This window comes from Vombatus ursinus, unplaced genomic scaffold (assembly GCF_900497805.2).
Source record: "Vombatus ursinus unplaced genomic scaffold, bare-nosed wombat genome assembly UNPS02014852.1, whole genome shotgun sequence".
Lineage (NCBI taxonomy): Eukaryota > Metazoa > Chordata > Mammalia > Diprotodontia > Vombatidae > Vombatus > Vombatus ursinus.
The window spans coordinates 1147903-1204023 of NW_020954630.1; the positions used below are offsets into that span (position 1 = coordinate 1147903).

The window sequence follows — 56121 nt, forward strand, 5'->3', positions numbered from 1 at the left end:
CAATATAAAAATGGTAGGAGTACCTGAAAGTTACGATAAAAAAAAAGATTCTTGATACAATATTATGAGAAATTATTGCACAAAACTGCCCTGAAGTTCTAGAACGAGAAGGTAAAGCAGAAGGGAGCAGCTGGGTGGTGCAGTGGATAAAGCTTTGGTCTTAGAGTCAGAAAGACCTGAGTTCAAATCCAGCCTCAGACATTTGACACTTACTAGCTGTGGACTCAAACACTTGACACTGACTAGCTGTGTGACCCTGGGCAAGTCACTTAACCCCCATTGCCCCACCAAAAAAAAAAAAAAGAAAAAGAAGGTAAAGCAGGAATAGCAAAAATCCACTGATTACCACCTGAAACAGATCCCAGGAGGAAAACTTAAAGGAATATCATAGGCAAGTTTCAAAGCTCCCAGGTTAAGGAGAAAATATTGAAAGCAGCAAGAAAAAAATTTTGATATCACAGAGCTACAATCAGGATTACACAAGACCTAGCAGCTTCTACACTGAAGAATCATATGTCTTAAAACACTGCATTTCATAGTGCAAAAGAGCTAGGATATAACCAAGGATAACTTACCCAGCAAAGTTAAGTATAATCCTGAATGAAAAAAATGGATATTGAAAGAATTGGAAGACTTTCAGGTATTTGTGACAAAAAGAGCAGAACTTAATGGAAAATTCACCATATAAGATCCAGGAGAAATATAAGGTAAACAATAAAGACCAATTATAAAGGACTCAATAAGGCCAAACTACTTACTTCTTATATGTGAAAATGTTGTTGGTACTACTAAGAATGTCATCATTAGGGGACCAAACCAAGATGACAGAGCAAAAGCAGTGATTTGCTTGAGCTCTCCCCCAAATCCCTTGGAATACTTGTAAAAAATGACTGTAAACAAATTCTAGAGCAGCAGAACCCACAAAAAGACAGAGTGAAACAAATTCCGAGTCCAAGATAACCTGGACAGTTGATAGGAAAGGTCTGTTGTACTAGGCTGGGAAAGGAGCTGCGAAGGCAAAGACGGGCCCACAGCAAATCCTAGGCCTCAGGAGACTGAATCAAGGGAAGCTGTGGCAGTTTCCAGACTTCTCAACCCACAAACACCTAAGACAACTTATAAGATCATTGGGAAAGATCTGGCAGTCCAGCCCCAGCCTTAGTGCAGCCCTGGAGTGGTGGCCACAGTGGCAGTGGCTGCTTCTGGAGCTCTTGGCCCACAGACAGTGGGTTAATCAAGCAGCTGATCAAAGGGGGATTGCAGAGATCTCTTTGCTGGTGCTGAGACAGGATTCTCTTGCTTTGCTCATGCTTGGAGCTAGGTAGCAGTCCTGGGTGGTAGACTAACCCAAATGGCAAAAGAAATCCAAAAAGCCAATGAAGAGAAGAATGCCTTAAAAAGCAGAATTGGTCAAATAGAAAAGGAGGTTCAAAAGCCCACTGAAGAAAATGCTTCCTTAAAAATTAGAATGGAGCGAATGGAAGTTAATGACTCTATGAGAAATCAAGAAATTATAAAACAAAACCAGAGAATGAAAGAATAGAAGACAATGTGAAATACCTCATTGGAAAAACAACTGACCTGGAAAATAGATCCAGGAGAGATAATTTAAAAATTATTGGACTACCTGAAAGCCATGATCAAAAAAGAGCCTAGAATCATCTTTCAAGAAATTATCAAGGAAAACTGCCCTGATACTCTAGAACCAGAGGGTAAAATAGAAGTTGAAAGATTCCACCAATCACTTCCTGAAAGAGATCCTCAAAGGAAAACTCCTAGGAGTATTATAGCCAAATTCCAGAGTTCCCAGGTCAAAAAGAAAATATTGCAAGCAGCCAGAAAGAAACAATTCAAGTATTGTTTGAAACACAATAAGAATAACACAAGATTTAGCAATTTCTACATTAAAGATTTGGAGGGCTTAGAATATGATATTTTGGAGGTCAAAGTAGCTAAGATTAAAACCAAGAATTACCTCCCCAGCAAAACTGAGTATAATCTTTCAGTGGGAAAAATGGACATTCAGTGAGATAGAGGACTTTCAAGCATTCTTGATGAAAAGACTAGAGCTGAAAGAAAATTTGACTTTCAAATACAAGACTCAAGAGAAGCAAGAAAAAGTAAACGAGAAAGAGAAATAATAATGGACTTATTAAAGTTGAACTACTTACATTCCTAAGATGTATATTTGTAACTCATGAGACCTTTCTCAATATTAGGGTAGTTGAAGGGAATATATATATACATATACATACATACATATACATCACATATATATGTGTATATATATATATACACAGAGGGCACAGGGTGAGTTGAATATGAAAGGATGATATCTAAAAAATAAAATTAAGAGGTAAGAAAGAGGATTGTAATGGAAGAAGGAGAAATGGAGAGGTAGAATGGAGTAAATTATCTCACATAAGAGGCAAGAAAAAGCTTTTGTAATGGAGGGGAAGAGGAGGGAGGTGAGAAGGAATGAGTGAATCTTACTGTCATTGGATTTGGCTTAAAGAGGGAATAACATGCACACCCAATTGGGTATGGAAATCTATCTTATCTTACAGGAAAATGGGAGGGAAGGAATAAAAGGGGAGGGATGATAGAAGCGGGGGTGGGGGCTTATTGGGGGAAGGGGTAATCAGAAGAAAACATTTTTAAGGAGGGACAGGGTCAAAGTAGAGAACAGAAAAAATGGAGGGGCAGGATAGGATGGAGGGAAATATAGTTAGTCTTTCACAACATGACTATTATGGAAGTGTTTTGCATGACTACACATGTATAACCTTTATCAAATTGCTTGCCTTCTTATGGGGAGGGAAGAAGGAAGAGAAGTTGGAACTCAATGTTTTAAAAACAAATGTTAAAAATTGTTTTTACATGCAACTGAGAAATAGGATATACAGGCAAAGGGATATAGAAATCTATCCTGCCCTACAGGAAAATAGAAGGGGAAGGGGATAAGGAGTGGGAGAGGGTGATAGAAGGGAGGGCAGATTTGGGGAAGGAGTATTCAGAATGCACTCTGTCTTGGGGGGAGGGGAGAGATGGGGAGAAAATTTGGAACTCAAAATCTTGTGGAAGTGAATGCTGAAAACTAAAAATAAATAAATTAATAAAGAATATCATCATTTAGGTAGTTTGAAAGAAAGGCATGGGTTGAGTTGTGAATGATGGGGTGATTCTAAAAAATAAAACTGTGTAGAGAAATATAAAAAGGGATAATTATCTCATACCAATGAGGCACGAAAGGAAAACTTGATATAGAAGAAGCAAGGGGTGAGTTCGTAGAGCTGGAACCTTACTCTCATCCAAAATAGGTTAAAGAGGGAACAACATATACACCTAGAAGGGTGTAAAAGTCTCCTAAATTTAGAAAGAAATAAGAGGGCAAGAGGATAGGATAAGGGAGGGACTTTTAGAAGGGTGTGTTCCCAAAGTATTTGATTTCTTGCCCGGGACTTCCTCCATACCTAGCAATAATTTCTAGGTTTCTTCTAGAACTATCATTGCCAGCCAGGTAAGCCACCAAAAAGGGAGTAGTGATATTGTTCTCCCTAGATGAGGAAACTGAACAAGGGACACAATTTTAGACCAAATCAAACTCCATTTGTGAGATTTCAAGTACAGAAAACAAAATTTGGGGGTAGTATTTTCTGGTGGGGGCGGGAGAGACTTGAAGTTCTTCACGTCTCTGAAATCATATGTTTAGGTATGCATCTACTCAGTCTACATATAAGACTAGCCATTGCTATCACAGTAAATAAAAATATAGGTTTATTTATTTGAAAATATGTGAAGGTTACTAATTTAGTTGGCCAACTCCACATGCACTTGTGCCCTAGACCCCTGTTTTTCCAGGATTAATGTGTGAATGATCCAACCTTGACTTATAAGCCTGGCTGACCTCCTGTCTTTGAATGTATTGAAAGTTTTTAAATTGCAGCATGTTTCAGGGGAAAAAATTTTAAGAATTGTGTCATCATTTTGGTGACGTCAAAATAAACTTAATGACTATTCACCAAAATAACTACAGAATTCTTAAGGGCTTTTTTCCCCTCTTTTAAAACAATTGGAACAATTGCAGAAATGGCCAGTTGCTTAAGCTGTCTATAGTTACTATCTCACTCAACTTTAAAATCACATGCTATTTGGGTAAATGAGAGAAAGAAAAGAGATTGAACCCCATCACGTGCTTACTCTACACATAGACCAAGCAGGAACTATTTATCCGATAGAAAAGTATTTAATTGAAACAGTACAGCAAAATATCAACAAAGGGGAAAGACACGTGGAAGGATGATTCTCAGGCCCTATACAAATTGGCATGAATCCCATTATACAAATAAGTACAATTTCCAACACTCGTGTCATTAGCAAAGGAAACCAATTTTCAGGATAACTTCGAAGTGAGGAAGGACTTCAATGCAATTAGCCTTGATTCATGGCTAACAAAGCTCTCCTGCTTAAATTCTTATAGCTCCATTTTCTCAGCAACTGGCTAAGCTTTACTGATGCTGTTTTCTCAGTCTCCCATCCCAGTGCTTAGCCACTGCTTACTCATCTCTGCCTCTGAAAACATCATCCATTCAAACTCCATTTTTTGCCACTGCTTTTTGACTCTGCCATTGTTATCTGCCAAGGTCCTCCCCCTTATCTGAAGTTTTCCAATTCTGAAAGTGTCATGTGTTGTTTTTAAACTATATGTATACCAGTCATTAAAACTGTATTGTGTTGCTGCTGTCACCTGCCTTCTAAATTGTTCCTGGCCAAAGCATGATTGTCCTCCTTCTAAATGCTTCAGCCACTACTGCTACTTTAAGTAGTGCCATTACACCCTTACAGTGAGATGGCATGGGCCACATAGGTCAAGGGTAATCACCATATTTTCACTTCTGTCTTTGATCTACCTCACAGATCCTCTAGCTGGAGAACAAAATGGAAGCTACGCATTCTCTTTCTCAGCCCTGTCTTTAGAAAGTTTCTACTCCTTATTTGTAGCTGAGTTAGGGTGACTGAATTCTCCTTGCCTTTTCTCTAAATGAAAGTACAGATAAGATGCCCCTATGCATTGTCAGCATATCCCACTGGGTCTCTTTGAGGCTGAGGACAAAGGCAGACACTTTTTTTTTTTCATTTATCCTTTCAATTCTCATTTTCCTACCTGGTAACTAGCTCCAGGCTATTAAATTTTCTTTCAAGCTTTAATAAACCTCAAAAACCATTCAAGAGTAGGGTAGAAGTTGAAAGCTTCTCCTAGTAAAGCCTGGATTCCTCTTATATGGCCCAAAGTATAAGTATAAGGTGTTTTAATAGATAGATGAGATCCCCACAGCTATTGGTCTTCAAGTGAAGACTAGATGACTGTTTCTAGGGATATTGTAGAGGAGGTGTCTATCCAGCTATGGTTAAATGTAGATCACCTCTGAGGGCCCTTTCAGCTCAGAGATTCTATAATTTTGTGATCCCATTAGGCTCAGCCCCTTTGACTAGACAATGTAGCCAAGATAGTTAAAAGCAACAGACAATAAGAAAGGAGATCATATGTTTTGGGAAGAACCAGTCATAATTTTTGTGAATTGAAGAGAGTGTGGGTGTGAAGTGAGACTAAGGAATGAGGTTTGTAGTTGTGTTTAGGTGGCACGGTCCAAGTGGGCAGGTCCCTGAGTGAGTTCCTTGTTTGTGGCACTTTTCTCCTTGCTTTCCTCCCTTTCTATAAAGAGAATATGAAAGGACTTGTACTGTCACATTCTTGAAATGCTGGGTGGGTGCATTTCTATGCCAATGCTACCTGCTTTTGGGGACGTAATACATCTATAGCCAGGGTTGGAGAGGGGAGGTGAAAGGTGGGATGGATATAATGAAGAATTTTGACAAGAGTTAGTTGATCTAGCTTCAAAAAGACACTGTCTTGGATTCACCTTAAGACTTTTAGAGATCTCTTTATCTTTCATTGAACCTCAGTTTCACCATCTATAAAATGGGGTTCACAGAATCTCAGATTTAGAAGGGACTCAGAGGCCATCTACTGCATGCTGTATCTTTAAGGAATTCCCTCTATGACACAAGCCAGTAGTTTCAGGGACTCTAATGATACCACTTTAAAGGAATCTACACTGATTGTAATTTTTTCCCATCTATGTTAGAGCAGTGGGATCACAGCCTCCTGGAGACAGTTGCCAATGGCTTGACATCCTAGGAGAGAAGAGCTGGAAGGGATCACAGAGATCACCTCTCTGGACTTGTTTTCTCATTTACCAAAGGAGATGGTTGCACCAGATAAAGTGACTTGTTCAAGCCGTAGAACTAGTCAGTGGCAGAGCTAGGATTGGCAGTTGGAACTTTCAGACTCCTAGCTCTGGCTTCCATTCTCCCTATCATGTGCCTAAGTCCAGTCAGCCAGCCCATGGCTGACAGAAGAGACAGAAAAAGACTAAAAAGGAACCTGACAGGGAAACTCCTCCTGAAAGCACCCCAATATGCGTTTCCAATCACCCAAGGGGTCCCCGACTCTTTCTTCAGCACTGATTCTTGATGCTGCTCATATTTCCTCTGAATGACCATCAGACTTTCTAGGGCAGAGCAGGTCTGATCTGCCTCCTTTGATGCTATATTCTCTTTACAGAAAGCTCCCTTAGGACCCTCCCCCTGGCCTATTGGCTCTTCTCCCAGCTCCTCTCTTAACTGCTGAATATTTTCCTGGATATAGTCATACACCTCACTAGAGTAGCAGCGCAAGTCATTTTTCCTGACAACCCCTTCTATCATCTCCATCATTTCCTTTAACTGGGCCTCTTGTCCCTCCCCTTCAAGTTTGTTGTTGAAACCACAGTGAAATCCTTCACACACCTCATTCAGCCACCTCAAGCTTTTGTTCTTTGTTTCTTTTAAGTATTCCTTCAGGGTTTCCTTCCCTAAATCTTCTTTCCTGGTGAAAACAATGATGGTGTGAGACAAGATTCCTACTCCAAATATCTCCTGGATGCTCCTGAGGGCCTCCTTGTCCTCATTGGTGTAACGGCCCAACTGCATCACCAAGAGTAGGGCATGAGGCCCTGGGGAAGAGAGGACCATGCAGCGACAGATCTCCAGATCTCTTTTTGTTTTGGCACTGGAGGAAAAGATATCTGGGGTGTCAATGACAACAAGTGTTCTTCCATGCCATTCCCTGCTCTCTCTTTGGCAGCTCTCAGTCACTGGCCTGGAACTGAGCTTAGACTTAAAGACTTTCTTGCCAAGGATGCTATTTCCAGTTGCACTCTTCCCACTTCCTGTCTTCCCTACAAGGATGAGCCTCAGCTCTCTCGGCACCACTGGGCCTGGAAAGTACCAACATGAAAATGAGAGGGTCAGAATTCTGAAGGACATAAACATTCCTTTCCTCTGTCGCCTTTAGTCAATTTATACTGAAAAACAAAAGCCAAGCAGCTGTCATTGTTCTAGTTAACAGTTGAACTATGAGAAGTCAAGATGACTCTTCCCATCCCTTTAATCCCTGCACTACTCCCTCTCCATCATGAAAATCTCTGATCTGTCTTATACCTCACCCAATGTGAGCTATCATTGGATTATTAATTCCTTGATGGCACGGGATGTCTTCCACCTCTATATATCCCCAGTGCTTAGCACAATGCCTGGCCGTTGTAGGCAATTAATAAATGCTTATTGACTGACTCACCCAATATAATCAGGGGAGACAGCATTATATGGTTAGTAAATTCCACAGAGATGATTGGCATCTTAGACAACTGACTAAACAGCTTTACAGCAGATTTTGATAATCAGTATGGCTGACCCCATCATGATGGTGTTTGGTTATAATCACATATATTCCATGTGAAAGAATGGATGGGACAATGATATCTAGGGTACGCTGGTGTCCTGATTTACTTTATGGATGCAGATTTAAAGACTCCTTTTTAGTTCAGTTGAAAATATTAAGGTATAATATTTTCCCTGATCCAAAATGCTTTCTAGACATTTCCCTTTGATAATATATCTACAAAGGTCAAAGGCTAAGAGCCTGGGAATAGGGTCTGAGGAAGGTTCTCCAGGGTAATTCCAAAAGATTAAATCACCCTTGGTCCATTAGATGAGGTAGAATGTAGATCCCAAAACAGTGTTTTGTCATTTTGTGACATTTTCCGTGTTCAAAATTTCTATAAATGTCACCTCAATTTTCTTGGAATAGAATAATGTCAAAGGAGATGGGGATGTGGGAGAGGGAAGAAACTATGACAGTTTGGACTTTTCTTTCTCTAAGTTAGAAAGGCTTGGATTTAGATGAGTGTTAAATGAAATTGTTTCTTGCAGAGATGTGCCTAAAACATAGAGTACGGTATTCATGTTTTTCTTTGACAACATGATGGTGATTATATGAATGTGTGTCTTATTAAAGAATTCTCAGTTCTCTAAAACTAAAATGCTCTAAGAAGTACTTCAGATGCAAATGTACTAAATAAAATTAAATTCTTTGGTAATTAATAATACATTTAAGTCATAATGAATGCAAACTATCACTATAAATGAAAAAGAAAGTTTAAGTTATTTGAGCTTTGGGACTTAGAAATGAATAATTTTCTGTGCATGCATTCTTCTGTTTTTCCTCATGCTTGCCCTATTTCTCATCCACTAAATGTCTCCTTAAGACTGATTTCTTTTGTAGAATCTTTAGAAGATCATTTCGAAGCTACCATAAAGGCAACCAGTGATTATCAATTTTTTCACTTTTAAATGCAAATTGTCATTGTGGTTGTTGTGGTGGTAGTAGTGGTAGTTACTGGTCCCCATCCTGACTGTATCATAGTCAAACTCAGGTTATAGAAAAATATTTCTTTCTCAAACACTGCTTTCATCAAATCATTCTTCTGCCCTAGAAATTAAAATGACTCTTTTGCATGTCAAATGAAGTCCAAAGTCAAGTTCTTCAAAGATTTAGATCCAGCATAGCTACTTCAGAAATTCTATCCTTCCACTCTGGTCATGGAATACTCCTGTGGTTCCCCTGAAAATGCGATACCTACCTCTGCTCATGTGAATCCCCTGATTCTGAATGAATTTACCTCCTAAAGTCTCCCAACTCTGTCTAAATCCTACCTACCATTTGAGGCCTAATGATAACTTTAAGTAGGCTTCTTTCATTAAGCTTTTCCCAACTAGTAAACCAGTAGTAATCGTTCCTTTCTAAGGACTCCTTATGACACTTATAATCTATGTTTCCTGTTATGGCACTTTACTCTTCTACTGCATGTTATTTTCTTTGTGCGTATTTTATCTCTCCCAACATGGACCTCAGGCCTGGGACCATGCTCTATATTTATTTTGTGCCCTTATAATACTGACATTGCATTGAGCATGTGATAAGTGTACAAAAAATTGTTTTGGAAGTTACCCAAGCAAATTAAGAGCCACTGGAAAAGAATTAGCCCTAGTCAGGAGCAAGTGTGAAGAAAAAGCAGATAGAGATTGAGATGAATAAAGCTTGACTGGTCACAAACTAAACTGAGGTCATTAAAATATACAATGTTGGTGGATCAAAAAGTCATATGATATATGGACTATTAGAGTTAAATAAGACCCAAATTTTACATGTGAAAGATGAGAAAAGTGAAGTCAGAGAAGGGAAAGGATTTCATTCAATTCAATCATGGGAGTGAGAAATATGATCCAGGATACTGAGAAATATTGAAGAAAAAACAAAGATCTGGCCATTTCTCTCTAGAACAGGAGTTGTTAATCTAGGATATGTGAATATTTTTTAAAATATTTTGAGAGCTATTTTTCAATCTAATCATCTTCCTTGGTAGTCCTATGTAGTTTATTATAAATTATGTGAAGTGGTCAATAGGTTCCATCAGACTACCAAAAAAGTCCATGATATAAAAAAGGTTAAGATCCCTTGCCCTAGAGTGTACATTCTTTCTCATCATCCCTTCTTTCCTGTGGGGATTCTCTCTCTTCTCCAGAGTCTCTGCAATTTTTTCCATCCATTCCAAAGACAGACTTCCTGAAGGTAAAGTGCTGACCTCCCTGTTGGGGACAATCTTCATTCAGTTCCTGGTGAACACCTAGGGTCTAAGACTATGTATAGCTAATGACTCTTGGCAAAAGGTTGTTGGAGTCAAGGCCTCCTTAAAGCCCTTCTGCCTCTTTCTTCTCACCCTTCTCCCAGAGTCAGAAGATCTAACCAATCTACGAAAGATGTGAGGAAGCAGGAAAAGAAATTGGACATAAGAGAAACGGAAGAACTTAGAGGAATAGTTGGCAAGAGGACTCAGAGAAATCACAGTGATTCAGCCAGTCAGAGTTTATTGAGAATCTATTATTAGAGACAGTGTGGTAGGGTACAAAGACTCTAGGATGTGGAATCTGAGGACCTGAGTACAAATCTTGACTTTGCCACTTACTGTTTGTGTGACTCACAACAAATTACAGAGAGATTAAGTAATCTCTCTGGGCTTCATTTTCCTCACTTGCAAAATGAGAGACTTAGCATGGTAGATGGAGATCTATGCTCCCTTCCAACGTTTAATCAGTGGTTCTATATGGGATACATTGGGCTAGTTACTGTGGAGCACTGAGAGGAGTAGAGACCATGAACTTTCCCTCTAGGAGTTTAGACTCTAGTTGGGGAAATTAGATTGACCCACAAAAAAATGACTACAAAACAATAGAGAACAGGATATAATGAAATGCCAAACTATAGGAGACAGATTCTAAGAGGGTAATGACAGAGAAAAGTTTGGTGAAAAGTTAGAAGAAGGAAAAAGGCTTCACTTGGGGACATTTCCTTCAATGTGTACATTCCCTCAGCCTCCATTCTCTAGAGTTTCTATATTTCATTTTCCTACCAGGTCTAATGGTAGACTTCCAAAAGATACAAAGTTGGTCTCCATTCTCATACACCATTTTGTCAATCTTCTCCAGAAGTTCATTCACTTGGAGTTGCTCCTCCCACTGTCTCCATACATAGATCTCTTTGTAACTATGTCCAGTCCTCATTCATGACATGTTCCTCACTTCTGCTTTTGCTCATGCTCTCATGCTATTTTCTCTCATTATCATGCCCTCCTTATTTCTTCCTAACCAAATCTCTCTTGTCTTGAGCTACGTAGACATGGACATAACATATCAGACTCTAAAGGGTTAAAATAGAAATTGAGGCATGGTCTTACCGGATGCATTGTCTTCCTTTCGATAGGTCTTGCCTATATTCACCAATCCCTGAAAACATAAGAGAGGGAGGATAGGGAATAGTCTTTGTGAATCACCAAATTCATCTTCCCTCCAAGAACAGAAATGAAAATTAATAACGTTCTTTAAAGACAAAGAGTTGATCCTCCTAAAGAGCAGAAAGTAGACCCAGATACTTTGCATCAGAGATGAAATAATAGGCACCTGCCTGCCAGAACATCTGGACCCTTCAGAAAGCCCAAGAAGGCCTGAACAGAAAGACGGTAAGTTGTTAAGCCCATCTACTACTGTTACTGCTGACACTGCCTAATCCATTCCAACTCTCTCATTTTACATAGCAGTAAACTAAGGCCTAGAGAGGGAAAATGACTAGCTCATATAGCTTCTTAGTCACAGTTCCAGCATAATCAGGCCTCAAGACATATCCTGGCTTGTCTGCTTTAGATTTTTACCACCCTCTGTCTGACCTAGACTGCCACCTCTACACAAGGCTTTTCTTGATCCTGCAAGTCCTTAGTACCTTCCCCCAATGAAACTTTGTACTTAATTGTATGTATTTTTTGTATACTTATCTGTGTGCCTGTTCTTTCTACCCACTAAACTGTGAGCTCCTGGAGGGCAGAAAATGTTTTGTTTATTTCACTGTATTTCCAGAACCTAGCAGAATGTCAGCTACATAGAAGCAGCTTTATAAATGCTTGTTAAATGAATGAATTCCCAAAAGGTTGTATTACAGATGTAGCACTTCCCTTGGATGTGAACGTGCACTGTGGCCCCTTCCCATGGCACATGTGCTCTAGCTCCCGTGCTAAAAGGAAATGCACAACCTCATTACTCCTTTCTGGAATCAAAAGCATCATAAAAGGGCAGCTAGGTGGTACAGTGGATAGAGCACTGGCCCTGAAGTCAGGAGGACCTGAGTTCAAATCTGGCATCAGACACAAAACATTCACTAGCTGTGTAACTCTGGGCAAGTCACTTAACCTCAATTGCCTCACTAAAGAAAACAAACAAAGAAAAAGTATCATAAAAATGCAAAAGATCATGTTGATCAATGTAATTCTTAGATTCAGGCTCTTACCTGACATTCTTGGGCATTTGGTAGTCGTGGTAACACATCTGCTTTGGAGTCTATAGTATTTTCTTTAATCCCTATATTTGCATTAAAGTGTGCATAAGATTGGCCATTCTTCTGCATCAACCACTCAATCTGTTCAAGGAGATTCCCAACCTGAGTATCCTGTTCTGCCACACCTGCTTTGTTGTTGAAACCACAATACTGGACCCCAGGGTTCAGAACTAGCTTCTTGAGATGCTCATTGTCAGTTTCTTTAATGTACTCCAGAAGTGAGTCACCCCCCAGCTCTTCTGTCCTTGTGAAAAGAAACATCATGTATCTCATAGCTTCAACTCCAAAGATATTCTGAATACCTTTCACCACCTCTTCATCTTCCACTGTGGTAAAATTCAGAGATGTCACCAGGAGCAGAATGTGGGGACCTGGCGAGCAGAGGGTGATGCATCTCCTGACCTCTTGTTCCCTCTCTCTAGCACAGATCCTTGTGGAGAAAATATCAGGGGTATCGATGACCACAACTTCCCTCTTTCCCACAGTTTCACTTTCTTTCTTACAAGTTTTGGTCACTGGCTCATCGCTGTATTTAGACTCAAACACTCGCTTCCCCAGGATGCTGTTGCCTGTTGCACTCTTCCCTACACCATGTTTTCCCAGGAGGAGAATCCTTAATTCTAAGGATCCAGAGCCCAGTTCTGGCTCCATCTGCTGCTGCTGGCTCTTGTTAGCTGACTCTGTTGGGATAAAAATTACCTATTGGTAGCCATTCCCTCTGACCATCACAAGGAACAGGGTCATCGGAATAACAAGGAGGTGTATATTATTTCCTTACAGTTCAACACCATTCAACAATCATTGATCAAGTGGTCTACTACATGTCCAGGTCATCCATTTGGAGTTCAAAGCCCTTCATAGCCTGCTCCCCACATTTCCATTCTTCTTACACCTTCTATCCCTCCTCCATGCACTCTGTGATTCAGCAACACTGGTCTCCTTGATGTTGTTTGAACAAGACATTCCATTTCTTGGCTCTGGGCATTTTCTCTAGCTCTCCTCAGTGTCTGGAATGCTCTCCCTCCTGATCTCTATCTCCTGCCTTACCTGACTTCCTTCAAGTCCCAACTAAAATCCCATCTTCTGCAGGGAGACTTTCCCAACCACTCTTAATTCGAGTGCCTTCCCTTTTAAAATGATTTCCTATTTATTCTGTATATAGCTTGTTTGTACATATTTGTTGTCTCTCTCCTTACTCTGTGAACTCCTTTAGGGCAAGCACTGTCTTTTGCATCTCTTTGAACCCCCAGCACTTAGGACAGTGCCTGGCACATAGTAGGTACTTAATAAATGCTTCCTGAATGACTGATTAGCAAGTAAGTAGAAGAGAAGGTGAAGCCACCATCCCTATTGTTTACCCTTATGATTCAACCCAAAAAAAAACATTTCTTCAACATTCATTAAAGAAATTGGTCTATAATTTCCTTTGTTTGTTTTGGCTCATCCCAGTTTAACTATAAGCACCATATTTGTGTCACAAAAGGAATTTGATAGGACTCCCTCACCTATTTTCCCAAATAGCTTATGTAGTATTGGGAGTAAATGTTCTTTAAATGTTTGGTAAAATTCACTTGTGAATCCCCCTGGCCCTGGGGGTTTACTCTTAGGAAGTTCATTGATGGCTTGTTCAATTTCTTTTTCTAGGATTGGGTTATTTAAGTACTCTATTTCTTCTTCTGTTAATCTGAGTAATTTACATTTTTGTAGATATTCATCCATTTCATTTAGATTGTCAAATTTATCAGCATAATTGGGCAAAATAGCTCCTAACAATTGTTTTAATTTCCTCATCATGGGTGGTGAATTCACCCCTTTCATTTTCAATACTGATAATTTTGTTTTTGTTTTTCTTTTCTATAATCAAATTAAACCAATGGTTCATCTATTTTATTGGGTTTTTTTTATTAAAGCAACTTCTAGTTTTATTTATTAGCTCAATGGTTTTCTTACTTTCAATTTTATTAATCTTTCCTTCAATTTTCAGGGTTTCCAAATTGGTGTTTAATTGAGGATTTTTAATTTGTTATTTTTCAAGTTTTTTTTAGTTGCATACCCAATTCATTGATCTATTCTTTCTCTGTTTTATTGATGTAACCAATTAGAGATATAAATTTCCCCCTAAGTACTGCTTTGGCTGCACCCTATAAATTTCAGTATATTGTCTCATTATTGTCATTCTCTTGGGGAAGAACAATTGTTTGTAGTATCTTTCAGCAAGATACATTTTCATTCCTTATCTCTTTTTATTAGATTTATTTTTCTTTTGCTTTGTCTGAGATCATGATTGTTACCCCCTCCTTTTTTTTTTTTTGCTTCAGCTGAAACATAATATATTCTGCTCCTTCCCCTTACCTTTATTCTGTTCCACAAATGTCTTCCTTGTAAACAACGTATTGAAATGTGTCTCTGTTCCACAAATGTCTTCCTTGTAAACAACGTATTGAAATAATTAACAACTTTAGAAAAGTTGCAGTATATAAATAAACCCAAATAAATCATCAGCATTTCTATATAGTGCCAACAAAGTTTAACAGCAACACACAGAAAAATTCCATTTAAAATAACTGTAGAAATTATCAAATACTTGGGAGTCGATCTGCCAAGACAAACCCAGGAACTATATGAACACAATTAATACTTTTGATGCAATAAAGTTAGATCTAAACAACTAGAAAAAATATCAATTACTCATGGGTGGGTCAAACTAATACAATAAAAATTACAATTCTACCTAAATTAATCTACTATTTCAGTACCACATCAATCAAACTACCAAAAATTATTTTATAGAGCTAGAAAAAAATAATAACAAAAGGTCAAAAATATCAAAGGAATCAATGGGGAAAAAAAGGTGAAGGAAGGTGGTCTAGCTGTACCAGATTTCAAACTGTATTAAAAAGTGGTAATTAACAAAACAATCTGGTATTGGCTAAGAAATAGAGTGGTGGACCAGTGGAATATATTAGATACACATTACAGTATAGTAAATGACCATAGTAATCGTGATGAAGCATGCTATCCATCTCCTGAGAAAGAAATGATACTGTCTCAATACAGACTAAAGCATGCTGTTTTTCACTTTCTTGCTTTTTTTCTTTCTTTTTTTATTCAAGTCTTCTTATACAAAGTGACTAATATGGATTTTACATGATTACATATATATAACCTATATTGGACTGCTTACCATCTCAGGGAAGGGAAAGATAGAATTTGGAACTTAAAATCTTTTTTAAAATATTAAAAAAATTAATATGTAATTGGGGAAAAATAAAATATTATAATAAAAAAGCAGGAAAAAATTTATTCAGAACTACTCTACTCGGTGTTATGGGAAATACAGAGTTTAGGCTCCATTTCCTCATAGATCTTACAGTTTACTAAAAAGATAGGAAGTCAGGATAACTATACTGCATAACGATACATGATAAGTACATTTTGTTAAAAGAAGGGATCAAAGAAGGCTTCATAGAGGAGTTGGAATTCAATGGGAGCTAGGCATTAAAGGATAGGTAGGAATTTAGCATGTGAAGAGGAAGATAAGACATTGCAGACTCAGGTAACCATGTAAATAAAGAATTGGAGCTGGAAAAGTATACTACATATTCAGGAGAAAGAGGGTTGTCCAATCTGGTCAAAACATAGACTGCATGGAAGAGAATAATAACAAATAAGGCTAGAAATCTGGAATGGTGCCAGATTTTGGAGAATCTCATATTCCAGGCAGAGGAATTTGAAATTTACTTGGGAGAAGTAAGATGAGGGAGGAGAGATTAGGGGAAGGGTAGAGATCAATATTGATCAACTGATCATTGGTCAATTTAATGAACTTACAAAGAAGTGAACCTTAGCTTTGAATTTTTGATTGTCCGAGCCTCTCTGTATAGAGAATGAACATTATTGTTGGTATGGTCAAAATTGAGAATAAATCATTAACAGAATAAAAGACGTAAGGTTCCATGGCGGGTACTGACATCAAGAAGTTTGCTAGCTAATACTTTTTGTCCAAGAAGCTACCCCTACTGTGATGGTCAATGCTAAATCATACTTCTTCTAGATCACAGCAGGGGTAAAGGAGGAAGAAATTAAGAAGAGCTTATTGATCCATTGATTTCTCCCTTTCCCTTCCCCCATTAAACATTAACAGCTCCCATAGGGAAATAGCATATGGGCACAATTACAAGATCACCACATGTGTTCACTCACAGCTTTTTTGCTGGCCAAATAGAAGAATTCATGAGAACAGACTTTCATAGCCTAAGAGGTGACAGGAACCAATCCAGTGCTGGAGTACTTGGAAGAAATACAAGGAAGTTGCACATTCTCACCCATGCCCCAGAGTTCATGGACAAAAGTTGCAATATGCGGGAGCAAAAGTCATGTTCTTTGCTCCTCTGCCCTGTGATAGTGATTTATTTGAATAGTCCAGCTTGTTTGGGAAGTGGGTTGCCTGTCCAGAAGCTGTAAAGTGTGTTTTGCATTGGGCAGTGTTTTCCATTTCATGGTTCTCTAACCTGTTGAGGGTTCACAATGATGGTCCAAGGAGTTTATGCTAAAGAGTTTTTAGTGGTGCCTTGTCCCGTCCCGCAGGACATCAACGGAGGTCCGGACCTGTAAAAGAAGGAGGGGAGCAGGGGACACAGGAAATGGAGACAAGACAGGCTTTCTGATCAAGTCTCGTTTATTGAAGGCTAGCTCAGGGTAGTTATACACACCGTAAGAGGGAGGGGGGGAGTTCCACCACCGGTATAGGGGCGGGGTATTCCAGGAAGAGGTACAGCTTTGTCCGTAATTTGTTCTTATCACAAGGACCACCAAAGGTATAGGGGTATTCCAGGAAGAGGTAGTAATTTGTTCTTATCACAAGGACCACCAAAGGTATAGGGGTATTCCAGGAAGAGGTAGTAATTTGTTCTTATCACAAGGACCACCAAAGGTATAGGAGTATTCCAGGAAGAGGTAGTAATTTGTTCTTATCACAAGGAGGCCTTGACAACTGCAATCTAGTAATTTTCCAGAGGTCATACTGGGCCTGTGGTCCCTTACAGTGCCTTAAGCAGTAAATAATTGTAATTAATACTATAAGTAGTATATTAAATTACCCTGAGTGTTCACAACTCATTTTTTTGTTCTTTTTGAAAGGGGAGGGGAAGGAAAGTGAATAAGCATTTACATAGCACCTGTGCTACATAGCACTGTGCTGAGGAGTTTATAAATGTTAGCTCATTTGATCCTCACAATAATCCTACAAGTAGGAACTCTATTTTACAGTTGAGGAAACTGAGGCAAACAGAGATTAAGTGACTTGCCCAGGATCACACAGATAGTAAGTGTCTGAGGCTGGATTTGAACTCAGGTCAAACAAACTCCAGGCCCAGAATTCTATCCACTGTGCCACCACGTATGTATGTATTACTAAAAAAAAAAAAAAAAAAAAGTGGGGGTGAGCCTTGGACAAAAAATTTCGTACTTATTAACTTAGGGAAATGTTCAAAATAGAGGATGGCACAATAACTGTGGGAGGGATTGTGTAGAACCCTGTGGAAGAGGTTTCACTCATGTCAAAATTTGCCTCATTAGTAATCACAAGATCCTTTCCTTTCTGAGGGTAGCTTACAGATTACGTGAGAATTTTATGTGTTTTCTCTATATTTCTATATATTCTCTAAAACCTTTTTGTCTTCTGAATTGTGTGTGTGTATGTGTGTCTCAGAATAGAGGCTTTCCTTTCCCTGATATATATTTGTGACCCTGAATGCGTATAAAGGAATTAAAAGCCCTATTACTCATGTTTGTGAAATCTAGACGTGAGTGATACCAAAGCTGTTCCAGAGTAAATTCCAGGCTTAGGAGCAAAGCTAGTTTTAAAAAAAAAAAGTGAAATTTAGGGGTCACCCCTGAGACCAAACTTGGTCTGTGACTCAGATTTTGGAGAGCATTAAGGAACTTCCTCCAACCACTGCAGCCAAATGCTGACATAGTCACGCTCCGGACAAGGGGATATAGTAAGAGACAGCATGGTAAAGTGGGTAGAGTGTTAGACCTGGAGTCAAAAATAGGCTAGGGTTGAACCTAACCTCATATATTTAATGCTCATGTGACCATGTGTAAAGTATTTAAGACCGTGTGTAAAATAGAGATATAGGCTGCAACATCTATCTCACAGGGTCATCGTAAAGGAAAACACTTCCCATACCTTAAAAATGTTAATAGATGCAAAAATATAATAAATTTAGGTGTACACAGTAAAAAATAAATAAAGGGGGAAGACTATGCATATTTGTAGGCAGAAGAAGAGCAGGTAGAGGAGGAGAAACTGAGGAAGGATGAAAGAGAAAGGGTAATTGTTGAAGCAAAGTCTTAGAGGTGGGAGGAAAACACTATCAAGACATCAGATAGAGAAAATTAGTGAGAAATAAGTATATCATACAGCCTGGGACCAGAAGAATAGAGGAAGGACTGGCTGATAATGGTGGGTTCTGAGGATAGAGGTAAGAGAGCTTCAATTGAACGGTCTTAATCTTCTCAGTGAAGCAGAAGTCTCTCAATTAGTATGAAATCAGCTCCACCCACGTGCAACATAAGATGCTAGGATCACACATCTACAGCTGGAAGGGATTTCAAGTCATCTAGGCCCAACAACCGATTGATAATCATTTATTAAGCGCCCACTCTCTATCTACACTGTGCTGGGTGCTGGGACTGACAAAGACAGAATTGAAACAGTCCCAGATGAGCTTACATTCTAGCCTGGGAGATAACATGTACGTATATGTGGGTATATACTCAACACATACAAAACATATTCAAGGTATCCTTGTGAATCGAATCATAATAATACAATAATGATAATGACAATAAGTTAGCATTTATGTAGCACTATGAGTTTTATAAAATATCTTACAAATATCACCATATCTTTTCCTCACAACCCTGCCTGGAATGGAGATTTCATTTGAGCAATGAGGTCAGATGCAAGATACTAGCATTTTAAAAGAAAATGAGAGGAGAGGTAGCAAAGATAGCAAGAGCAGGCAGATTTTTCGAGGACTTTGTCTGAGAAAAGGAGAAGAGATTGACAATATTAGCTTGAAGGAGAAGGAATGTCTGATAAACTTTTACTAAGCATGTGAGAGACTTACAAATGTTTATAGGTAAGAGGGAAGAAATTTCTAAGTTGGGAATGGAGAAGAAAATAGCCAAAGCATGAGTGATGGCCTGGGAAAGTCCAACACCCTAATTTTACAGTCAAGGAAACTGAGACCCTGAGAAATTAAATGATTATTCAAGTGGTCACTCAGCAGAACTTATATTCAAACCTAAATCCCGTGACTTCAAATTTAGCAGTTTTTCCATTGTCTATTTTCACCTGTTAGTAGTTAACTTGGAGTTCAGGAATAGTCACTAAAAGGAACAATTTTCCCCCAAAAGCACAGACACCACAAGACCACCATTACTGAGATAGTTTGTGATGTGGGGGAAAGAATCCTTCCCACAAATCCTTTCCTTACCTAGTTGTTGGTCATGGAGTCTTTCTTGATGATCCATATCTGTAGCTTGCTGAAGCATCTGAGGAAAATTCAGCATTTAGAAAATTTCATCAGACTATTACATGAAGAAAGAGAAGTGACAGAGCAATTCACAGACTTTTTTGATCAAAGCTTCCCAGGCCTCTTGGCCCCAAAACATAAAACTTTTAATGGTTATGGAACATTTTGGTATATTTTAATATTAAAGATTTGGCATTATTTTAGTTCAACATGAACCAACTGATCATTTCTAATAAATATGTGTACATATTCATACATATTGCATTCAATTCTAGGTGCCACCATTTAAGAAGGATATTGCTAAGCCTGAGAGTGTCCAGAGGAGGTGAAAAGCTTGAATACATGAAGTTGAAGGAAATGGGGGTGTTTAGTCTGGAGAAGAGGAGGCTCAGAAGGAGTTCTTAGAAAAAAAATTTTAAACCTCTTTTTTAGTTTCCCTAGAAATACTAGGAAATAACATTTCTCTCTAAAACTTTTTCCATATGTCTAAGGAAAACCCACTGGGAAGTTGGGTGTTAAGTAGAGGACAAAAAAGTATTTCTTCAGGAAATGGATTGAGGATAATAAATGAACTCTTAACTTTTGTCAAGTCAACAAGCATTTACGAAGCCCCTACTATGTGCCAGTCCCTGTGCTAAACTCTCAAGATACAAAGAGAGGCCAAAAAATAAAAATTAAAAAAAAAAAACAATCTCTACTCTCAAGAGCAGATGGATCATGTAGATAACTATGCACAAACAAGATATATACATGATTGGTTGGAAATATTCACAGAGGGAAGGTACTACAATTATAGAAGACTGGGAAAACTTCTTACAGAAGGTGGGATTTTAGCTTAGGTTTGAGGAAAACCAAGGAAGCCAGGAGGCTGAGGTGAGGAGAGAGATGGTTCCAGGCATGGAGGACAGCCAGTTAAAATGTTCAGTCAGGAAGGGGAGTGTTCTGTGATAGGTACTGCAAGAAGACCAGTGTCAACAGATAACAAAGTACGTGGAGGGAAATAAAATACAAGAAGACTGGAAAGATAGGAAGGTGCCAGGTTATGTAGACCTTTGAACATCAAGCAGAAGATTTTATATTTAATCCTGGAAGTAAGAGGGAGCCACTGGAGTTTATTGAAAAGGAGAGCAACATGGCAGATCTGGGCTTCAGGATGATCAATTTGACAATCAGTGTAGAATGCACTGGAGTAAGGGAGAGACTTGAGGCAAGGAGACCAACCAAAAGGTTGTTGCAATACTCCAGGGCCTAAACCAAGATGACAGGAGTATCAAAGGTGAGAAGGGATGTATATGAGAGATATTTTGAAGATAAATTGGCAGGACTTGGCAACAGACTGTATATGGAGTTTGAGGAAGAATGATGAGTCAAAGATGATATCAAGGTTGTGAGCCTGCAAGAATGGAGGCATACCCTTGACAGTAACAGGGAAATTAGGAAGAGGGGAGAGCCCAGAAGGAAAGATGGATCAGTTAAAAAACATGCTAAATTTAAGATGTCAATGGAACATCCAGGTCAAATGTCTCTATTTGCTGTCCAATCAGGAGTTAGAGATATGAGACTGAAAGTCAGGATACAAGTAAGGGCTGCACAAATAGATCTGAAAATCATCTACATAGAGATGATCATTGAAGCCATGGATGCTGAAAAGATCACCAATAAAACAGTATATAAAGAGAAGAGGGCTAAAGACAGAGCCATAGGGGCCATCCATAGTTAATACACATGATTAGATAAAGATTCTTCATAGGAGGCTGAAAAAAAGCAGTCAGACAAGTGAGGGAAAAGAGAACCATAAGAAAACAGTGTAACAAAAAAACTTAAAGAGTATTAAGGACAAGAAGGTGGTTGACAGTGTCAAGGGCTGCAGAAAAGTTAACGAGGATGAGGATTGAGAAAAGGCCCTTAAATCTGAGTTAAGAGATCATTGATAACTTTGGAGACAGCAGTTTCAATTGGATGATAAGGTTAGAAGCCAGATTGCAGAGAGTTAAGAAGAAAATGAGGGAAAAGTAATCGGAAACACCAACTATAGAAAGCTTTCTCAAGGAGTTTACGCAGAAAAAGGACAGATACTGGATGATAACTAGTGGTGGTGGATAGATAAAGGGAGGATTTTTTGAGGATGGAGAAGACATCAGAATCTTGTAGGAAGTAGGGAAGCAGAAAGTAGACTAGGAGAAACTGAAGATTGGTGAGAGAGTATAAATGATAGAGGAAGAACTGTTGAGGGAGACAGGATGGAATGGGATCACTTGAGTATGTAGAGGGGTTTGCCTTGGCAAGAAAAAGAGCTACAACTTCAAGTGAAATAAGGGTGAAGGAGTGGAAGAAGGCATCTGAGGGATATGGGATGAGGAGTAGAGGATACTCTCAATTAATGGCCTCACATGAGGCAAAGGTTCTCAGCTGAAAATGTGGGAAGGGGGAGCCATAAGAGGTTTGGAAAAGCTGCTGCGGTGAGTGAGAAAATGAGTCAAATAGAGATATAAAAGGATTGCCTTGCTTCCATGAAGGTCCAGCTGAGATTATGTGAGATAAATTTGTAGTGGACTCAGCACAGTTTTGTGACTGTCTAAACCTTCATTCAGTTGCATGTGAGTAAGAGTGGAGGGAGCAGATTGTAGGAGTAATCCAAGGCTTAAGCTTGGCAGGGAACCTCACTCAAGAATAAAACAAGGGTCCTCAAGAGAAGAGGACAGTGTCAAATCGAACTGGTTTACCAAGGGGTCAAGATGCATAAGGGAATATAGCATAGCCAGTGCAAGGGGAACAGTCTGGGGAAGAACTGAGGGATGGTGGAATTGGAGATTGTAATGAGGATGAAGAATGAGTTTTGACCTGGAAAGACTTGTATGAACTGATGCAAAATGAAATGAGCAAAACCAGGAAAACACTGCACACAGCAATAGCAACATTGTGTGATGATCAATTATAAATGACTTAGCTCTTCTCAGCAACACAATGATCCAAGACAATTACAAAGAACTCATGATGGAAAATGATGTCCACATACAGGTAAAGAACTGATGTACTCTGAATACAGATCAAAGCATACTTTTTTCACTTACTTTGTTTCATGTTTTTTTTGTTCTATTTCTTCTTTCACAACTGTAACTAATATGGAAATATGTTTTACATGATTACAGATATATAATCTATATCAAATTGCTGACTATTTTAGGAAGAAAGGAGGGGAGGGAGAAAAATTTGGAACTCAAAATCTTGCAAAAATGAATGCTAAAAATTATCTTTATGTATTATTGGGAAAAATAAAATACTACTAAAAAGAACAAAAAGAATGAAACAATGTTTGGGGTAGTAAGGCAGAGAGAGAGATGAAATGACAATAGATTGGGGTCAAATGAGGGCATTTCAGATCATAAACATGGAAGCAGTATATTTCTGGCAAGATCAAAGGTATGATTTATGGGGCTGATTTGAGTGGTGGAGTAGGTCATAGGAAATGAGCAAATTGAAGAATTGGGAGTATCAAGATGTAGGCTGAAACCCTCTAGTATGAGGGTAAGAGTACTAGTATGTGTAAGAAGACTGTGAGACAGTCACTAAATTCGTTGAAGAAATAAGGAATGTCCTAGAAATTGGTAGACAGGGCAGTTAGGTGGCACAGTGGATAGCGCACTGGTCTGAAGTCAGAAGGACCTGAGTTAAAATCCCGCCTCAGACCAAACACTTGACCCTTAATAGCTGTGTGACCCTGGGCAAGTCACTTAACCCCAATTGCCTAAAAATTAAAAAAAAAAGAAAGAAATTGGTAGACAAGAGCCACCAGAATCTTGATAGAATGATAAATACGGCTTGAATGAACCTCAAAGGAAGCAAGGTTAGTCATGGTGGTGGAAAGAGAATCTTTAAGTGGCAAGGGGTAGCAAAGAGTATTTGAATGCCTTGACAACTACCAGTTAATCTGTAATTATGAGTGAGTGCATCGAGAGCTAGATAGTGTGACCAGGGAAACTGTGGCACCAGGAGGAAGCTGGGTCTCAAGATGGAGGGAGCAGGAGAAGAAAATACTTAAGATGAAATCTAATTTTTTACCTATGGATCAGGCATTCCAGAGTGAGCAGAAGAAGAGTTAAGTAGCTTTAGAGCAGGAGGTGGAGAAGAAGTTGAAGGAGATGGGAATAAGGGAGTGGTCAGTAGGAGACGGAGAAAAGGATTTGAACAATAGCAACCAGGGTTCAGAATGAGATGAGAGTGGGAGTAGCTTTGAGGAATGAATTCACATGGGTCTTCATTTACCACAGGGATTCAGCCTCAGAGTATGGTCCCAGGGCCTCAGGCAACTATGGGTAGCTGGAAGGAGGTAGGGAGATAGGTGCCCCAGCAGGAACAAAGCAAGTGAATTTGGAAGTTTGCTTAGAGTTATGAGAAGCTGTAGAAGGTCCCTGAGCATGACAGAATGGTTGTTCAGGGAAGTTAGGAAGACAACAAAACTACCATGTAATTGTAAGAGGTTTCAGAGGGTGCGTGGTGTGGGATGGATGTCTGCTTTTCCTCCCACTGAAGTGATTTGGTTATTTACCCAGCAGAGAGCTCTCTCTTCTTTACCTGGCCACCTACACTGATCCCTGCACAAGGACACATCCTTCTCAGTGGAGAAAGGATGACAATATCAATGGTACTGAGGAAGTCCCTCTGTTTTAGCACCTAGAGTGTGGGGAGTGGAACAGGATGGCAACTCAGTTACTCAACAACACTGGAATATTAACCCAGATTGTATTTTAAGATATCTTTTCTTTGTTCAAGATTCCTACAAATATTATCAAAAATTATCTTGAGGCACAGAGTCATGTCAGATGGCATGAGGACTATCTCTCTCTCTCTCTCTCTCTCAATTAACTTGGATAGGGTTTAATGATATATTGAATAAAACAGTTTCTGCCAGAATTGAGCCAAAATTGCAGAATCCACTATTAGTATTAATATCTTTTTCTTCAACAGATATCATAGCTATATTCAAATATTTCAAGGCTGCTGTATATAAGAGGGATGTGTTTGGTTCTGTTTGGCCCCAGAGTGAAGATCTAAAAGCAGTTGCAAAGAACCAAACTGAGGCTTGATGTCAGTACAAATTCCTAACAATGAGAGTTGTCCAAGAGTGGAATGCACTCCCTTGGGGGGAGGTGGAGCTGCCTGTCCTTGGAGATCTTCCAGCAGATGAAGGAGGATCACTTGTCAAGCTATGAGTCAGAATTCCCCTTAGTTGGACTCACCTGCCACAGAGATCCCCAGCAACTCTCAAATTCTGTGATTATGATTTTGTGAAATTGTCTGACAAATGACAGAATCCTACAGATCACCAAGAGATCATAGAACATGAGCAAAAAATCCCAGAATGGTTCAAAAGAGAAAGAAAATTTATAAAATAAGAAAGAAGGCATAAATTAAGGTCAGGAACCACAGCTTTCAGTGCAGAACTTAAAACAATCTGTGTTGATTTTAAAAACAAAATTAGCACAGTAAGTAAAATGCAATACCAGTTAGAGAATTTCTCCAAAGGAGTAGAAACTCTATACCATAGATCCATCTTCCTATAACAAATAAAATATGTGACTCAAAACCACCCAACTTCAAAACAGGAAGTCCTGCAATTTTCTTCTTCTAATAGATATAAAATCCCCCAGTGGCCCTAACCAGCAAGGAGAGCCACATGTCATTTTATTTTGCAGTTATCCAAGGATTGGTAAGGGCTCCTTCCTGAAGTTTTTACATAGAAGCTTCAAGGCCCAAAACTTAGCCTCATTCCACTAGGAATGTTTCTTTTGGTTGCATTTCAATCCCCCTGAAATAATATCCAGAATATCAGGATCACAAACTTTACAGCTGGAAGGGACCTTTGAGATCTTCTCCTCCAACCCTGTCACTATGCTAAGAAACGATAGAGCCCCTTCACTGAAGAGAAATGAGTTGCCCAAGGTCACACAGTTAATTATAATAAGATGGAGAGGGAAACACACAACAGCAGGAAGGATTTAAGTGAGATAGAAGGATATTAGGGACAATTTTTAGGTGTGGGAAAACATAAACAGGGAAGCTGCTTCTCTTCTCATACCAGCCTGGTTACAGATGGAGGTGAATATAGCCAAGACTGTGGGAAACAGCTTTTATGAACAGACTGTGCAGATGCAAAAGCAACCAGGCATCTCTTTGAAGTTGGCAGCAACTCAGGCTACTTTTGTTTCCTCCAATCCTCTTCTCTCCATTATCCAAGAAAAGTTCAAAAATTGGCTGTTACCCAAGGACCCTGGGGAAAATGCCCTATTTCCCTCTAGAGAGATCCCAGCCTCAGTACATGATGGCCAAGAAATGGATGGGCTAGATAACTTCACTACTTTCTTTAGTGAGGTGTGTAGTAAAGGTAACTATGATTTTTTTATCCTTTTTTTTCTTCTTTTTGAGGCAATCGTGGCTAAATGACTTGCCCAGAGTCTCAGAGTTGGTAAGTGTCTGACGGTTTGAACACAGGTCCTGCTGACTCCAAGGCCGATTTTTCCCATTTTCATGTTGAAAAGGGAAGTACAAACGGCTAACTGACTTGCAGAGGATTAGGGAGAACCTTGGCAGAAGTAGGAAGAGGCATTACAATGTATTTCCAAACAGAACAACTTTTAAATTTTACTTGTTACTTTTCTTCAAATGTTGCAATTTCCTGTTACTCTGTCTCTTAGGCCTTAAAGCCTATAGCCTGCCAGTGAATCCCATTCTTTCTTTGGGTTGTGCTCTGTAGGGTCCCCTAAGATTCAAAGGAGAAACAAAAGGCCCTCTCCTCCTCCCTCTACACCCCTCCATCCTCTCCATCCTCCCCGTTCCACCCCCTTCTGACACCTTTAGCAGGCTTCCAGGCAGATCCAGTGCTGGAAGCTGGCCCCACAGGCAATGCTTAGCCTTTGAGCTACATACTGAGCCTGAACAGAGCTTGTCTGTTGAAAGAAGCAAGTCTTCAGCTCTTGGTCACAAGTGATCTGGTGAGCTGGTCAGAATGGTGGCCAAAGGAGACACCAGGTGGAGGGCTTTCTCAGTGATCCTTTAGAATCCTACCTACCTACTATACCCCAGATCCCTAAGATCTCCAGAAAGAGCGGTAAAAAAAAGTCAGAGGAGTTTGCATTTAAATACTTGCACCTTACAGGATCCTCCCCTTTCTTATTCACAGACACACATACACCCACATCTTCCTTTCAAAACTAAATGCCTAACCTCTATCTTTCCACAGAATCAGAATCAGAAACTTGCTCTCAGAGAAGTCTCAGATAGCCTTTGACACTTCAGTGTAAACTAAGATCCCAGGTTCTGTCTTTGGGAAAGATTTGATTTCAAGCTTTCTCTGTAGAATGAAAGACTCTGACCCATTTGAGGGATTCTAGGTGTGCTATGCATGCATAGGGTGAGAGGTTTGATCCTTCTCAACATCCCTGACAAGACAAGCAGCCATCTTCCAAATCTGCATGCAACTGCCCTGATCTGGAGTTCTTTCTGAAAGAATTGTCACTTTCAAATCCATTCAAGTTTCAAACACATATGTACACATGCATATATTGACAGACAATAGCTCAGTGGAGTCCATTTGGCTCTGGACACTCCCATGTTCTCCACTTTCAACCTGATCCCAGCCTGCCTCTCCTACTCTCCTGAGAAAGCTAGATGTCATCTACTTACTGCCAGGCACCCAGTTTCCTCCCAATGCAGACTACCACAGAATCTGCCAGAAGAAAGAGGTGTTTGGTGGAGAGGGGTTTAGGACAAAGGTCAGCAGTTCTGTTCCTGTCTCTCCTGGATCAGCAGCCTTCTTTTTCCTCTCTCAGGGACTGCTGCTTAATACTCTGTTTTAAAAAGAAACCATGTGACTGAGAAGAAAATGAAAGCCACTCTGTGCCATGAGTGATCCAGGCTGAGGGAGGAGCCAGAACCTTCATGTCAGTAGAGAACACACACACATACACACTGCCCTCCTGTGGTTACTTCTCTGTTGCCTGGTGTGCTAGGTAGTGAGGGAATGGGAGAGGTGGGGAGGAATTCTCACTCTAGCTGGAGGGAAGAAAAACTAGGAAGAGACAGGTGGCTAGGTTGGTGTGAAAGGGAAAAGGAACAGTCCTTAGACTCTAAAGGTACAAAGTAGAGTAAGTGGTTGGACCAGTAGAAACGTGTGGGGGTGGGGGTGGAAGGGTAATATGGAGGGGGGAAGGGGGAGTAATAGCCCCTACCATGAGATTCTGAACTGTCTCAAGTAATTGTGAATAAAAGACTGATTCCAGACTATCAACACTCAAAGCCCCTTCCCAAGTTTTAGAGGATATAATATATTGCAAAAAATTACAGGACTGTGAAGGAATCTTGAATGCTAATCCTGGCTTTGTCCATGACTTTTGTCAAGTCCTTTAATTTTATTGGATCTGCTTCCTGCTGTGTAAAAGACAAGGATAATTGGAGATATTTCTAGGAATTTTGACATGCAGAACAAGTAATGTGAATGAGGCCAAGTTAAGCCAGGAATGGCACATTTTCACATTAATTTCATAATTCATGGAATGAAAAAGAATCTAAGTAACAAAGACAAATTCTGTTGAACAGGAAGGAAATTAGTTTCTAATTTGGCTTCTGTGTTGTGGCAAGAATTCAAGTGTTAAACTTTTGTGCCTTCTAAATGTTTGTGCCCTAAGGCAAGCCCCAGGCACTCCACCCTAATTTTAGATCTGAAGACATTATCGTCCCCTCTACCCACCGTAGAATAATAAGATTAAGAACCAAAAGGCACCACAGGGGAAATTCAGCCCAACCTTCTCATTTTACAAAAAAGTACAAGGTAATAAATTAGAAAGCAAAGATCCAAACCCAGGTCTTTGGGGTCCAAATTAATTGTTCTTTATTGTTAGATAGAACCTGATCATATCCCCTAAACTAATAATAGATAGATATAATTCTATTCTAATGCTTCCTCTCTCTGAGAACAACCAGAGTAGCCTTTGGCCCCAGCTTCCTGCTCCTTCTCCTGACAGGAATGAAAGTCTCCCTTAGAGAAGAAGGGGTGGGATGGGGTGTGGAGAGGGAGAGGAGGGGCAGGCTAGAAATGTCTCTTCTGCCTCCCTTTGAGCCACACGAGGACACCACTATGCTATATGTGGGGAGACAATCCCTTGTATCATATGGAGACTCACCTACATTTGAACTAACTCTCTCTCTCTCTCTCTCTCTCTCTCTCTCTCTCTCTCTCTCTCTCTCTCTCTCTCCCCCCCCTCCCTTTTTCTCTTTCTCCACACGTGAGGTCACTTTCCTTATGCTAGTATTTGTATCCTAGCACCACTTTAGGACATGGTAAGCGCTTAACAAATAAATACCTTTAGCTATCTCCTCTTAACAAGGTCACTGAAGCAGACATGACATTCACTCAGAATCTATATCACTTGGTTTTTTTAATTGTAGCACAAGTTTCTCCTCTGCAAATATCTGGAGAATCTTTATTTGGAAGTGAGAAATCAACTCATTTCAACAAACGCTTACTAAGCACCCACTACAGATAAGGTGTATGCAAAACATAAATACACATACCCATCTCTCAAAGAATTTACAATCAATCAATACACATTTATTAAGTGTTTACTGTGTGCCCAGCACTGTGCTAGACACCAAGGAGACAAAGGCAAATCTATTTAGCCAAAGAGAAGTGCACAAGTAACTACAATATAAGAGAGAATGAAATAAACGGTTCACGAAATGTCGAGTTAACATTCTATGAGAAGTTAGAGAAAGTGAGATAACTTTCATTTGACAGGAAGGAGATTTTAACCAAAACTTCATGGAGAAGGAAGATATGAATTGGGACTTGAAAGAAAGGAGGCTCTTCAACAGAGAAAGATGGGATCCATTCTAGCCTGGGGGGACAGTATGAGCAAAAGTCTTTAGATGGAAGGAAGCAGTTCAAGAACAAGAAGGGGAGGGGCCAGAGAGACCAGCTAGGTGGTGCAGTAGAGAGAGCACCGACCCTGGAGTCAAGAGGACCTGAGTTCAAATCTCGATTCAGATACTTACTAGCTAGCTATGTGACCCTAGGCAAGTCACTTAACTCCCATTGCTTCCAAAAATTTAAAAAAAAAAAAGAGAGAGAACAAGGAGGGAACTCCTTCCCGCTGACTCCCATCCATAGCTCATGGCACCCATCAATCAGTTGAGCCAGAACACATGATTAGTTCAGAATAAAGGCATCTAATAAAATTCCACGAGAAGAAAAGCATTTGAATGTTCACACTAAAAATTTATCAGTTGGATCTTGAGAACTAATAGGGGCTGGCTCCAGTATACCCATATGTGTATATATATATATATATATATATATATATATATGTGTGTGTGTGTGTGTGTGTGTGTGTGTGTGTGTGTGTGTGTGTGTACATATATATACACATATATATACACATATATATACACAATATGTGTATATATATATACATATGTGTGTGTGTATGTACATATATACATATACATACATGGGGAATACAAAGAAAGCCAAGTTGAGAGTCTGAGGGTCTAAGTTTATATAATCCCAGGGGTCACTGCATTAGGCTCACGTCTGCGGAGGCTGATTTAAGAAGGTCCTATGTTCAAAGAAATTCTGTCCTTTGCAGTGCAGTTATGAAATATGTGAATGTTTTATGATTGTGTCTCTAGCTAAAGATGAAAAACTCTCAAACAATGTGCCTGGGGTTGTGACTTCAGTCCTGGCCTGAGAAAGGCCTCCTTTTTCCTATGTGGCTCCTAGAGCTGTCCTCATACTCTCATGCTATGAACAAAGGAAGAAGAAATGTAAGGACAAGGTCAACCACTGCTTTTTATGAGAAGTAAGATCAGTTCTGTCAAATACAGTGTTTAACAGAATAACAGGACACAATTAGAATCAAGTGTAGGCTGTATCAAGCCGAAGTAGTTAGAGGTGGGAAGGGAAAGTCAGTCAATAAACGTTTACTAAGAGCCTACAATGTGGCAGGCACTGTCCTAAGCTCTGGGGATATAAAAAGAGTCAAAAGAAAGCACCTGCCCTCAAGGAGCTAGTAACAAGCAAACAAATGTGTGTAAACAAGCTTTATACAGGATAAATAGGAAAGAATTTTTCAAAAGGAAGGCACTAGAATTAAGAAGGGTTGGGAAAGGTTTCCTCTAGAACAGGTCTTCTTAAATTTTTTCCACTCACAACCCCTTCAGTGCTTCTTAAACTGTGGGTCAAGACCCCATATGGGATTTTAGTTGGGACTAGAAAGTTATCAGGGAAGACAGTAGGTAAAGAGGAACAGGGAGAGTTTTTCAGGCATGAGTGACATTCAGAGATAATGCCCAGAGGAGACTGCTGGGTATCTTGTTCATGAAACAGCAAGAAGACCAGTGCCCCTGGATCACAGAGTACATGGGGGAGGGATGGAAGGTGGAAGAAAATTGGAAAAGTAGGAGGGGGGATGATTAGGAAGGGCTTTCAATGCCAAACACAGGGTTAATGCCAAACAGTTGATACTAGACATGATAGGAATATCCTTTGGAGTTTATTGAGTAGAGGGAGAGATGACATTATCAGAACCTTACTTTAGGAAAATCACTTTGGTGACTGAATTGAGGTTGGATTGGAGTGGGGAGACATTGGAGGTAGGCAGACCCACTAGCTGGCCCAAGGACCAACAGCTCATTTGACAAAGAGGCCTCCATGCCCCAGAGCTGAAGGGAACAAGTCCTAGCCTCTCTTGGACTCTCTTGGAGCACCTCAGACACAGAATACCTGAGTTAGCTCGGGCAAGTCATTTGACCTCTGTAAACCTCAGTTTACTTATCTGTAAAATGAAAGTGTTGGACTATATGGCCTCTAAAGCCCCTTCTCTCACTAAATCTATGATCTGTTCCCAACCAGTTCTCAATAAATCCAAATGCGCTGCTTTCTTGAGAATTGTAACCTTGGGGAAGCATTTGTACTATTAGTGATGCTGCCCTGCCCCCTAGAGGTTGTAAGGAAATAACAATGAAAAAGTCTTGATTCCTTTAAGGAGGCTAAGAGGAGAGAGCAGAGAAAATGCCTGTCCATACTGTCCTTGAGTCCTGGACAGCATTGTGTCTCCTGAAGAAAAGAATGGAATGTCTAACCCTTTCCGCTCTGGTTTTTAAGACTTCTACTTATCCCATCTAGTCCTATTTCCCACTATTTCTTAACACACATTCTCTACTTCAGTCAAGTCTGTCTCCTTACTTAGCCCTGCTGCTCCTAGAATGCCCTTCTCTCTATTAAAATCCTACCTATTTTTATTCCAGGCTCAAGTCTGTACTCCCCATGAATCCTCTAATTACTCTTGGTCATAGTCTTTTTTTTTCTTCCCCTCTGGTCTCCTACAGCACATAGTGTCTGCACTACTTACTGGGCACTTAGTATATGGTAGGGTTACTTACCGATTTCCTGTGAGTTCTGGCTCTTCCTTTCTTTCTAATACTGTAAAGTTCTTGAGGCCTGGGACCACAGGAACAGATACATAATGAGTGGTTACATTTTTTTTAATATATTTGAGAAATTGAGTTGAGAGTCTTCCCTACTATTGCTATGGCCCTGGGAAAATTTCACTTTTCCTCTCCTTTTTCCCTTCTCATAGTTATTCAAATACACCAGAGGGCAATTGCTCACCTCTCTTGGTCTGAGCTCTATTCTCTGTTACTGGTTTCTCTCTGAAGGGATTCTAGGAGAATGCTCCAGGTGAGAACACAAATCATCACCTGACCCATCCCAAGGGGGAAGCTATCGAGGAGTGTTTCTATCCTATTGCATTATCTTATTGTTCTATTGACTCCAATGAGGCGATGTACAGCCTCTAACTTGAAGGACCCCAAATATGTTGCCTCCTTTCAACTGTCTTTTCCTTTAGCATCTAAAAACCCTTCAGCCTCCATCCCATCCACAATGGCCTTACACACACTTGAACCAAAGTAAGCTTTGGAAGTGCGAAATTTAGAACTAGAGGACCTAGATTCACAATCTAATTCTTCTACGTGTTACCTATGTGAAAATGAGCAATGCTTAATCTCTCTGGACCTTTAAATACTATGAAGGCTTCACCGATGAGGGAGGAAACAAGTTTTAACATGTATATCTATGTAGGGCATAAGAATGCAGTGGAGTCTTCGATACCTTTTTTCTCTGTTATAGTCTGAAGAGCTCCAAGGGCTGCCATAAGAAGAAACTAAATTCACCGGAAATCAAGAGCAGGACACCTAAGCATGAGTTTGAGTCATGGATGAAGCTAAGTAAGAGGTTGGAAGATGGGGAAAGATTCTACATGTTCCCTTTTAGCAACTGGTTAATTTCAAAGTGGATCAAGACTCCTGGTCCACTATATTCCATTCCCTCAATGTCATTGGAAACAGAAAAGCTCCATGACTAGGAATTCTCAATGGGGCTCACAACCTGAAGCCTCTTGCTGCTTTCAGTGGCCTGAAATGCACCAAGCAAAGAATGGGCAAAGACAGATCCTGGAAAGCTGAAATAGTGAAAGACAAAGACCTGGAGACAAAGACAAAGGCATTGTGCTAACCAGGGAGAAGGGTGCTTCCCCAGAAATTGACCAGCACTGCAACAAAATCTTAGCTGCAGGTGAGATCAGACTGACTTTCTCCTCACTTCCCTCCCTTTTGCTTAACTATTTGCGGAGCTAATCCTATCAGGTTCTCATCATATAACACCTTGCCCCAATCCTATTCCCCAGGAGTGCTTGGGATAGTTGGAAATATCACCAGGAAAATCCATTTGCCAAAGCTTTTTATTTGTACTTTTGCTATGTGGCAATTTTATTTATTTTATTTAAAATTTTATTTAAAGTTATTCTCTTTATTGTAGTTTAATAAAGTATGTTGCCGATTTTTTAAAAATCCATTTGTCTGGGTCTTATGAATGAGGTTAGTCAAGCAAGAGCAGATTCCCCCAATATGGAATGGTGTGACCCAAATTAAGATTTCTATTCTTTTCATACTTCAGAATAATATTCCAGTGATATCCCATAAACCATACAAACCTGGTCTGGTAAAAGTAGAAATAATTAAAAAGTTTATAGGCAAGTGCCTTAGTGAGCAATGAGAATACCGCAGCCATTATAGTTCCCTTCCCTTTACTCCCATTACCCCCCACACCTTATCCCATGTGTGCTATAGGTTCTTGGACAACATCGGTAAGCTGGTGGCCTAAGTGTAGCTCCACCTGGTGGCCAAATGATACACTACATCCCCTAACTAGATAATTCATTTTCTAGTTAGGTAGCAGAAAGCAAGACAACAAGCCTGATATGGGTATCTATTGCTATGGCAGCACCACAAGTGTCACCTGGGACACTCTCCAAACTCAAACCTATATCATACCCATAATCACAAGCACATTTAAGCACACAGTGTTTAAAGGAATTACGACAGTCCCGGTACTAGGGGAACTTACATTCTAATGGGGGAGACAATGAATGAATGAATAAATGGATGGATGGATGGATGGATGGATGAGTGAAAAAGCATTTATCAAGTTCTTGTAGTGTGCCAAAAACACTGAGCATACAAATAGAAAATCTAAGACAGTTACTACTTTCTAGTAATTCACTTTGGTTTTTTTTGGCTAGGCAATGAGGTTAAGTGACTTGCCCAGGGTCACCCAGCTAGTGAGTGTTATGTGTTTGAGGCCGGATTTGAACTCAGGTCCTCCTGACTCCAGGGCGCCACCTAGTTGCCCCTTTTGCCTTTTTGTTTTGTTTTGTTGGGGTTTTTTGTGAGGCAGTTGTGATTAAATGACTTGCCCAGAGTCACATAGCTAGTAAAGTGTTATGGGTTTGAGGCCGGATTTGAACTCAGGTTCTCCTGACTCCAGGGCTGGTGCTCTATCCACTGAGACACCTAGCTGCCCCACAATTCACCTTCTAACGTAAGAACAACCTTCTAATAGGTTTTAACTTCAAGTCAGATGGAAAGGTTCCATGGTCCTTGGGGTATCATGGCAAAGCAGAAGGATAAGGATCTTCTTTAATATCATTTCCACGTATAAAAAGTCATGTCCTCTTCTGCTGTTGAACAGTGCCAAGGGTTTTGTTGGCAAGTTCTTTTCTGAGCTTTTTGCTCCTGTGGCTGCTGAGCAAGGCCCTGCAGCATCTACAGAAGCAGTTGCCAGGGAGTGGCTCCACAGAGGCTGCTCCCCTCACTGATGGCTGCAAAGGCAGAGCTAGAAGTGGGGCTGGTGGTCCAACCAGCACTGCAATTCCCAGGGCTCTTGAGCTCTGGACAACATGTAATTATCTAGATTGTTGTTTGTCCTTCATTCTTGAAGAAGACCGTGACATCACGGAGGTAATGCCTTGACATGCAAGTGAATTGGATTTAAGTGAGGGAGGACTGTGCAGTCACTGGCCTCATTTTCTCCTCTGGAGCCATCTGGTCCACCTGACAGACACACATCAGGATGACTGGAGATGGTCCCAGATGCAGTGGAAGACCTTGGCCTTTAAAAGCTAAGGTCTTTAGCAGGTCTCAGTTTGACTGAGGCAATGCTCATTCAGTGATTAAGGCTAGGTTAAAAAAAAAATTATCTAGATATGTACAAAAAACAACTCTTTCCCAAGATAAGTGACATGGTTCCCTGAAGGGCAGCCCTGTGACACTGTATCCTATGTACATGACACTAGTCTGACTGAGAGTCCTCTGCATAAATGTAGAAAGACTGTTAAAGGAACCAAGGAAGTGGAGTTTGAAAGAGATGAGAGTAAGACAATCTTTTGAGTTTTCAAATGCTTAATGTGAGCCCCCTAAACTGTAGACATATGGGCAATGGTGGAGAGGTAACTTTAACAACCAGCTCTCTCAGGGGGAAAAAAATGGGCACACTACACACTTTTAAGTATGTTCAACACTTAAGACAGTGCCTGGTACATAGTTGACACTTAGTAAATGTTTATTGATTGAATGATTAAGTTTAATCTGCGTTATTAACATTTACTCCATTGCTTTCTTAAGTCTAAATCAGGCCTGCACAACCTGCAGCCTGCCAAAGGATTTCAGACGGCTGGCAAAAAATGTAGAGTATACTCTTTATTTTTTGCGAGTTGCCTGAAATCTTTTGGCTTGATATGAGTGGGCCCACAGGCCACAGGTTGCAAAGGCCTAGTCTAGATAATTAACAAAACAATAAATCAAGTCTTGATTTGTTTGCTGATTTCTAAGGTGTAAATATTCACACTAAAAATTAACTTATTGGCTCTAGAGCTAATTTGAGCTGGCTACAGCACACTCCAGGGTGCTGGTTTAGCATCATATCTCTATATTTCTATCTTCTGCCTCCCCAGATACTGATAAAAGAAAACTTTTCTCATGACATCACTCTCTTCTTAGTTGACCTGAGATTCTTGCTCTCAAGGTGAAGAACTCATTTACTCATATATCCTATTACCTGCTCTAATCTGTATAATTTCTTCATTTCCATATTATTATCTGCCTTTCTTTTGGCGAAGAATTGGGAATTGAAGGGACATCCATCAATAGGGGAATGGCTGAACAACTTGAGGTATATGATTGTGATAGAATACTACTGTGCCATAGCACAGAAATGATGAGCAGGCTGATTTCAGAAAAACCTGGAAAAACTTAAATGAAGTGAGCAGAACCAGGAGAACATTGTACACAGTAACAGCAATATTATAAGATGATCAACTGTGAATGACTTAGCTATTCTCAGCAATACAATGATCCAATACACTTCCAAAAGACTCATGATGAAAAATGCTATCCATCTCCAAAGAAAGAACTGACAGAGTCTGAATGCAGATCAAAGCATGCTGTTTTTCACTCTATTTGTTTATGTATTTTTGTCTGTGTTTTCTTTTACAATATGACTAATACATTTTGTATGATTATACACGTATAACTGTAAAGTCTAGGATTCCCCTGGCTGGGAAACCCTGTACCTCCCCCCATAACTGTAGGATGAGTATGATACCAAAGGAAGAGGTCAAGGGGCTCCAGACTGTTTATGGATGGTAGTTTGATCAATCATTATAAATACTTACAAACAGAGGCAATCTGGGATGGCGCCAGACAATTCAATGGATCCCTGCAAAGACCCCAGGAAAGCCCAATCATAATTATAGAAATCAAACAAAGGGATGTGGAGCCATAGAGTGCATCACTATTGATGGGTGGATATTTGGGGTTTCTGCTTAATAATGAGCTCATTTATGAACTTGGGCATTAAGCCAATGTTATTGGGTAAAATGCCCAAACATAGGTTTGTTTATTAATCATGTATGGGTACCTGGGTCCGTGTTATTGTTATTGCCTGGTCACATTCGGGTCACAGTATTCATGTAATGACTTTCATCAACCACGGTATCTAAGTTATGACTCAGTGTCTGAATTATGATTCATTATCTAAGTTATGACTTTTTATTAACAAGTCACCATGTCTGAGCTTCCACCTTTCACAGAGTTCAAGTTAATGACTTTTCACTTCCTACTATATATTATGGCTTTTCCCCAATTGGGACCCCACAATAACCTATATCAAATTGTTTACTGCTTTAGGGAGGAGGGAGAAGAGGGAGGGGAGAAGTTTATTTGGAACTCAAAACTTTAAGAAAAAGAAAATGTTAAAAATTGTTTTACATGCATTTTGGGGGGGAAATATTACTTTAAAAAATTATTATTTGCCTTGTTAAATTGTTGCTTACTATTTGTGATTGTCTTATTTTGTAACCAGCATTTGGTGGTAGGGAACTAAGCTGGCCAAGAGTAAGCTGAGTGTTATCTTTCCCTTTAGAGAAACCCCTAAAAGAGAGTATTATATCCCTAGACTACCTATATTTGAGGTGTGGTAGACAGATAAAATTCTAGCCCAATAACCCTTTTAGATATAGGAGACAAAATGAGTACTCTCCCAGTCTCAGCTGTCCTAGATCCTATCCATCTCTTACTCTTTTCAGCTACTGAAAGTGCAGCCTTGGCCCCTTTCCTACTTTCACAAAGGTAGAAATCATAGTCCTTCTTGAAGACATGGTGGGTCAGACCTAAAACCATGTCTAACCATGCTACACCTGGGCCAGCTGGTCTGTATAAGACAATCCATCTATCTATAATACATATAGAATAGATTGAAAGTAATATAAAGACAAAGGCACTATTGAGGGGAAAGATCAAAAAAGGCTTCCTGAAGAAGGTAGGATTTGAGTCGACTTTGAAAGAAGTCACAGAAATTAAGGTGGAAATCACAGGGGAGGGCATTCTAGGAATGAGAGACAGCCAGTGCAAAGATAGAGCTCAGCACAGACCATACACTGCCTCCCTTTCTTCTGACATCTTGCCTCAAAATAGAGGGACTCTCTTTTTAAATACCCTTCCCACCCTGGTATTAGAATAACCACTTATATTAAATTAGACAGCCAGGTATTGTATTAGATAGAGCACTAAACTCGGAGTCAGGAAAACTTTACTTACTAGCTACGTAACTCTGAGCACATCATTTAATTTTAGCCTCAATTTCCTAATCTGCAAAATGAGGAGCTCTGCTCACTTTATTCTGTATCAATTCATACAGATCTTCCCAGGTTTCATACAATCCATCCTTTTGAACATTTCTTATGGCATATTAGTACTTCATTATATTCATATACCTTCATTTGCTCAGCCACACCCCAAACCATGGGTATCCCCTTAGTTTCAGGTTCTTTACCACTACAAAAAGAGCTACTAAAAATATTTTTGTACATTTAGGTACTTTTCCTCTAGGCAGCTAGGTGGCACAGGGGATAGAGCACTGAATCTACAGTCAGGAAGACCTCAGACACTTAACAGCTATGTGAACCAGACCATGTCATTGAAGGTTACCACCAAAGGTTGTTGTGAGGATCAAATAATAGTAAAGCACTTCGCACAGTGCCTAGCACATAGTAAGCGAAATATAAATATTTATTGTTGTTGCTGTCTTTGAGGTTTAGGCCTAACAGTGGTATCACTCCATCAAAAAACTAGTTTAATAACTTTTGGGACATAGTTGCAAATTGCTTTTCAGGATATCTAGACCCATTCACAGTTGCACAAATAATTCATTCATGCGCTTGTTTTCCTGCAGCCCTTGAGAAATTGACCTTTTTGCATTTTTTGTCCACTTTGCTATTCTAATGGGTGTGAGTTAGAACTTCAGAGTTGCCTGAATTTTCATTTCTCTAACTAGTAGTCATTTGGTACATTTTTTTTTCCCACATGGCTATTGATAGCTTACATTTGAGTAACTGTTCTTTAAGAATCACAGAGGCAGCTCAGGGCAGGAAGCTACGAACTTTCAGCACTCCCTATGCCCCAGTCTGATGCCCTCCTGGATTCTCTAGACCCTGATTTGAATCTGGAAGACATTGCTGCAAACTTACCACAGGGTGGGGCTCTAGTAGACAGTTATAGGCCGTAGCCCCTTCCGCTAAACAGACGACTGCAGATTCAGAGCAGCCCTGCCTGTTAACCCCTTATCTGAGCCTGTATGTGTAGGGTCACAGGGACAGAACTACAGGCCTACCCCCAGTCTGTGGAATGGGTCTCTGATTCCACTCTAAGTTCAGACAAACAATGCTATAACTACAACTTCCAATCACTTCGTGTTCTAAACCAAGGAATTGAATCCATAATACCGCTTGAGGCTGAGAGTAACAGCACTGTGGCCCTATTCTGAGTGCGGGGGCTGAGTCCAAGATACCCCTCTAAGTCAAAGTAACAGTGCTGAGGCCGTCTTTTGAGCTCAGAGGTTAAGTTAATGATGCTACTCCGGAGTAAGAGCACCCTGTTCTTAGACACAGGACTAAGTCCAATCCCAGTAGACTCCAGTTCCATAGTTCCTACCCTGTTCACTTCCCTATGGGCTGAATTTGTGACATGGACTGGAAAAGTGACCCACTGTGTCTGATCTTCTCCATAGAGCTTTGTTGGAGCAGTAATGGGGGAAAAAAAACTAGACAGTACTACTCTGTCACTGTTGCTAATCTCCCAATTTCAAGAAATTGGACTGTGATAACCTGGACAAGGGTCTCATCTTAGGCGTTGAATCATATGCATAATACTACACTTGATCCTCAAAAACACTAATAACTCTTAACGATCTAGTGCTTACACACATTTCCCTAATAACATAGTGTTTGTGCCCTCCAGACAAAGTATCTCTCAGTGTGTTGATGCTTTACAGCTAAGAAGTAGGAAGGAAAGAAATAAAGAAGGAATTTCAAGCATTTCAAGGCTACAACCTACAGTCCTTATGTTAGAGCATCAGAGGTGATGCAAAAAAGCAGGGGGCTTGAATCTGGCACTTCACAAATAAAGAGAAGGGTGACCTTATAGTGACCAAGCTTACTTTAAGTTCAATATTTCCTTTGTAAATTACTGCTTGCCCTCTCACTGATCACATCCAGGCTGCTGAATGGACAGGAAGATAGCATGACCAAGGCAAATGATATAGAGAAAAGGAGAGTAGAGGAGGTCAAGTTTTCTCATTCAGAGACTAGCATAGCAAGAATGGAAAAATACTCACCACCTCTACTTCCTTTGAATATCTTTTTGACTGCGGTAGAAATGTCCCTCTCATTGACAAGAGAAGAGATTAGCAAACTATAGCCTAAGGATCCAAGCCAGCTGCCACCTGTTTCTGTGCAGCCCAGAAACTAAGAATGGTTTTTACATTTTGAAATAAAATTTCATGTAACTAAAATAAAACAAAATTTTATTTGAAAATTTTAAAAATCATCCTTAGCTCACTTCCTCCTGAGTAATAAGAAATGACTGTCAAGAATGAAAAAGAAGTAAATCTTGATGAGAAGTGATGGCTCCATCACTTTATAATTTGTGATGGAGAGGAAAGCTATGTATATAGTACCCCTTAGATTTCAGAAAAGCAGATTTTTAAAAGATTCAGGGGAAGAATAAGTACTATATTGTTGCTTAAAATTTTATTCAAGAAGTAGACCCAGGAAGAAAGGGAAGCTATCAAAAGTGTAATTCTGGAGACGGAAAGAATAAGGATTCCAGTGAGAAAGAAAAAGGGGGAGTTGTCTAAAGACAGCAAGGTGAATGCATAAATAATTTACTAAACAATTTAGATGTTTTAAAATATATTCATGTAATGGGATGTGGGATAACAGAAACAGATCCTTTAAAAAAAATACTCCTTATATACTTCCTCTGCTCAGCCCAGATAAGAGTGTGGTTTAGCATGTGCCTCCCTTCCTAAAGCATCTCCTCTTTGTTTGAATGACTCTTGTGAAGCCACATTCCAAGAAGAATTATGTTCTTTCCCCACTTCCCTTCTCCTATCGAGGTTAGCTCTGTGCTGCGCGTTCACCTGCAGCGAAGCATCCCTTCTCCTCCTAATGGTCCCTGGCCTCCCGCTGGGCTGCGCCTTCGTCCGATCCTCACGCTCGTGCTGGAGGCCAGCAGGGGGCGCTCGGCGCCTGGGCGCTTTGCTCTTGCGCAGGCGCCGTTCCTCACTTCTCATTGGGGCGGTGCCCGCACGTTTCTGTGGCCATGGCGGGGCCGCTCGGAGCCACCAGCGCATTTGGCCGCAGCGCCGCCGAGGGCTTCCTCACACACTGGACTGGCCCGGGCTCCTACAGCCGCCCAGACCCAGCTCAGGAGCCCCACTGCGCCCCCAACGATGCCGGCCCTCCCAGACCCAAGAGGAGGCGGGAGAACCCCGGGTGGGGAGACGAGGCCCGAGGCCTCAGGCCGCCCGAGCCAGGCTCCCGGGGCTGGGAGGCCGAGACAGCGGGCCTCGGGCCCCCCGGCCCGGCCCCTGGGGGTCCTCGAGGCCCAGGCCTCTGGCTCGGTTCCGTGCTGTGGACCCCAGCTTGTCTAGGGAAGGCCCTGGAGAAAGCACGTCAGAGTTCTCTAGAGGAAAGGCAAGAGGCCAGGGCTTCCCACGTCCATGCAGATGTGGAGAAAACTCCTGGGAATTTCTGGATGGAGAAGGAAAAAGGCTGGCTTTTAAGTGAAGACGAGGAAGCAGCATCTCCGGGCTTTTTGGAAGCAGAAGAGTGGGAGCTTCTGACCAAGAAAGAAAGAGATGGGAGCTCTCAGCGGAAGCTTAGAGAAGATCGCGTGCCACTCTGCTTCCCTCGTTTTCCTAGGAAAGAGCATGGAGTTCTTTCTGCATGCCCCAAGTTAGATTGCTTCCCAAAGAATGAAGCAGAGTCCAAGTCCACAGACATGGATGTGCAGGAAAGTCATCCTACAGGATGGCCACCCTTTGCTCTGGCTTCATCTCTAAATGCTGCTAGAATGCAAAGAATTACTAAAACCTGGCAGCCCTGGCGTGGCATTCCCTTGGAAGCTGATATGGTTATGGGGCCACTTTCCATCTACCCAGAGAATCCACCATGGCCGGCATCTGTGGAATTTCTAGATAATCCTCACACCTCTCCAGTTCATCTCTATGGGAACCAGAGTATCCTCATGAAGAATAAGTGGCCTCACTTCATCAGTGGCCCCAAGACCTCTGGGCATCTACATCCCAGATGCTGCCAAGGTGCTTGAAGATTTAAGGACCTTTCGGTAGACCCAGGAAGAATGGGAAGCTATCAAAAGTGTAATTCTGGAGACGGAAAGAATAAGGATTCCAGTGAGAAAGAAAAAGGGGGAGTTGTCTAAAGACAGCAGTGTGAATGCATAAAGAATTTACTAAACAATTTAGATGTGTTAAAATATATTCATGTAATGGGATGTGGGATAACAGAAACAGATCCTTTTAAAAAAATACTGCTTACATACAGCCTCCTTTCCTCTGTCTTATGTCATGTAACATTTGTAACATCATGTAACAATGTTAGTAATTTTTATTGAGGTTGTTTATCCCATACAAAATTGTTTGGGTTTTGTTGGACCTGTTGCATCAGCCTTTTAACATTTCAGCACTGTTGTAGAGTTCTCAATTTATTATATCTTCCATTTTTCTGTTTCCAATTTATTTTTTTCTTTTTCTACATATGATTGAAACCTATCAGACAGTTCATTCAGCTGTCAAACATAAATTGTATTCTACTGCAGAGCAATTTTCCAAATTGAGATTGTGGATCTAGGATTACATGTAAGTAATGTTATTTGTGTTTGATTCATGAGAAATGACAACAGTTGGGCAGATCCTTTTCTGGATGCATATTCTTTATATTCAGTGACCATATATACTGGGTTTTCTACAGTAGTCTCAATTTCAAAAAAGAAAAGTATACTTTCTTACAAAGCTTTGCCAAAAGAACATCCTTTGTCAGATCATGTGTTCTAGTTTTTAGTTTGGAAAATTTGGTCAAGGTAGCTATATAACAGAGGATCATATCCTAGGAGCTATAAAGGAGAAATGTAACTCTTCCATTTGTTCAACAGATATTTAATCAGATGCAGTACTGTAGAAGTGAAAGGAAACTTAGAGACCATCTAGTCCAATGGTTCCAGAACTTTTTGTTCTTAGGACCCCTTTACACTCTTAAAAATATTGAAGATCCTTTCTGTAAGAGATTTTATTTGTGTGGTGGGATTGTATTTGTCAATATTTAATGTATTAGAAATCTTTGTATTATTATGAAAATACTTTTGACTTCATGGACTCCTGTGAGAGAATCTCAGGGGCCACCGGACCACACTGAAAACTGCTATTCTAGCTCAACCTCTTCTTTGACAGATGAAAGAACTGAGATTTGTGATGGGTGAAATCTGAAATAAATGAGGAAACAAAGGTTCAAGTTTCTGAGCATGTTGATTTATTGAGCAGTGCATGTCAATTACATAGCAAATCAGGACCAGGCTCCTCAGCCTGGCACCAGACCCAGAATACAGGGCGAGACAGATTTTTATGCATTGAAAGAAAACAACAGGATATAAATCATGGTACAAATTAGATAATCTGATTTCTAATTGGAGTAATGATTAGGAACTTGCCAAGTTGGGAGAGGAAGAGTAAACAAGTACAGTTCCCTGAAATGAGGGGGAAAAAAAAGGTGTCCCACTGCCCCCAAGTGTCCATTTTCAATTGAAGGAACGTGAAAAAATATAACTGATTGACCAATACGGGACCAACTTTCAGATAGGGCATATGGGTTGCTTGAGATACATAATTGTGAGAAAACTTCTTACATTAATCTTCAAATCAGACTGAGTTTCTGGTCAGCATAAATTAGGTCCTTAGTTAAAGGTTTCTCAGCAACAGGTAGAGATGGTCCAGCTTCCCAGGTATGCATGGCTAGGTTGAAACAATGCAATAAAGTTTTCTCACAATTCGCATAATTCAATAAAGTTTCTCACAAGGCAGAAATTGGACTAGACCCATAATTGAGTAGAAAGGGAACTGAGCTAAATCCAGAATTGAGTCACAAGGTTGAATCAGTGTGGTTCCCTCAATTCTCACAATTCCTGCAAACTAGAGAAATTAAGACACTTGCCCAGTCATATGCCTGTTAGTGGTATCTTGCAAATCCCAGTACAATTGTTCTTCATACTAGTTGTTCTTAACCTGGGGTCTGTAAACTTGGGGAGAGACAGACAATTTCATTATCATTGGTTTCCTTCATAATCCTGTGTATTTTATTTTATGCATTTAAAAACATTCTGAGAGGGGTCCATGCATAGGTTTCACCAGACCACCAAGGATGTGGGGTCCACAACACAAAAAAAGTTTAAGGACCCCTACACTAGAGTACACCATAGAACATGCTCTACTCTTTAGTTTTTAATATAGGCAATAGTGCATGTTGCCATTTCAAAATAAAACCTAAAAATCTCAAAACTGTAAGATTCTTTGTAAACAATCTATGTAGTCCAATAGACCTTTGGTTTTGTTTTGGTTTTGTTTTTTTGTTGTTGTTTTTTACAGCTACTGGTCCCAAAATGTTTTGTGATATGTCATCTAACATTTGTTGGCCACCTATGTGGCTGATGTGGTACAATACAAAAACAACCAGACTGGGAATCAGGAGTCTGGATTCTAGTAAGGGATTGAGTTTTTTGGTCTTCAGTTTTCTTATCTTTTAAATGATGGGATTAGATTCAATCAATTACAAAGTCCAACTATAGAACTGTATGATTCTATGACTGTAAGATACTACATATATATCCCAGTTGTTAACATAGCTTTTATTAGTAATTTTAGTTAGTATTAGTGTTATTCCTTTTCAGATCAAAACCTTGGAAGTTCCTAAAGATGCTAGGGCCCTTGAATCCATGTGTTGACCCATCATTTTTTAAAGGCTTTTTAGCAAGAGTTACCCCAAGAGAAATACCTGGCCCGGATAACTTTACAGGTGAAAATAAACAACAATTCATAAACCTAGTGGAAATTGGAATACTACCCCCAATATCTTTTGTGAGGCAAATGTGGTAGTGTTGATTTTTAGACCAGGCAAAGATAACCCTCAAATACAGCTAATTCTGCTCTCAGGTTATATACACATTCCCAAAAAGCACTTCACTTATGCATTGTAAAATTTTACAAAGGTAACTCTTGGTTCACATGGATAAATAGTCAAGGCTATGAATAGACAGAAGAAACATAAATTGTTAATAATCACTTGAAAAAATGTTCAAACTCACTACTAAACCAAGAGACAAAAGTATTGAGGTGTTCTACTTCACACCCATAAAATTGGCAAAAAAATAAAGTAATGAAACTGTATTGATGGGGTTGTGAAGAAATTGGTAAATTCATTCATTGCTCATAGAATTGCAAGCTTGTAGAATATTTTTGGAAAGCCAGCTACCAGTACTCAATAAAGATTTTTTAAAGTTACATCCTTTTACCCAGTGATTCTATTGTTGGAAATATTCCCTAAAAATGTTATTAAAAACATTTTTAAACAACTTAAATCTTTTCACAGCATTATTTGTAATTACAAACAATTGTAAACAACCTCAACATTTAGTAGCAAAGTAACAGTTACATAAATTGTCATATATTAATGTAAGAAATGCCACAATGGGTGGAGCCAAGATGGTGGAGGGAAAGCGGTGACTTGCTTGAGCTCTCCCCCCAAACCCCTCCAAATACCTATAAAAAATGGCTCTAAACAAATTCTAAAGCAGCAGAACCCACAAAAAGACAGAGTGAAACAAATTTCCAGTGAAAGACAGCCTGGATGGTTGATCAGAAAGGTATATCGCACTGGGTGGGGAAAGGAGTGCAGTGCGGCATGGGCGCGCAGGCCACAGCGACCCTGGAGCAGGCCTCAGAGGACTGAATCGTGGGCAGCTGTGGCAGTTTCCAGATTTCTCAACCCACAAACACCAAAGACAACTTAGAAGGTCAGTGGGAAAAGTCTGTGACTGCGGTGAGAGAGGAGCTAGGTCTCAGCTGCAAGTCTCGAGCCAGGGCCGCCACTGTTTCCTGAGCTTCCGACCCACAGACTGAGGGGGAATCAAGTGGCTGATCAGAGGGGGATTGCAGAGATCTCTTTGCCAGTGCTGAGGCAGGAATCTCTTGCTTTACCAGTGCTTGGATCTGGGTCACAGTTCTGAGGGGCGGTCCTAGGGCAAGAAGGAGTGCTGGTGTGTTGGAGCTTGTTGTGGTGGTGGAGAGAAAACACCTCACCCCTTATCATAGCACCTTGGAAGAACTGAAAATTTTCAGATCCCTAGAAGTATCTCTGAAAACAGCTATACAAACCCCCGAAGCTTGGAACAGTATATTCTCCACATTGGAAGCAGACTTTTACCTTAACAAAGAGTTTAAAACTCAAGTAATTGGCTGGGATCATGAGTAAGCAGCACAAAAAGAGTCAGACTGTATTATCTTACTTTGGTGACAAAGAAGATCAAAACATATAACCAGAAGAAGACAATGAAGCCAAAGCTCCTACATCCAAAGCCTCTAAGAAAAATATGAATCAGTCCCAGGCCTCGGGATTTTGAGAAGCAAATAGGAGAAGTAGAGGAAAAACTGAGAGTGATGCAAGAAAATCATGAAAAACAAGTCAACAGCTTGCTAAAGGAGACCCAAAAAAATACTGAAGAAAATAACACCTTAAAAAATAGCCTAACCCAAATGGCAAAAGAGGTCCAAAAAGCCAATGAGGAGAAGAATGCCCTAAAAAGCAAAATTGGACAAATGGAAAAGGAAGTCCAAAAGATTACTGAAGAAAATACTTCCTTAAAAATTAGAATAGAGCAATTGGAAGCTAGTGACTTTATGAGAAATCAAGAAACTGTAAAATAAATCCAAAAGAATGAAAAATTAGAAAACAATGTGAAATATCTCATTGGAAAAACAACTGACCTGGAAAATAGATCCAGGAGAGAGAATTTAAAAATTATTGGACTCTCTGAAAGCCATGATTAAAAAAAGAGCCTAGACATCATTTTTCAAGAAATGATCAAGGAAAACTGTCCTGATATTTTAGAACCAGAGGGCAAAATAGAAATTGAAAGAATCCACTGATCTCCTCCTGAAAGAGATCCCCAAAGGAAAATTCCTAGGAATATTGTAGCCAAATTCCAGAGTTCCCAGGTCAAGGAGAAAATATTACAAGCAGCTAGAAAGAAACAATTCAAGTATTGTGGAAACACAATCAGGATAACACAAGATTTAGCTGCTTCTACATTAAGGGACTGCAGGGCATGGAATATAATTGCAACCAAGAATCACCTACCCAGGAAAACTGAGTATAATCCTGCAGGGAAAAAAATGGTTATTCAGTGAAATAGAGGACTTTCAAGCATTCTTGATGAAAAGATCAGAGCTGAATAGAAAATTTGATTTTCAAATATAAGACTCAAGTGGAACATGAAGAGGTAAACAGGAAAGAGAAAATCATAAGAGACTTATTAAGGTTGAACTGTTTACACTCCTGCATGGAAAGATGATATTTATAAGTCATGATACCTTTGTCAGTATTAGGGTAGTTGGAGGGGAAAAAATTATATGTACATATATATAGATGCAGATAGATAGATAGATAGAGGACACAGAGTGAGTTGAAAATGAAGGGGTCATATCTAGAGAATAAAATTAAGGGGTGAGAGAGAATTATACAAGGAGAAGAAGAAAGGGAGAGGTAGAACAGGGCAAATTATCTCACAAAAAAAAACAGAAAAGAAAAGGCTCTTACAGTGGAGAGGAGACAGGGAAAGGTGAGAGGGAATGAGTGAATCTTATTCTCATTGGATTTGACTTAAGGAGGGAAAAACATACACACTCAATTGGGTATGGAAATCTGTCTTACCCTACAGGAAAATGGGGGGGGAGAGGGGGAAGGGGACAAGAGAGTAGGGGGATGATAGAGAGGAGGGCAGATTGGGAAAGGGGGTAATCAGAAGCAAATACTTCTGAGGAGGGACAGGGTCAAAAGAAAGAATAGAATAAATGGGGGGGTGGGATAGGATTAAGGGAAATAGTTTTTCACAGCATGTCTACTATGGAAGTGTTTTGCATAACTGCACATATATAACCTATGTTTAGTTGCTTACCTTATCAATGAGGGTGGGTGGGGAGGGAGGAAGGGAGAAAACTTGGAACCCAAAGTTTTAAAAACACATATTTGAAAAAAAATGTTTTCACATGCAACTGGGAAATAAGAAATACAGGAAATGGGGTATAGAAATTCATCCTGCCCTACAGGAAAATTGAAGGGGAAGGGGATAATAGAAGGGGGGGAGAGATAGAAGGGAAGGAAGACTAGGGGAAGGGGTATTCAGAATGCATGCCATCTTGGGGTGGGGGGAGGGGCAAGATGGGATGAAAATTTGGAACTCAAAATCTTGTGGAAGTAAATGTTGAAAACAAAAAAATAAATAAAAATTACCATAAAAAAAAAAGAAATGCCACAATGAAGTTAACAGTAAGTATGACGAATATGGGGACAGCTAGGTGGTGTGGTGGATACAGCACTGGCTTGGAGTCAGGGGGACCTGAGTTCAAATCCAGCCTCAGCCACTTGACACTTACTAGCTGTGTGACCCTGGGCAAGGCACTTAACCTCATTGCATAGCCAAAAAAAAAAAAAAAAAAAGCTATAATGAAGTTAACAATAAGTATGAAGAATATGGGGACAGCTAGGTGGTGCACTGGATACAGCACTGGGTTTGGAATCAGGAGGACCTGAATTCAAATCCAGCCTCAGACATTTAATAGCTGTATGACCCCAGACAAGTCACTTAACCCCTATTTGCCTCAGTTTCTGAAACATAAAATGGGGACACATTGGAGAAAGAAATGGTAAGTTACTCCAGTATCTTTGCAAAGAAAACCCGATGGACAAATTTGTAGGGTCATGAAGAGTCAGACATAACTGAACAACAACAACAAATGAGGAATATGAAGAAATGTGTAAAGATCTTTATGAGAATGCAAAGTGGGAGGGGGGGAGTAGAACCAGAAGAACAGAGTACACAATAAGCCTAACCATATGAGAAGAGTGAATAGGAATGAAACAGCAGCTTCCAGGTTAAAGGAGCAGAGGGCTTGGAATATATTCTAGAAGGCAAAGGAGCTAGGATTACAATCAAGAGTAACCTGCCCAGCAAAACTGAGTATAATTCTTCATGGGAAAAATGGATATTTAATGGAATAGAGGACTTTCAAGCATTCCTGATGAAGAAGCCAGAGCTGAACAGAAAAATTGACTTTCAAATATAAGACTCAAAAGAAGCATAAAAAGGCAAACATGAAGGAGAAATCATAAGGGTCAGAATAAGGTTAAACTGGGTACATTCTTGTGTGGGAAGATGATACATATAATTCCCAAAATTTCTTTATCATTATTAGGGCAGTTAAAATAAGTCTACATAGACAGAAGGCACAGGTGTGAGTCACTTGCATTGGTTTGATCTAAAAAAAACGGAGGAGTGAGAAAAAGGGATACACTGGGAGAATGGGGAAGGGAGAGGAAGAATGGGGGAAATTATTGCACATAAAAGAGGTATGCAAGGAAGAGTTTTTACAGTAGCAGGGAAACAGGGGGAAGGGGACAGGACAATGCTACAAACTTGGGTACAGAAATCCATCTTACCCAATAGGGAAGTAGGAGGAGAGGGAGATTAAAGCCAGAGGAGGGGAGGGCAGATAAAAGAAGGCAGTGGTCAGATGCAAAACAGACTTTTGAAGAGTGACAGGGTGAAAAAATGAGAGAAAAGGATAAACAGAAGAAAATAGGAGCGAGATGCACAAAACTATGACTATAAATGGGATGAACTTACCTATAAAATGGAAGTGGATAGGAGAATGTATTAGAAACCAGAATCCAACAATATGTTGTTTACAAAATATATATATATATACACACACACATTTGAAACATAAAGACACACACACAGTTAAAATGAAGGGCTGGAGCAGAATCTATTATGCTTCAGCTGAGATAAAAGAAAAGGTAAGGGTAGCAATCATGTTTTCAGATTAAGCAAAAGCAAAAAAAGAAAAAGATCCAATTAAAAGAGATAATCAGGGGGCAGCTAGGTGGTGCAGTGGATAAAGCACCAGCCCTGGAGTCAAGAGAACCTGAGTTCAAATCCAGCCTCAGATACTTGACACTTACTAGAGTGACTTACTTGATCTTATGTACCCCAGAGGCAAATATAAATTTCCTTTTCACTTCTCTGTTTTCCTCTCAGGAGAAAGGCATCTTTGGTGCCACTGCTATATTTATCTCATGTTATAGTAACACAGCGTAAGTAAGATAATGTGCTTTGCGAACCTTGAAGTTTATATAAGTATCAGCTGTTATTGCCCACTGTTGTTATTTCTTCCTAGCCTTTCACAAGCTCCATCTTGAAGGGCTTGACTTCTTCCATCATCCCTCTCACCCCCTTTTTTTTTTTGCAAGGCAATTGGGGTGAAGTGACTTGCCTAGGGTCACACAGCTAGTGTCAAGTGTCTGGTCTGAGGCAGGATTTGAACTCAGGTCCTCCTGACTCCAGAGCCAGTGCACCACCTAGCTGCCCCATCCCTCCAACCCTTACCCTGCACAGGAAGGGAAACAGAAAGTGTTAACCTTGGTCGAGCTTCTCTTGGATCCAGAGGCATTTCCTTTCTTGGAGCTCTTGGCTTTGCTCTGCCTCTTGCGTAAGTTTGGAGTTTTACTGTTTTCTTAGTCATCTGTTTTTATCTGTTTTCAAGTTCTTTATGAAATAGCCAGCTGTAACAATTTGATCCATATTTGGCTTTTGTTTAAAAAACACTAAATAATGAGTAAACAGCTAGCTCTTTCTGGTGACCTCGTTTAAAAAAAAAAAAAAGACTGTAACATCCTCAAATTTCATTATAGGAGTTTTCCACTGAGCACAGAACTTAGAGGAAAGGATGTTAGAGAGCACTGATTTCAACTTCCTCATTTTATGGATGAGGAAACTGAGGCCTAGGGAGTGAGGCAACTTTTTCATTCTCAAATAGCAAGTTAGTAGCAGAGTGAAGATTAGAAACCAGATCTCCTCCTCATAGTCTAGAGTTTTTGCACTGGATTTTAGCCTTGGGACTCACCACCTACTTGTATACACCTCTTCCCTTTAATCTCAAGAACCAAATAATCTAATCCTTTGATACTCCTGAAGTCAAATGAAGTGACCACCTTTTTATCATTGTCTAATCAATCATTTCAGTTTGACTAACATTCCAGCATGAAACGTGCTATGCTGGAATATGAGGCTACAAAGATGAAAAATTAAGTAGTTCTGTCCTCAACAAGATTACAGTCATTAGAAGGGAGAAGATTTGAATGCAATTAAATGTGACAGAAGGTGATCAGACTTAGTGTGACACCTGTGGGTATACATACGATACTTTGGGGTGTGCACTGAATACTTGCAGTAGTATAAGGTGCCCAAATCAGCACATATACTACCCTCCTTATGCCTACAAAAAGGCAGTATGTCTGTATTATCCATAAAAGAAGTGTAATGTCAGTTGTCCACTGGTAGAGGGAGGGGTTAAGAGGAAACACAGGGTCCAATAAGCCACCAGCCCATAGAGTCTCAAGTCTAGAGGAAAATGTAGTTGACTGGGGCAGCTAGGTGGCGCAGTGGATAGAGCACCAGCCCTGAAGTCAGAAGTACCTAAGTCCAAATCCGGCCTCAGACCAAACACTTGGCACTTACTAGCTGTGTGACCCTGGGCGAGTCACTTAACCCCTACTGCCTAAAAAAAAAAAAAAAATGTAGTTGACTCAGAGAGCTCCCCTCTGTCTATAGAAGGGTGCAGAAAGCCTTTCAGTATTGGTTACATTAGACTATTTCCTCAAGAGCCATTTGTCCAGGGACTCCTCATATTTCTCTTTGAACCTCTCCTACATCCACATCCTTGAAGGAAACGGTCTCTTCCTCCAAACTCCCCTACAACCGCCACCACCACCTGCTCCCTCAGAATCTAGTGCTGTCCTTTCACCTTGGAAACAGTGATAAGATAAACCTGAACTTTTCACCCACCAGTGGAAGTTCCCTAGTCTCTGTCCCAAGCCTGCTCCCCTCCAGTCTCCTGGCTCTGATCTCAGCAGGAACTGAAACCTCTGGGTCAGAAACCATGGCGGGGGTGGGGGGTTTCCTTGCTGGGTTCCCTCTTTTCCCACTCCCATCAGTAGAGATCTCTTTACTTGTGTGACCACCATTAACTGTACCTTGGTTTTCATTGCATGGTGCCTGGAATCCGAGAGCCCTGTCTCCCAGGGCTGCTGAATGTGCAGTCCCATTTACTTTCAGTCTTATTATACTGGCAATCTACCTTCTGCAGAAGAGTCAAAAGCATCCAGAGAATTCTGTCTTTGCTGCTTTCTTTACCCATCTGAATGACCTTCTCCAGCACCCGGTGAGCCATTATCTCTTTGCCTGAGCTGGAGACTTACAGACTTAATCAGGAAGCCATACATTATCTTGCCATCCAAACATATCAGCCTACTCTCCATGGGGCTAGGACCTTTTATGCCCTCAATGACCAGAAAGTAGGTCAGGGAAGCTGAGGTCAATCAGGCCTCAAGGAGTTCTGTCTTCTTTTAGGTAAAGCTTCTCCATGTTGTGGGTGGAAGGAAAGAAGTTGCATCAGGGAAATGCTGGTCCTATCACACACATGCACAAAGGAGCTACCCACCCACTGCTGAGGAATTTATCCCCCACTAGTCTGAGCTCTGCATTTGTTGATATATCTCTTTAAAAATACTAAAATTAAGAAATCTGTGGCTCTGCTCATACCTTGTGTGTTGAAATTGTACCAGTGGTCCCCTGACCACTCTCCTCCAAATTAGTATATGAAATAAGTTTATAATTAACTAGAATAAGGTAACAATAGTAGAAAGATTGCAAAGGAATCTTTAAAATCACTAATTGCCACATAAATTAAATGAGCATAACAGTTACTTGCAAACAGTCTCATAAATTGGCCAGCATAGGAGCCATTTGCAACTGCTACATAATTAACCAAGGCCACATGCTGAGACTATGTGTTAAATTAGAGGAAGCCAGCTTGGCCTTGATGCAATGGCCCCTTGATCCTGCTAAGGGCCTTGGTCTGTAAGCCATTACAGGAAGTAAGACCCCAAAAACCATCAAAACATTATGCTAGTGAACTAACACCTAAGGCATTGCTGATAACTTCAAGATGATATGGGTATATTAATAACCCCCCCCACCAAAACCTTATGAAAATGGGACTCCAAACTCCTAAGGGTCCATACCACCTAAGGGCTCCCAGCTCTGATCCACATGTATCATAGATGGTTCTCTGTGTGCCTCCACCCCCCCATTCTTTTCCTCACTGCTGCCTACTTGTCTTTACCACCCCATCCTGTTCTAGCACCATTTGCCTCTGTACCCTAGCACTCTTTGCCTGTCTTCTCTGTGCCTTATTAAAGACTGAAGCATTTCTCTCCATTTGCTACCATCCTGGTCTTTCCCAGCAAATATCCAAAAAACTGCCTGTGCCTGCCCCACCTCAACCCAAAGGAACTCTTTCATGGTCTCATTCCTTAGTCATAAACAGGGAGCTCCAGGACTAAGGACTACACGCTACTTATAGCTATACTAATATGAACAAGGACAGCTAGGTGATGCCGTGGATAGAGCACAGCTTGGAACCAGAAGAACTCATCTTCATGAGTTCAAATCCATCCTCACACACTTACTAGCTGTGTGACCCTGGGCAAGTCACTTAACTCTATTTGCCTCAGTTTGCTCATCTGTAAAATGAGATAGGGAAAGAAATGGCAAACCACTCCAGTATCTCTGCCAAGAAAACCCCAAAATGGGGTCACAGAGAGTCAACTTAACAACAATGTGAACAAGCACAGCATGATGAATTCATTACTAGAAAGCAAGGGTGGGCAGCTGAACCTCATATCTCTCCTAGGAGGATTTTTTAACTTATTTTGGTTGCAATAAATCAATTTAATAATTTAATAAGTTAATTAACAATTCACCTTGCATCTAGAATTTCCCTTCCAATCAAGAACTCCATATTCTCTGCACAGAAGCATTCAATTTGTGTGGCATGGTCTGACATGCATCCTTAATTTGAGGGAAAGAGATGTCAAAGGGTTCAAGGAAAGAAGAAGTAGGATCCCATGACCTAAACCTCTATAAGAGAAGTCAGCTCAAAACATGCAAGATGTTCTCAAGAAGCAAATTCCAAAAAATACAAATAGAAACAGCTCCAATGAAGAATGCAGTAGAGAGGGGAAGTTGTCTGAAATACCAGTGTGGATATACTCAGAATTCACCAACAAATTTAGATTTTTAAAAGATATATCTAATAGTTATTCAAACAAACTGCCATCCATAGCAACATCTACTGACTATGTATATATATGAGATGGAATCAAGTTCATGTACCTGAGGATGAATACAAAAGAAGAACAAGATGCTGAGAGAGTTGTATCCAGAGTGCAGTGTAGAATGAACCAGGGTGTAAAAAAAAAAAAAAACGTTAAGTATAACAACAACAACAACAACAAAGGCATTTTTATCAATGCTAGGAACAAAAGGAGGATTAAAGGGAAAAGACCATAGCTCAGGGGATGGGACAATGATAGCAGGATCACAGAAAGCAGAATTACTTCTTATTTACTTCTTTTTACTAGGGAAACAGAAATGAGGTTTGGGATTCAATAGAACAAATGTAGTCAACAGGAAGTTAAAACCCCAGATCAGTAAGGAAATAGTAAGAGAGCAGCTACCTTCCCTCAATAACTTCGAATCAGCATACCCAGAGGAATTTCATTGCAGGTTACTGAAATAAATGATAGATGTGATTGCTAAACAGTTGTCAGTGACCTTCAAAAGTTCATGGGAAAAAAAAGAGATGCTATGGGATGGGAGAAAGGCATATGTTATCCTGATTTTCGAAGAAAAAAAAAAAGAATGTGGAGTCTGAAAACTATAGGTCACTGAGCCTGACTTTGATTTCTTGCGAAATTCTCAAACACATTACTGAAGGGAATATTTGTGACCACTTAGAAAAGAAAGCAGTGATATCTAAGCTCAAATGTTACTTCCTCAAAAGAGAGTAATTCCAGTGAAGCATGCCTCCAGCCTCTCGGCAAAAGCTTGCAGAACAAGGCAAATATTTCTAGTTATGTCTAATATGCTAATTTGTTTTGTTTAACTAAACTTCTTCGTACAAGAAAGGATCATACAGGGGTGAGGGGGTGTCAATGAAAAATGACAATGATTTTTTTAAGACCATCAACAAAATAATCTCCCAAAACAGTGCCAGACTAGCCTCATTTCTTTTATGACACAATGAGACTAGTAGATCACATGAATGCTATAGACAGAGTAAGCCTATATTTCATCATAACATTGGACAAAATTTCTGATGCCATCCTTGTGAACCACATGGAGAGAAGTAGTTTAGAAGATACTAGTGCTAGGCAGAATCTGAAACAGTCACGATCAAAATCAACAGATTCATATCAACCTGGAAAGACATTTCTAGTGAAGTACTTCTGAAAGCTATCCTTGGCCTCAGACTTTTTGACATTTTTATCACTTACCTAAATGAAATATTTGAAGGATTTCACATTCTATCTGGAATCCCTCTTCCATTTGAACCATGGACAAGATATCTTCCATGGCAGTGGGGAACATCTTGGATGAGCATACATCTCCCTGTATTACACTTCACTTGATGCAAATAATCTGAGGGTCCTTTAAGAGTTATTTTTGTGTTTGCATTTATCAGGGAATTTTGTATGATCTTTTTATATGATTCCTTATTGAAGGAGAATGCATGTTAGTAATCAATATCCAATTAACACAGTGGGATCTTATATTCTC

General features: G+C 40.1%; 1 protein-coding gene across 7 annotated transcripts; it reads right to left on the reverse strand.

The window, feature by feature from the left end:
• Positions 1-5096: 5096 nt before the first annotated feature.
• LOC114027086 (GTPase IMAP family member 8-like) lies at positions 5097-27701 on the reverse strand. 7 transcript variants are annotated; one of them, XM_027840929.1, is made up of 8 exons: positions 27550-27701; positions 19831-19888; positions 16834-16930; positions 16526-16612; positions 14675-14747; positions 12275-13002; positions 11175-11223; positions 5097-7319 (listed from the first exon to the last, which is right to left on the reverse strand). In XM_027840929.1, the coding sequence occupies exons 4-8, from the start codon at positions 16571-16573 to the stop codon at positions 6307-6309; spliced, it is 1911 nt and encodes a 636-aa protein (XP_027696730.1). In that variant the 5' UTR covers positions 16574-16612; positions 16834-16930; positions 19831-19888; positions 27550-27701; the 3' UTR covers positions 5097-6306. The 7 variants fall into 7 exon arrangements, with proteins under 7 accessions (XP_027696730.1, XP_027696731.1, XP_027696734.1 ...); XM_027840930.1 differs by lacking the exon at positions 16834-16930; XM_027840933.1 differs by lacking the exon at positions 16526-16612 and having other exon boundaries at positions 14675-14743.
• Positions 27702-56121: the final 28420 nt, after the last annotated feature.

What these genes read in the sequence shown, in the direction of transcription:
- LOC114027086 (XM_027840928.1), bottom strand. Translation starts at nt 19,888, where the DNA reads ATGCTTCAGCAAGCTACAGATATGGATCATCAAGAAAGACTCCATGAC. An exon ending in ACTCCATGACCAACAACTAG is followed by an intron (nt 14,744 to 19,830) that starts GTAAGGAAAGGA and finishes TTTACAAGGAAG; the next exon opens with ACATTTGTGGAACAGAGACA. An exon ending in AAAGGAAGACAATGCATCCG is followed by an intron (nt 7,320 to 11,174) that starts GTAAGACCATGC and finishes GGTACTTTCCAG; the next exon opens with GCCCAGTGGTGCCGAGAGAG.